Raw genomic sequence first — 71,542 nt, forward strand, 5'->3', positions numbered from 1 at the left:
CCTTTAAAAAATGCATCACTTTTATGGTTGCCATAATTTTATTCTTTATCCATATTCGGGGATAATTCGGCAGCATCTCCCTATATGATATAAATGGATCATATTTTAACATCTAATATATATTCGAAGAACAAACAAGATAACTGTGATGAATTTTTTATAATAAAATAAAGAACGTCATGACAATTGATGTATTTTTTATTTGCCCAACGGAGCATCCAAGAGCTATTCACAGAGTTTATTTTGGAGACTCTAGGACCGACTCTTGAATGGAAGTCTAAGGTTACATCAATGCACACATTAAATCACTGATATACATCTCTCTATAGAAATAGAGAGATATATGCGGATTCGAATCAGATCCCGACCTGAATCCTGACAGGATCCGACCCATATCTCAACCTCGATCCGACCCAAATTTTGGACCGAATCCCAACCTAGATCCCAGACTGAATTTCAAACTGGATCCTGAACCGAACAGTTCATATGCATTAAAAAATTATTATTTTTATTAATAAATTATTAATTTTTTAAAAATTTTTATTTTATTAATATATTTTACTAAATAATCTCCCTACCCCCCACCCCACAACACCCCTGGGCCTCGGTGGCCATCCGCGGGAACACAACCCCCCTCCACCCCTGGCCACCGCAGGCTGTTCATGAGAACAAACCCCCCCACCCCCATCCTCCGGCCCCTGGTCCCCAATCCTGCCCCCCCTTCGTCCTCCGCCCTCCGGCCATCGTAGGTCATCCGCGAGAACACAACCCCCCCCCCGAATCCTCCACCCCCCAGCCATCGCGAGCTATCCACAGGAACAACCCCCCTGCGTCCTCCGCCTCCCCCTCCGTCCCACCCCGCTCCCCCAACCCATGGTCCCTCGCCCCTCCCTTCCCTATAGAGCCAAAAAAATGTTTATCTTAAATGTCGGCGGCCATAGCGGCGATGGCGGCAGCGGTGGCAGTGTTGGTGGCAGCGGAGGGGCGGCACGCTTGCCGATGAGAAATCTCGGAAGAGTTTCGACGGGTGAGAGGGAGGGAGCTATGAGGATGGAGAGAGACAGCCGAAAGGGTTTCGCGTGAATCAGAGAAGAGACATGAGATTTTTATATATTTTTTTATGATCAATTATTAACGATAAAAAATTTTAATTGCTAAATAATTTATTAGTGACGAAAATAAAATTTTCGTCGTTAATGATTTCCACTATTTTTTTTTATTTTTTTTAAAATTAATCAAAAAATTTAAAAAAAATTAATTTACTATAAAATTATAAATAATTTTATTTATGATAAAAATATTTATATCATAAATAATTTTATCATAAAATTTTATTTTTTTATAGTGTTCGCACCAAAAGCTGTATCTACTCGTACGAACCCACACTTATCACGCGTGCCCGGTTTCATGCACGTCACTCAAAACATCCAGCAGCCAGCATACAGCGAGGAAAAATGGAAACAGAATGCTGACAAGATTATTGAATAAATAAGTAAATTGAAATCGCTATGATTCGTCTAATAGCTGGATTAAGGGCAGCTTTTATTTATTTTATTTTAAGGGCAGCCTTCAGGACGACTGGTCGAGGGATGAGGCCTTGGTGATCGAGGTCACGGTGACCTTGGGCTCGAGGGGCAGCATCCCGACCTCCGCGGTGAACGAGTCATAACGGAGGAAGAACTCCACCACAAGGAGCCGGCACATCATGACCACGACGTCCTTCCCGGGGCACTGCTTGTTCCCCACTTCCGCCTCCTCCGTCTCCCTCCCGTTCGACCAGTACACGTACTTCAGTAGCTTCTTCCCCTCCTCCCCCACGAACCGGTCCGCCACGAACTCCCCTCCCTTCCGGAACACCCTCTCGTCCCTCGTCGCCACCGGCTGGTACCCAAATATCATCTCCCCCTTCTTCACTCTGAACGCCGCCTCGTGGCTCTCGATCACCAGATCTTTCTTCGCTCTCGCGTACTGGTACTCCACGGGCGGGTCCAGTCGCAGGAGCTCCCACACCACGGACTTGGTCAGCTCCATGCGCTCTAGACCGGCGACGGTGACTGCACCGCCCTCGGACCGGACGACGGACCGGATCTCCCGGGCGAGCCGGGCATGCAGCTCCGGCCCAGACTCGGCCAGCCGTCTGAGGATACGGGGGAAGGAGAGCTTGATGCCCCCGTAGGCGTTGAAGACGGCGACGAAGACGAGGTTGTGCAACGTTTCCTCCCTCGAGAGCCCCCTCGTCTTCTCGGCATCATCGAGTACCGGCTTCGCGGCCTCGGCGAAGTAGCTGGCAAGGGCCTTGTAGTCGGAGCGGACAAGGAAAGGGGGGAGGTGGAAGGTGTGGAAGAAGAGCTCCTCGAGGAGCTTGGGGAGGCCGAGGGTGGCGAGGGGATGGAGCTGGAAAAAGAGCCACTTGATGGCCTTCTTGTGAGCGGTGGTGGAGGGGGCGGCGCCGCCGAAGAGGAATTCGCAGACAAAGTTTAGGGCGGTGGCTTCGTTGAGAGTATTGAAGTCGGCAGGGCCGGAGTTGGCAAGGGCGGCCTCGAGGGAGTCGAGGAGGGCGGAGTAGGCTGCGCGGAAGGAGGGGATGAGGCGGGGCCCGCGGGCGGCGAGGAGGTCGAATAGGAGCTGCTTAAGGGCGGCGTGGCGGGGGTCGGCAGGGTCAAGGTAGGCTAGGGGTCGGAAGCCGCCGGTGAGAGCGGCGGAGGGGATGTAGGTGCCGGTGAGGACGTCGGTCTTGTCGACGACGGAAAGATCGAAGAGGACGGGGAAGCTCTTGGCGTCGAGGACGGCGATGACGCGGGGGTCGGAGGCCATGGAAAAGGCCGGGGGCACGTTGACCCGGAAGACGGTGGACTGGTACTTGGAAACGCGGGACTTGAAGAAGGCGTCATGGCCCTGGAAGTAGTAGAAGTCGAGGCGGTCTCGGATGGGGGAGAAGAAGGGGAGGCCGTAGCTCCCTGGGATGGGTTTTATGGGGAGGCCGGACGAAGAGTAGTCGTCGGCCGCCAACTTGGTGGGCGGCATGGTTCTTAAGATCGAACAGCTAGCTGCTACTCCTGTGCGGTGGATGAGGATCGCTGCAGTGGGGATGCAGGGGACGCATAAATAAAAGGTTGGTGTTAACGCCGAAATAATGATGGGAAACGAGGCTTTTGCATGGAACACGTGCGTCCGGTTGTATCTTTCGCGGGAAGGAATGATCGATCTGCTTTCGCCACCTCAACCGTTGGATCACATTTTGCATACCTCCTGTTGGGTAGATCCTCGCCACTTGCCCAACTAGCACTCTTGACTGGCTATCTAATTTCACCGGTCAGACTGCCACGATTCAATCCGATTTCGATCAATAAGCCTGGTCCCAATTGACTTTCGACCAACTAAAATCGACGATGCTTGGCCGATCAAGGGCAATGGACAGAGCCGAATCCACATTTTACCAATTTGGTTCGGTATGTAGTCTGCGCACAACCTACGGATTGGCTAACGATATTTGACACATAGCTGACTATATATCCGATGCCCTACTGACTGATTTAATCGATGACTGGATAGCACTGTTTATCAGACTCATTCGACCTACTGTCGAGTCCAAGAACACGAACGTCAGCCGAGCAGCTGAACATCAAACGTGACCGCCATGCCATCTTATCGAATCATATCAAGTCCCGTTACTCAAGAGCCATATCCGGCCTTGCTAGTTATACGCCGTAACCAAAAACTACAAAGCCATTAATTATGCCTACGAAGTCATTAATTACATCCTACGTGCGATAAAGTGTGCCGCCGCAGCCACCTATATGTTGAACTAAAGTTACACCCGCCATCAGAGCCAATGGGTCAACCTGTACTGCTCAGTATGGCCAAAAAATCCGAAATGGATCTTTTCTCTCTTTCTTATCTTGATCATTCTATAAATAGAGATAAGAAGAGATCCTCCAGATACGTAATATATGCTCCAATGCTGTGACTCTGCTCTTTCTTTTAACAAATTTTATCTCTAATTTGAATGTCGAAAGATTTTCGTCGGAGTAATCTTTGGTAAAATTTTTTTTGCAAGTCTTGCCTCAACGGTCCGATGCTCTATCAAATTTCAGCTGCTTCAGCGTCAGATAGGGATCATCGTCAATTATTTATTATTCTCGTTCTTATCCTCGACCATCTCTGATGCGCCTTCTTCGATGGATGAGCTTTTTTTTTCTCCGATTTTGTGTCGCACAATGATCAATGCGGCGATTTGGCTCCAGAGTGGCTATGCCATCGGAGACAGCCCCAACACCTCCCAAAGTGCGAATATATGCGACGGATGTATAGGTGGAAGAGACTCGTCATATTGTGAAAGAAGTGTAAATTATGATCTAATGATTGTCATCGTAAAAGAAAATCAATCATTCATTCGCGTGAAAGATATGACTCACACCCTCCTTCCACAGCTTGTCTGGTTTGGTTCTAGTCGTGCAGTAATTTGTTTTGTTTTCAATCCATAGTGCCCATTCCGAGAAAAGCTGTGCTGATGGATTAGGGTGCCCACGAGAAAGTTCATACATCAATTCATTAATTGCTATTCGCGATGGATCATGTTGGCTAGCTGCGAGGTGAAAAAAAATCAATCAAAATCCATAAAAGACATTGTCTACGATGGAACGAGCCTACCTGTGCTCCTTTGAAGACCGGTTATTGAGCTTGGGGTGGTCCCCGGTACCATAAAGAGCCGGGGTCCTAGGTTTCTAGTTGCATGGCTGGAACACGCAATTCGCATGCTAACAAGGGGTGGTAGGTTACGCAACTTGGAGGCAGGTTGCGTAGCTTGATTGCTTGGTAGCACGAGCTTGATGGTAGGTTGCGTAGCTTGGTTGCTTGGGGGCAGGTTATGTAGCTTAACAGCGGATGGCGAGATTTGGTGTTTCCTGCGTCGGCTGCATGACTGGAACTCATAATTTGCATTTTAACGGTAGGTGTTAAAATAGCTAATCACGTTTTATCTAGTTTGGTTGCGAGGGTGGGCCAACTCACGTACCGCAGCTTGTCCCCTCATCGTTCCGCACCATTTCTGGTTTGGTTTTAGTTGTGTAATATTAATTTGTTTTAGCTTTTAATCCACGGTAGTTGAGACCTTTCCATCTCCAGAAGAGCTTTGCCGATGGATTAGGGTGTTATCCATCGCCCTTCTGATCAACATTAGAAGACCAGTTATTGAGCTTGGGGTAGTTCTCGGTACCACAACCCTAGGTGTGTACCCAATTGTAATCCTGTCTTCCGTGTAATTATAGCATTTAGTCATTGTTGCGGTCAATCTCCTGTTGCATCTATTATCGGAGAAGAACATCCGCAAAAAAAGTCCGCACTGACCGAAATTCTGTCCGGTAGGAATCTTCCGATGCTTAAATCAGTGGAGAGTGGTAAACAGTAGATAAAAATTTTTAGAGAGGCAGAGTCTCAGCCCAGAAATCTCTTACCAAATGCTCTTCATTTATCTTTTTTTATAGACAAGTTATTGATAATCATTTGTAACAGTTAGACACGTGGGTTTCACTTATTTCAGCACTACGTGATCATGGGATGGGCGATTATATCCATCACTGATCATGTTATGGCCATTATGCATTTTTTGCACTGGCAGTTTCTGATATACCGACTCTATGTCGGGAGTCCGAATATGTCGACTGTATGTCGGCAATTGTAAAAATCCAAATAACTATCGATTGGTAACTCTGATATGCCGATGGTCATTTACTGATATGCTGATGATCATCAGTTTGAAGTCGGTTAAATCGTCATAGTTAAAATATTTGCCAGGGAGGTTGAGAATAGCCGACTGTTGGTCGGTATACCAATTAATAGTTGGTGATTTGTGCCTATCAGGTCGATTAAAAGTCAGATGATGTCATAATTAAGGCGGAATTGATTCTGTGACGTAGTTTTGATGATTCGTCATCCATAATCGGTAGATATATGATCGATCGACTATGATCGGGAGAGTCAACTGAATTACTCCAACAATTGCCCCCCACTCCCAAGTTCAAGGTAGCCTGACATATGGATTGACATGTGGTTTGATATATTGGACGAAGAAAATTGTCACGTGCTATCTTGAGCCCCAATTCGACTGCAGACATTAATAATTTTTTTAAAAAATGAAGTCTCTAGCCATTTTATCATTTTGATAATTGTGAGATCGTTATTGGGATGTCGGTTCGAGAAGATGGTTTGGCATATGGAGAATCTAATCGATTTGATTCTGACTAGTTGATTTCGGCCACATATCCAGATATCATTAGCTTTGAGCCATTTACGTGGATAGAGGTGAAAAGGCATGATCAAATGGTAGGTACGTCGAACCATCCGATCGATGGTCAATTCAGATGTAGCCATGTGTTAGAATCTGGAGCAGTCTTGATTTGAATAATTTCATCTGACCGTTGACGGGTTCTATATATATAATGTCACTTTCATTTAGATTTTCTGCTGCACTTTGAGAATCCGAAGGTTCTTTTTGTAGGTGCTGAGATTTCTATCGAGTTTCGAGTCGAGATCTAGGGTTTTCAGGTTTTTCTTTAGCCTTCAAGTTAGATCTTTTCTTCTTTGCTCTTCCATCTACATTTTGGATTTTGCACCATTTCCAATGGCTAGTAACAGTAGGAAGGAGAAGGTTAAGGTAGAGGATAGACCTTCAGATAGAGCACCTACCCCTCAGCCTTCTCTGAGTCACGACTGACTGGTTCGGTTGGCGATTCTCTCCCGGGCCTGACGGTAAAGATTTCCTCTCTGATCGAGCCCATAGTTGCTCGTCTTTGGGAGCAGTACTGCATCTCAAAATAGTTTCAATTATTCGCACCTGGTCCGGACAGTCGGGTGATCTCTCCTCCTCTAGATCCGATTGCTTTTTATGTTGAGAACCTTCAGGCTGGACTTCGATTTTTAATTTTGAATTTTATTTGAAATATTTTTTTATTTTTATCGACTTTGTCCGATCCAACTTGTGTCAAATTCCATTCGACTTCTTATCACTTCCGCTTTATTGTGTCGTATGATCCCAATTGAACCTAGACGTTCCCTTTTTCGTGTTTTCTTTGTTCTTCATCCTCATCCGAACGCTGAAGGCTGGTGGTTCTTTAGCCCGAAGAAGGATCTGTCCTTCATTTCTAATCTTCCATCTTTCATTCACGATTAGAAGACATAATTTTTTTTTTATTTTCTCTTCTTCACCTTGAAATTTTCTTCCATTTAGGAGAACCTGGGGACTAGTCCGAATGAAAACAGCCAGGTTGATGAGGTCGATCGGGAAGACTTCTGGCGATTGAAAGACATGAAAGTTTCCTTACAGTGAGAGTTGTTGACAGAGTAATCTCTCTACGATATCGGATTTAGTTCGGCGCTCACCGTAGGTATAATATAGTTGATTCTTTATTTTCATCTTTACTATTTTATTTTTTATTTTTGAACTCTGTAGCTGAATCTTTTTGCTTTCTGATTGCAGTTATGCACCCGACAGTGCGAATCTCGATTGTCAACATTTGCCAACATGCTGCTAAGAAAAGAGCAGCGACTGATGCCGGTCCATTCCGAATGGCAAAGAAGAGTCGAATCAGTTCAGAGTCGGTACTAGCAAGGGAGACCAACATTCCGTCGGTGGTGGCTCCTGACGTCGAGCCGATTATTGCATTGTCAGCTCCGATAATGCTTCCTCCTATCGATGTACCATCGGTTGGAAAGAACCAATAAGAGATGGTGATGTCACGGCCATTATGTCGGCAGCGGTCGAGACCACGCCGATCTTAGTTCTGTTAGCAAGGGGTCAGGCCAAGTCTGCAGTCACGATCGAACCAGAACCATCTGTTGCCATTCCGACCATTCCTTCGACGCCTTCAATTGGGCAATGTAGTCTCAAGCATCGTCGAGTTCTGACTTCATGGCGGCTTCGAGCGAATGACAGCCAACCAGAGAGCAGGGAGAGGCACTGATCGTTTCTGCTGATGATGGATCGTTGACAGGTCTCCCCACTCTTTTTTGACATCCAAATTTCTATCGGTGAGTTGGCCTTGGCCAATTCGATGCTGGCTAAGCGGCTCATCAAGGCTGCTCTTCTTTCGACTGATAAGGAGAATAGAAAAGATCAGACCGTGTCTGAGATATTTTTCTCTTTTTATCCAATGATACTCGACGTAAGTTGATGATACCTGTCTCTCTCTTTCTTTCTTTTTACTTGATCTAATTTATTTTCTTTCTTTTTCAGTTGGCACGTGACATGTATGTATTGGAGAGCGAATATCGAAAAATTATCGAGCTCCATCGAGCATGGATCGATAAAACTGCAGCTGCAAATGTCGAGAAAGCTGTCATCATTGAACGACTCCAGCGGCAACTGAACGAGAGAGGACAGCAGGAGAGCGAGAGAAGGAGCTTCAGGAGGAGCTTTCTCATGCAAAGGCCGAATTAGAGTCGGCCAAAGCTGAATTAGAGTCAGCTCAACATAATGTCAAGTCCCTAGAGTCTCGGATTAAGAGCAAAAAATATGCAATCAATCAGCTCTGGAGGGAACATGACAGCTGCATTGAAGAGCTGGAGAAAGAATGGGGATGGCATCGGGCCACTAAGGAGAAGTTGGCACTGGCCGATGCAAAGTCGTCTTCCGCAAAGGAGAAAGCTCAATCGACGAAAGACGCTTTGAGTCAGGCCATCGAGGACTTCAGAGAATCACAAGACTACAAAAATGAAGTCCTTGAGGGTGGATACGTCTCTTACTGTGTCGGATATGAAGATGGCAGGGATGCAGTCAAAAGACTGTATCCGAACTTAAATCTGACCAGCAATGTTACTCTTGATTTGGAAGAAAAGATTGTCGAAGAAACTGCACTGATCGAAGGAGCTGCACTGGCTGCACCAGAGGTACCGAAGTCGGCTGTATTGAAGTCAGCTACTGCAGAGGGCCACAAAATCAAAGTCGCAGTAATTATCGACAAAGCTAAAGAAGAAGCCAGTGGTGACCCGTATAATATCTCTCTTTTTTTTGTAACCGGACAATAGTCCAATTTTTGTAATCGGACCTTAGGACCCATTTAGTAATCCTTTTTTTTGATGAATGAAAAGAAATTCTAAGTATGAAATCTCTTCTCAATCTCATTGTGTTGTCCAACATCATTAAATGTCGATCAATAAATGTAGTAGAATTTGCTTGCTACTCGGGTATCAACCGACTTAGCTTTTAGATAAATTTTTTTTAGGTATTTGATAAATGATGGCAAGCTGAATATCCTTCGACTGATCGGAGTCAAGTCGGTATACTTACTACTCGATCGGAGTCGAATCGGCATAATATTTTGCTTAGCTAAAGTCAAGTCGACATGAGTAGTTATTCGATTTAGATCAATTTTTATAGTAAAAAATCGAGATATATGGTACAATCTGACTGACTATTTATCGATCTGACATCATTTTTGTAAATAACTTATAGATAACTGAACGTTTCAAGAAGATCCAAAATTTCGATGTTTCATTCTAAATATGTCATACATGTGAACAACTTTATTGATAGTATATTTTTAGATTATTGATATTTCAAGTCCGAGGAATAGTCGCTCCATCGAGAGTTTCTAGTCAATACATATCCGGATGAAGTATTTCGATTACCTTGTAAAGTTCTTCCCAGTTTGAAGATAATTTTTTTTGATCTAGTGGTATTGAAACTTATGCCTTCCTTAAGACCAGATCTCCTAGATGGAAGACCTTCGGCTTGACCTTTGCATTGTAACACCGGACTACTCTCTATCGATACGTTGCCATCCAAATTTGAGCTTGTTATCAAACTTCTGAGAGTAAGTCTAGATCGGCTCTCCGACATTCAAAATTACTCGACTCATTATATTATTTCACTCTTACTGATGGCAATCCCATCTCGAGTGGAATTACTACCTCTATTCTGTAGGCCAAGTTGAATGACGATTCTCCCATCGATATGTGAGGAGTTGTCCGATATATCACTTCCACTTCATCATTAGATTGTGGATGGCAGACTGAGGTGTGCTGGTGCGTAATATAAAATTTTACACAAAATCTTTTGAAATTTTGATTGTCAAATTGTCGACTGTTGTTAGTGATAATGGTGTGTGGTAAATCGAATCTATATATGATTGATTTTTGAATGAAGTTTTTCATCTTACTTTCAGTGATCTGTGTCAAGGGTCAACTTCTACCCATTTAGTGAAGTAATCAACGACAATCACTATAAACATTCTCTGACCAGACGGCAGAGGAAAGGGACTGAGTATGTCGATTTCCTACTGCACGAGAGTCATGATGTAATAATTGATGTCAGCTGGCTGGTCGGTTGATGTTGTATGTTGGCATACTTTTGACATGGTTCACATCTTCAGACAAATTCAGCTGCATTTTTTTTCATGGTGGGTCAATAATATCTTTGTCGCAAGACTTTATAAGCCAATGATTTATCTCTCAAGTGATTTCTACAAATTTCTTCGTGAATCTCTCGAAGTGCATAGTCAGCATCCGTAGGTCTCAGATACCTCAGTAAGAGAAGAGAGAATAATCTCTTATAGAGTTGTCCATTCATCAAAACATACTGTGAGGCCATCTACCTTAGTCGTTTGGCCTCTGAAAGATCTGCAGGTAGAGTTTTATTAGTCAAATATTGAATGAATGATCCATCCAACTTGATTCATCATTAATTTGTAGTACTTTCTCAACTTTGTCGATACTCAATTGTTCAAGATATTCAATGAACGTTCGATCGAGCAAGCTGAATGAAGTAGTTGTGTCAAAAAAGTACATCAGCTTGAGCATTTTCTGCTCTTGGGATGTGAGAGATCTCAAAATATTTTAGGATTGATGTAAGATCTTTCACGTTCTGAAGGTACTTCATCATAATGGGGTCTCGAGCTTCAAATTCATCCTCGACCATCCAGTGATCAGTTGTGAGTCAATGAAGACCTTCAAGTTTTCTATGTCAAGTTTTTTGATAATTTTCAAGCCGACTAAAAGAGCTTTATACTCGACTTGATTATTTAAGACTTTAAAATTGAATCGAATGACATATTCAGTCATGATCCCTTCAAAATTGATGAAGATGAGATCGGCTCTACTATCTTGTACGTTAGATGCTCCATCAATATGTAGCACCCACACTAATGCTAAGTCGGCCTCAGAAGTTTCAATTTGCTTCAATTTGCTGTCAAGTTCGTCTTCAGAATTATCATTGGATACGGTGCACTCGACGATAAAGTCGATCAAAACTTATGCTTTCATTGATGGTTGTAGGTGATATTGAATATCAAACTCACTGAGTTTTATTGTCCACTTCGTCATTCGATCAAAAGTATCAGGTCGGTATAATATTACTTTCAATAATTGATCTGTCAAGATAACTATCGGATATGTCTAAAAATTGATCGAAGTCGTTGTAACGATATGATCAAAGCGTAGATCATCTTTTTCATTTTTGAGTATCGTACTTCGATATTGTGAAGTACTTTGCTAGTGTAATAAATCGATCATTGAATTTGATTTTCATCCTCCTGGATAAGTGTCGAACTAACCACCTCTGTCGAGGTCACTGATAGAGATACAATATTTTTTCTATCTTCAATTTTGTGAGTAGTGATGGAGATGTCAAATATTTTTTTAAATCTTCGAAGGATTGTTGGCACTCATCTGACCACGAAAAGTCTTTTACTTGTCGCTAAAAGAATAATGCCTTACAAGCCAACCGCATATGGGATGCAATTGATATTTTTTTATAATTTATCTTCCAAATTTATGTAATTGATATTGTTATTTAATAAAATAGATTTTTCGATTCATTAAATGTTGCATCTTATTATTGTTTTCAAGATTATAAGGAATCTCATAGGTCTGGATAATGGTTTTAGGATCCTGATGAGATCATGCTAGTGAGACCTAAATCTTTGATAGCCATGACCTAAAATATTTTCAGCCATTGGTTCATTAAGTCAGAGATCAATAATACCAGTGAGACTGGCACGTCCTTTGTATGCTCAATGATGATGGTGGTTAATCTCACAATCTCTTATGCGGTGATACTAATACAAAGATGTTGGTACTTATTAGAGAATGAGTTCACTGAATGGACCTACGAGAAAATATTTGATGGAGTCTTATTTATATGTCAACTGATAATTCTCTAGTGAGAGTTGTGTAAGTAATCTTTTGACTTGAGATCACCATGATACCTTGATATATGAATCTATATTTTGGTTCACTTTCTAACTTGATTCTCTGATCTTTATGTGGGGTGTTTTGGACGTGGTGAAGTATGCATAGAGATTGTAAGTGGTCAAAAAAGGATCAGTCACTCCTAATAAGGGGAGCGAACATCCTATGTGATTTCATAGGTTGATGATTCTGAAAATCTTTGACCAAAGCAGGATGATAATTAGAAAAGAGTTTCTAATGTATCATCAACTGAATCATCACCTTCTGAACGAGATATATTTAGATAAGCAATTGAATTTGACATAATTTTATGCCCACAGCTCATCTGAGATGTTGTTTGACTGAAGAATTAAAATTGCACGATAACTTGCCACTGAAGAGTATTTTGATAATTTTTATCAAATTTTATTTCTTTCGAATAGTCGATACATTGCTAGATGTTAATCTTGACTTATGGACTCATCAGAATTAGAAAAGTTTAGTTTGAGAATTAATAGGAAGAATCCTAATTAATTAGGACTTGAGCTGATCTAATCTGATCGGATTAGGATTAGGTTAAGAATCTGTATCCACTACTGGCTAAATTTGAAACTCAATGGACCACACACTTTAAAATTTAGTCTTGATTTGATTTAATTTGGATTTAATATAAATCCTAGGGTTTAATTTGATTTGTTAGCACATTGTGTTAACCCAAGTTCCTAATTAGGTTAAGTTCAACGTGTTTGAGCTAAACTGAACCTGTTGCCTTTGACCTGATTGGATTAGGTCTATTTTAATTGGACTCTTATCCAACTTGAAAGAGTTTCAGGTGTGGAAGGAGACCTCCATGCCACTCAGTTTCATGCCATAAATAAATGCCGCCACCTCTCTTTTAGCGTTAAGAAGAGGAAGAGTCCTTCTTCCTTAAGACTCTTAACAATCCCATCGATTTTCATTGTTTTCCTAATTATCACATGCCAAAAATTAATAAAAAAATTATAAGACATAGAAGAGGAAGAGTCCTTCTATATGAAGCCTCTTCTACACCACTTAATGTATCGAAGAATTAATTCTCTATGTGTTTGAAATGGAGCATCATGAGTTTGCGCCCCTTGGTTCTCTTAATGTCCCTTCCTTATCTATTTATATGGGGTATCTCATATGGGACAAAACTGAATTTTGGTGAAAAATCAAAGGCTTTTGGCATGTGATAAGAGAGGAAAAATTTGAAAAAAATTCTAAGAAAAAGACAAGGAAAAAATTGGGGGGAAAAATAGAAAGAAGGGTGGTGAGAAAAATAGTAAGTGTGGTGAGCTTGTCCTAGGATTTGATTTTTCTATGTGTTAGAGCATAAAATTAAATTCTAGGTTGTGAGACTTCTAGAGAGAATTCTCTTGGCATAACCTTAGTGATGAAATCGAAGGCAATTGAGCATTGGTGCAATAGTTTTTTAAGTTCGAAGCCAACAGTGTTTTTGTGAAAAAAAGGCTGCGACAATGCATCGATTGGGAAGGACTTTGAACAACTTCCGTGTGGATCACCATTGGATGACTTCTATTTTGGAGTCTCATGGAGATCACCTTCTTACCATACTACTCATCGAAGAAAGTATAAGTTTCTATCTCTTTGCATGTTTGATTTTATTTTGTACGACATCTACGAGGTAATTCTAGGATTTGAGTTTCGATTTGACAGTTTTAATTATTAAAATTTTTGATATGCATGTTTAAAATTTTTTAAAATTTATATTTCACTATGTGATTGAAATCCAACAGTGGTATCAGAGCTATCCTTATTAGATTCAATCAAATAAGTGCAAAAGTTGTAATATAGAATTATTCTAATTCATATTTTGCCAAAAATATTGCATCGATTTCTAGCATGGTCTTAAAATCAAAAATTATTTTTAACTTTATTTGAACCATAGATTTAAATTTTAGTTATTAAAATTTTAAATTTATAATAATATGAAATTTATTGATTCATGATTATTTGATGCTTAAATCGATTTTTTGATTAAGGGTGTAATGCATGTCTAATTCAATTAGGATTTGTTTTAATATTGACTAAACTTGTTATATGTTAAATCATTTGCACACCCTTATATAATTATTGTAATCATTTTTGGCACATTAATATGATTGATATTATAACTTGAAAGGCATGTTAAATTGTATTATTTGTATGTTACATTTTATGTAGTAGTTAGGATGTGCCGAGATCAGTTCAAAGACTCTCTATAAAAATTATATTAAGTTATAATATTGGGATTCACTTACAAATCAAATATCGAATTTATTTAATCAATTGGTGTCTAGGTAAGTGTTAAAGGTGATTTTCTAATTAAGTTTGTATGTTGGCCTGGTCAACTTTATTTGTATCTAAAAAAAGCTATGGAGAGCCTCTCACCTACAGACCTGGCCAATTTGATCTTATTGAGTTTCGGACTTAAATTATTTAGTGATGTAGACACTACAAAGCCTTCCTTCATGCTTGATCAATAGAGTATGTCAAGATCTTAATGAGCTTGTTATGCTATTCACAAGGTATTTATGAGGAATAGGGATCTCAACTTCACTTAAAAACATAACGATGTTTCTCATTTTTCATACTTGAGGGCTATAAAATTTATTAAAATAGTGAAAGACACAAATAGATAAAAGTCTTAATCTAATTGTGTATGTCATTATGAGTTATCCGCTTATATTGTGTTCTTGTTATTATAGATTAACTACATAAATGGTATTCTCACTGTTACTTCGAGACATACTAGATGCTAATAAATTGACCGAACCAAACTATGTAAACTGATTGAAAAATCTGAGAATAGTTTTCACACAGAAGAAAGTCTCCTATATACTAGATTCACATATACCTGATACGATTAGAGAAGATGCATCTGAGGAGGAAAGGGCCACATATAAGATGTGGAAGGATGACAGTATGACTGTCAAGTGTATCATGCTTGCCTCGATGAACAATGAGCTTTAAAGGCAGCATGAGGATATGGATGTTCCTTCTATACTCCTTGATCTAAAAGAGTTATATAGGGAACAAAGTCGAACTGCTAGATATGAGATATCTAAGCAGTTGTTCCATGTCTGGATGACTGTAGACACGTTTGTGCAAACTCATATCCTTAAGATGATTAATTTGATCATCCATCTGGGATAATTAAATTTTACTATAGGTGGTGAACTTAGTCAGGATTTGATCCTATAGTCACTCTCCAATTTTTTTTCTCAGTTTGTCATTAACTACCAAATGAACAAACTAAATATTAGCCTGTCAGAATTGCTGAATATGCTCAAAACAACAGAGAGCCATTTCAAAGGTGAAAAGGCTCCAGTTCTTCTTGTTGATAAGATCAACAAGAAAAAAAATAAGAAGGATTTCAAGAAAAAAATAAATCCTAAGGCTAGCATCTTCAAAAAGAAGACGAAGAAGGTCTTCACCAAAGGTACTTGCTATCACTGTGGTAAGGACGGACATTGAAAGAAGAATTACAAGGAATATCTTGCAACTGTGAAACATAAAGAAGCATGAATTGCTAAAGGTTTGTATATGATACAAATGAACTTATCATTAAATATTTTAATTTTAGATTCTTGGGTACTGGATACCATCTGTGACTCACAACTTTGTAAATCATTACAGGATCTGCAGAAAATAAAGAATCTGAATAAAGATGACTTCGAGCTGTTAGGTGCTAGTGAAGAGTCTATTCAGACCAAAATCATGGGAACCAAGATTTTGAAGCTGCCTTGAGACAAAATTTTAGAACTGAAGATCCGCTATTATATTCTAAAAGTTGTTAGAAATATTATTTCTGTACTCTTATTATTAGAACAAGATTTTAAAATAAAAGCTAAGAACAATGGTTATTCTATCTATTTTTTTAATAAATTTTATGAAAATATTTTTGTTGATAATGATTTTCTATTCCTATCACTTAATGATAATATACTTCATGTTGATAATATGAAGAAAAGAAAGAAAGAGGATATGAATGTCACATACCTCTAGTATTTCTGACTTGGTCATATAAATGAGTCAAGCATTAACAAGTTATATAAAGATAAATTTTTAGATCCTTATGATTTTGAATCATATAGAACTTGTGAATATTGTCTTATAGATAAAATGACCAAGACTCCATTTATTGGATACGGAGAAAGGATGAGTGACATTTTAGATCTTATACACACTGATGTTTGTGGTCTAATGTCGACTTAAGCTAGAGATGGATACTCCTACTTCATCACATTTACTGATGATATATCTAGGTTTGGATATGTATATTTAATAAAATACAAATCTAAAGCCTTTGACAAGTTTAAAGAGTATCAAAGAATGGTTAAGAAACAAACTGATAAAAATATTAACGCTCTTCGATCTGATCAAGGAGGAGAATACTTGACTAGTAAATTTTTTGATCATTTAAAATAAAATGATATACTCTCTCAGTGGACACCTCCTTACACTCCACAATTAAATGATATTGCGAAAAAGAAGAATCGTACCTTATTAGATATGGTGTAGTTAATGATGTGTTTCATAGATTTTTCGGTCTTCTTTTAGAGATATGCTCTCAAGGCCGCAGTGTATGTTTTGAATAAAGTGCCATTCAAGTCTATTTCTAGCACTCCATATGAGATATGGAAAGAAAAGAGATCCAGTTTTAAACATCTTAAGATTTGAGGTTGCCCTACTTATGTAAAAAATATTAATGGACATAAGCTTAATGCTAGATCAAAAAAATACAGATTTGTGGATTATCTCAAAGAGAGTATAGGATACTACTTCTACCATCCTACTCAGTAAAAGATGTTTGTTGGTAGACATGCCGTTTTCTCGGAGAAAGAGTTCATCCAAGAAAGGGGCAGTGAGAAGTCTGTTGAACTTGAGAAAATTTAAAACCTACAACCTATCCAGAATTTACAAGCTGATTCTCAACCTTATGTGCCCATTATTGAGGCACGGCCACTACACACACCTTCTCTCCGAAGATTAAGTAGAGTGCGTAATGTATGATTCAGATATGGGTTTGTCCTTAAGAATGACAATACATTCCACGTCATTGAGAATGGTGATCCTACGACCTATTCGGAAGCTGTCATAAGTAGTGACTCTGACAAATGGCTCAATATCATGAAATTTGAAATAGACTCCATATATACCAATGAAGTTTGGATTTTGGTTAATGTGCCTGAGAGTGTGACTCCAATAGGTTGCAAATAGATCTTCAAGAAGAAGATTGGAGCAGATGGCCAGATAAAGACCTATAAGGTCAGGCTCATAGCAAAAGATTTCAGATAAAAATAAAGTGTTGATTATTGAAAAATCTTTTCATCTATAGTCATGCTCAAGTCTATTCGGAATATGCTTGCTATTGCTGCATACCATGACTATGAGATCTGGTAGATGATGTCAAGACTGTCTTTTTCAATGAAAATCTTGAGAAAAAAGTCTATATGACTCAGTCAGAGGGACTTATCTCTAGTGGAAGAGTAAATCAAGTATGCAAGTTGAATAGATCTATTTATGGATTAAAGCAAGCATTGAAAAGCTAGAACATTCATTTTGATGAGACAGTTAAATCGTTTGGCTTTATCAAAAATATGGATGAATCCTATGTGTGCAAGAAGACTAGTGGGAGTGCTGTTGTCTTTTTAATCTTATATGTGGATGATATACTACTCATTGGGAATGATATCCCTATGTTACAATCGGTCAAGACATGACAATCACAAAAATTTTCTATAAAAGACTTGGGTGAAGCATCCTATATACTTGGTATAAAGATCTATAGGGATAGATCAAAGAAGATGCTTGGCTTGTTCCAATCTAAGTACAGAGACCTTATGTTGAAGAGGTTCAACATGAAGGGAAGTAAAAGAGGTTATTTGCCCATGGATCATGTATACAACTCTCTAAAAAGATGTTACCTAAAACACCTAAAGAGAGAAATAGAATGAGTTCTATTCCTTATGCTTTAGCTATAGGATCAATAATATATGCTATGCTGTGTACTGGATCTGATGTGACTTATGTCTTAGGCATTGTAAACAGATTTCAGGCTGATCCTGTGGAGGATTATTGGAAAGCTGTGAAAAATATTCTCAAATACTTGAGAAGGACTAGAGATATTTTTCTTATATATGATGGATTTGATTTAAAACAGAAAGATTATACTGATTCTAGTTTTTATTCTAATCCGGATGATAGCAAATTTATATCTGGGTATGTGTTCATCATGTATGGTGGAGTAGTAAGTTGGAAGAGTTTCAAACAACAAACTGTTGCTGACTCAGTCACTGAGGTTGAGTATATTACTGCTAATGAGGCTGCTAAGGAGGCCGTCTGGATGAAAAAGTTTATCTTAGAATTGGATATGATTTCGAAGATTGAACAACCAATGTTTCTTTATTGTGACAATATTGAGACAGTTGCTCAAGCCAAAAAATTGAGGTCTCATCATAAATTCAAACACATCCTAAGACGGTTCTATCTCATTCAGGAGATAGTTGAAAGACATGATATGATCGTGGAGCGAGTTGATACCAAGAACAATATAGTGGATCCGTTCACTAAGGCTTTGTCATTGCAGCAGTTTGACCGTCATCTTGATTGCATCGGCATAAAGTATAGAGACGATTGGTTTTAGTGCAAGTGAGAGATTAAAAGAATAATGCCCTACAAGCTAATCGCATATGAGATACGATCGAGTATTTTCTATAATTTTCCATCCAAACTCATGTAATTGACATTGTTATTTAATAAAATAGGTTTTTTGATTTATTATATGCTATATCTTATTATTGTTTTTAAGATTATAATGAATCCCATAGGTCTGAGCAATGGTTTTAGAGCTGTGATGAGATCACGTCAATGAGATTTAAATCTTTGATAGCCATGATCTAAAATATTTTCAATCATTGATTCATTGAGTTGAAGATCAATGATACTTGTAAGACTGGCACGTCCTATGTATGCTCAGTGATGAGGGTGGTTGATCTCACAACTTCTTGTGTGGTGATACTAATACAAGGATGTGGGTGCTCATTAAAGAATGAGTTCACTGAATGAACCTACGAGAGAACATCTGATGGAGTCTTATTTACATGTCAGCTGATGATTCTCTAATGGGAGTTGTGTAAGTAATTCTTTGACCTAAGATCACCATGGTGCCTTGTGTACGTGAATCCATATTTTGGTTTACTTCTTAACTTGATTCTCTGATCCTTATGTGGGGTGTTCTGGATGTGATGAAGTATGCATGAAGATTGTAAGTGGTCAATAAGAGATCAGTCACTCCTAATAAGGAGAGCGAACATCCTATATGATCTCATAGATTGATGATTCTGGAAGTCTTTGGCCAAAGCAGGATGATAATTAGAAAAAAAATTTTAATGTATCATCAACTGAATCATCACCTTCTTATCGAGATATATTTAGATAAGCAATTGGATTTGATATGATTATATACCCATAGCTTATTTAGGATGTTGTTTAACTAAAGGATTGAATTGCACAGTAACTTACCACTGAAAAGTATTTTAATAATTTTTATCAAATTTTATTTCTTTCAAGTAGTCATGACACGTTGCTAGACGTCAATCTTGACTTGTGGACTCATCAAAATTAAAAGAGTTTAATTTAAAAATTAATTAAAAAAGTCTTAGTTAATTGAAACTCTTGAGCTGATCTAATCTGATCAGATTAGGGTTAGATCAAGAGTCTGTATTCACTGCTGGTTAGATTTAGAATCTAATGGATCACACACTTTAAAATTTGATTTTGATCTGATTTAATTTGAATTTAATATAAATCTTAGAGTTAATTTGATATGCTAGTATATTATATTAACCCAAGTTTATAATTAGATTAAGTTCAAAGTGTTTGAGCTAAACTGAACCTGTTGCCTTTGACCTAATTGGATTGGATCTTTTTTACTAGACTCTTATCCAACTTAGAAAAATTTCAAGTGTGGAAGGAGACCTCCACGCCACTTAGGTTTCACGCCATAAATAAATGCCGCCACCTCTCTTTTAGCATTAAGAAGAGGAAGAGTCCTTCCTTAAGACTCTTAATAATCCTATCGGTTTCTACTGTTGCCTTAATTATCACACGTCAGAAATTAATAAGAAAATTATGGGGTGCAGAAGAGAAAGAGTCCTTCTATGTGAAGCCACTTCTGCACCACTTAGTGCATCGAAGAATTAATTCTCCGCATCAAAGAAATGGAGCACCAAGAGTTGGCACCTCTTGGTTCTCTTAACGTCCCTTCCTTATCTATTTATATAGGGCATCTCATATTGGAGAAGGGCTGAATTTTGGCTTTTGGTGTGTGATAAGAAAGAAAAGATTTGAAAAAAATCTAAAAAAAAGATAAAAAAATTAAAGGAAAAATAAAAATTTTCTGACAGTCACTCTGAATGCACACTTAGTCGGATTCAATTTTATCTGGTGTCGTCGAAGTGTTTCAAAAGTTTCTTCTAAGTCTCGAACATGATTGAAAGTTTCAAAATTTTTACTAGCATATCATCAACATAGACTTTCATATTGTGTCCAATTTGTGTCTTGAACAGTCTGTTGACTAGCCATTGGTAAGTAGCTCTGACATTCTTTAAACCAAATGACATCACTTTGTAGCAGTAGATGCTTTTGTCAGTTATGAAGACAGTATGCTCCTCATCTTCAGGTCCATCTAAATTTTGTTGTAGCTCGCGAAGGCATCTATAAAACTCAAAAATTGATATCTCGAAGTCGTATCAACTAGTTGGTAGATCTTTGGTAAAAAAAAGCTGTCCTTCAGACAAGCTTTATTTATATTATAGTCGATACAGATTCTTTATTTTTTATTATTTTTTTCATCATCATTACATTAGCGAGCCAATCTGGATAATTAACTTCTTTGATGAAGCCAACCGCGAGGAGCTTGTCAACTTCTTCATCGATGACCTTCTACCTTTCAGGAGCAAAAGATCTTTTCTTCTGCCTCACTGATCTAACCTTGGGATCAATATTCAATCGGTGAGTTATTATTTTCGAAGAAATTTTTGGTATATCGATTGCCGACCAAGCAAAAATATCAGCATTTATCCTTAGCAGGTTCACCAGTTGTCTTCATTCCAGATCAGATAATTACGATCCAATTTGGACCATCTTTTCAAGATCATCTTCTCTTAATGGGATAGAAATCAGTTGTTCGATTGGTTCATCCCTTTCTTCATTTTTTTTTGTTCAGTTTATCAACCGATAAAGAGTCTTCAAGTTGACTATTCTTCACAGAAACTATAAAGCAATGTCTAGCAAGTTGTTGATCTCCATGCATTTCACCAACTTCATTTCTTATCAAAAATCAGATCAATAAATGATATGTTGATATTACCGCTCTCAAGGCATTGAGTCCTGATCGTCCAAGTATGGCATTGTAAGCTGAAGAAATTCGGATGATCATGAATGTTAAGAGAACGATATTTTATTATGGATCTATTCCTACAGTTAGTGGAAGAGTAATTTTTTCTTTTATGGTAACCGCATCTTCAGTGAAATCGACTAATGACGTCAAGATTTTTCTGAGTCGGTCAATCGGTAGTTGCATTTGAAAGAAAGTTGAGTAAAAAAAAATATTAGTGGAACTTCTATTATCAACTAGGATTCTTTTTACATTGTAATTTACTATCATCATCGAGACGATGACAGCATCATCATGGAAGTCTGTATTCCCTGAACATCATCTTTCAAAAAAGAGATTATATTGTCAAGTTGTCATTTCTTTACCGACTCTTCTTCAGAAGTTACTCTCCAATCATTCGATCACCCAGAAATCATATTGATCACTCCTGCCATTAACCGATTGTTGATCATTTCCTTAGGTTGTGGTTGAGGCTGTCGGTCGGTGGGAGGCTGAGCCGAACGGTCCCATTGGAATCTCCTGAGATAGCCACGTCGAATCAGAACTTCTCTCTCATCCCTGAGTTGAATACATTATTCGGTATCGTGATCGTGATCATGATGAAACTGACAATACTTCTTCTTGTCCTGACTCCTCGATGGTGCTTTCATTGGTGGAGGATGTCGAAGATACTCCTCTCTCTCAATCTCCATCAGAATCTGCGTACGGAGAGCAGAAAGTGGAGAATAGAAGTCATACCTACTGCCATGATTGTTCGTCCTTGGACTCCACCAGTGGGGTGAAGCTCCTTTATTAGTTGTTGATCGATTTGATTCGGTCGGAACTTCATCTTTGTTTTACTTCTTTTTTTGATCTTTTTCTTCTATCTGACGTCGGTCAGAAGCACCTTCGTCCGCATGAATATACTTGTATGCGTGCTCCAAAATTTTAGCATAGGTCTGAGGGAGAGTTTTACCAGAGAATACATAAATTTGAATCCCTTCAGACCTCTCTTCATGGCTGAGATGGCCATATCTTCATTGAGATCTCTGACCTCAAGTGTGGCCACATTAAAGCGAGCCATGAAGTCTCTCAATATCTTTGTCTCACCTTGCTTGATGGAGAAAAGACTGTCTGATATCTGCGACACCTTTCAGCTAGTGCTAAAATGGGCCGCGAACGAATGTTCCAATCTCTCAAAAGAACTTATGCTCCCTAACTGGAGTCCAGAATACCAGGCTCGAGCAGCCTTCCGAATGGTTGCTGGAAAGCCAATATATAGGAGGACATCGATCGCCCCCTAGATCATCATGAGAGCCTTATAGCTCTCTAGATGATCAATTGGGTCAGTAGAGCCATCATATGGCTTCATCTGTCGCATCTTAAATCGAAACGAGATTGGCTTATCCAAAATATGCTGAGAGAGAGGTTGAGCAATGTGGAAGCCAGGTCGTTGGAGGACTTCTGACCTTCCACTTAGAGTCGAACGAGTTAGCAGTCGATCTCTTCGAATTTGCACTCGTAGTCATCGAGCCGTCGTTGCTGAAAAAATTCAGAGGTCGAATCCTCTGAAGAACTTGAGGATGGAGAAGTAGAAGGTGCACGCGGCCTCTTCTCCTTCTTGATGCTATATACACGGGAAAGAGAGAAAGATCATTGTAAATCGTGAGCGACATAATTAGAACGTCGAGAAAGTGATGGCTCAACATGATGAGAATATCGAGATGATCGTCGTTCTGGGGATGGAGAGAGAGATCGTCATGGAGGACGGTGGCTGTGCCTGGATGGCACTGAATGCACCACCGGCTTCTCTGCCAACAGCTGCTACTGTTGTGTTTGTTGTTGTTGAAGGTTGTGTATCGTCTCTGTTAGTACCTTTATTTATTGTATTAAAATAATAATTTATGCGTCTGTAGTGACTATAGGATGCGAAGAACTGGGTTCTATCATGATTTGAGCTCTAATTTTTGTCATGATTTCTTGTTATTCTCCCACCTGGCGCATCAATCTGTTGCGACCAATCTATTGTACCCATTATCATAGAAGAACACCTACAAAAGAAGTCCACACTGATCAAAATTGTGTCCGACAAAGATCCTCCGATACTTAAGTCAGTGGAGAGTAGTGAACAGTAGATAAAAACTTTTAGAAAGGCAGAGTCTCAGCCCAGAAAATTTTTATCAAATACTGTTCATTTATTTATTTTTATAGATAAGTTGTTGGTAACTGTTTGTAACAGTTAGACACATGAGTCCTGCTTATTTCGACACTACGTGATCATGGGATGGATAGTTATATCCATCACTTATCATGTTGTGGCCATTATGTGCTTTCTGTGCTGACGGTTTCTGGTATACAGACTCTATGTCGGAAGTCTGAATGTGTCGATTATATGTCGGTAATTGTAGAAGTCCGAATGACCATCGATCGGTAACTCTGATATCCTATGATCATTTATCGATATATCGATAGTCATCAGTTTGAAGTCAGTTAAGTCGTCTTAGTTGAAATGTTTGCCAGAGAGGTTGAGAATAGCCGACTGTTGGTCGGCCAATTGATTAATAGTTGGTGGTCTATGCCTATCAGGTCGATTAAAAATCAGATGATGTTGTAATTGAGGTGGAACTTATTCTATGGTGTAGTTTTGATGGTTCGTCGTCCATAATGGTAGATATCTCATCGGCTGATTGTGAATCGGAGGAGTCAACTGAATTATCCCAACAACCATTATTCAAATTAGAATCTAGATAAGAAACAACTATTATGTACCTGTTCAAGCCTAGTCCCTTTGTATCTACTTCAAATGGCTTCTACCCTTTCTGCGCTGATAAGTGAGTGATAAAGTGCTAGCTCAAGTGAGGTTACCAAACAGGTGATATTTTTCTTGTATAGGCATGTTGCAATGATTAAGAGTGCACATAGGAAACTTTTGTATATTGTATGGCAAGAAAGATGGGCATGAGTTGCAAAAGCCACTATATCATATAAAGAAATTCTTTGTCCACCATCCATAATAGAGAAAAAGTACATCACTCAATCACATTGAGCTACGTAGCATAATTAATAATAGGACAAAAATTTAATGACACTTAATTTTTTTCTCAAATTTTTTCTGATAAAAATATTCTTTCCCTCCATAGAATAAAGAAAGAATATTATTATTACTTCAGAATATCTTATATGACTTTTTATGAATATATATAATATTTTGAATAATATATATGACTTTCTGTGAATATATATGATATTTTAAATAATATATATGACTTCATGTATCTTTATATGATATCCTATTGATTATTATAACTAACAAGAAGTCATAATAATCATGAGAAATCTTATATATTATTCAAAAAATCATATATATTGCTTAAGATATCATATATTTTTACAGAAAGTAATAAAAGATATCAAAAAATAATATATATTATTCGAGATGTCATATATATTCACAGAAAGTCATATATAATATTATTCAGGATATCATATATATTCATAGAAAGTCATATAAGGCATCAAAAAGTCATAATAACCAATAAGATATTATTTAAAGACATAGAAGATCATATATATTATTCAGAATATCATATATATTTACAGGAACTCATATAAGACATCAGGAAGGAATAATACTATTTTTTTTTTTCTACAGAGGAAAAGGGCATTTTTTTTAGAAAAAAATTGAGAAAAAAATTGAGCAGTATTAAATATCTGCTTCATTATTAATTGCTCTACGTAGTCCAATATGATTGGATGGTATACTTTTTCTCCATTAGGGGGGTGGATAAAGAATTACTCATGTCATATATGGAAGGTGATGGAGTATTGAATTCCCTGCTCCACATTAATAGGCTCGAGAAGCCTTCCACCTGATGGGCAGCATAAAACATTTCAGTTTAGTCAGAAAAGATGTATATAAAAGTATCACTGATTAAAAGTTAGGGACTACCGGACTGTTTTAAGAACTAAAAGAAAATGGAGAGTGTGGTTTCTCCATGTCACACCAAGCAGACCAATCACTACACATGAAATTATTCATAGAAAATGTAACAACTCAAAACCTCACAAAAAAGAAATCTCTCCGATGAACAATCAATATAGAACTAAATGCACACTACACTAGTTCTCACATACATGTCTCGCTTAAGTTCTTTCGATTTCATCTAACTAAGGATTCAAATCCAATTACAAGTACTGTGATCGGCCCATGGTCAATCTAAATGAGCCTGTACTATAGTGCTTTCTGGTCCACATGGGCCATAAGGCGTATATCATTTACCACAATCTAAGACTTCACCCAAAAAAAAATTGTTAGAATATATTATTTGAATTTTTTGATCTTGCATAAATACCTCATATATAATCGGTATGGAACTAAACATACATCCACATGGATCCTCACAAAAGAATATGTATTTAAATTATGCGTCCAGCTCAAATTTTTCATTCATCTTGTGGATGAAAGTGTCATTTCTCGATAACATCGCTAACCCACCATACTGATGGGATCATTTAGATGGACAAGCTTGGATGGTGGAGAACCAAGTTTGAAACGTTTGGATGCATCCATTCAAGCAATGCCATGGTTAACAAAGAGAAATACGGCCAACAAATAGAGAAAAAGAAAAAATTAGAGAAAACAAAGATATGGAGCTGTTCTTCATAGCTAGACATAATGGAGATATCAGATGGGAGACTCATGATGATGTCTTGTTCTTATTTTGGGATATTTTATTTTCTTATTTTATTGACTGTATCCATATTAGAACTGTATGTGTTACGGTAGTTACCGCGAGTACCTCGGATCAGTACTATATCACAAAATATTTCAAGTTCTCGGGTCATCAACACGACTGCTAACCGCCGTATGATTTGAGGAGTCCATCTCTATACTGAGCTGAGGTGTCCCCAAGGTCTAGCCTGTGAATGAGCTCCTCAGCTAATTTATCTTTTCAATATGCGCGACAGCTGTTTATCCAAAATAGATAAGATTTGGCATAACCGTCTCCTCTATTCTTGCAGGAGCGATTAAGGACGGAATTATCTCATCCAGTTTGGCACGTCCAATGGCTCGGCAATCTTGGGATCACGTAATCTCACAGCTGTCCGACATCCTTCTATATAAACAATCAGAGCTCCGAGAACCCAAGTAAGTCCAATGAAATCCATCTCAGAGAACTTGTTGTTGTTCTTTTGTTCTCTGCTTTTCTGACTTGAGCATCGGAGGGTCCTCATCGAAGTCACAACTTCCAATTTGAGACTTGTTTTGCAAGTCACTCCAGCACCAGCATCCCTGCACGAGATGTCTCGATATCCATCTTCCGATCTTGACCGATTTAAGCAGCAACATATAGAAGAAGGGCCTACATTTGCATTCATGGCTTCAAGACAGACATCTTCCCAGCTTTCCAATGCCACCGCTTCCTGACAAGCAGCTAGCCAAGCTGACAATTAAGTTCAACCGCTGGCACCAGAAATCCTTCCATCGGTTCAATAGGTCATCCCTCCACCAGTTCAATAGGCCTAGCCAGCACCAGTCACGGCCGACCAATTCAGTCAGCTCTTTCAGCAAGTTCAACATTTGACAACTGCAATCCAAGCGATCCAGAACTTTCTCGCATCCTTTCAGACAGTGCCACAGCCTCCCCAGGCTATCCCTGCACCCCCTACAGCTGTGCGTCTTATAGTTCCCTCGGTGGTGCCGTTTGTGCCTTCCACAGCTGTTCCTCCGCTGAATCCTGTTTTGACTGCAGCTCTACAGCCACCACCTCAATCAGAGCTACAGGTACCTCTCAAAGTTCAGAGAGGATGTTGACTTATTAAAATTGTCTTAAGGCCCAACAGCCGGTCAGGCGGTGATCTCTAAGCCCACAGTCAGGCCATGACTCAACCCCCAGACGTCGATCTTCTCTACGCTCCAAGGCTGGTACTATCCGTAAAGTTGATTTTGAAAGGCGGTTTCAAGAGCTCGACCAGCAGTTGGGTCAGAAAATAGAAAAAACCCTCAACAATAATGACCCTTTGGCACTGGCCTACGAAGGGTGTAACAGCCAGTCGCCCTTTGTCTCGAGGATTGTGTAGGAACCACTCTCTTTGTACTTCAAACTATCTCAGCTAAGGTCTACGATGGGACCACCGATCCTGTCGATCATGTAGAGACCTTCAAGGCAGTCATGCTCCTTCACGGAGCATCAAGTGCAATCCTCTGTCGAGTATTTTCTCCAATCTTTAATGGGACAGCTCAGCAGTGGTACTCGAGTTTGAGGCTGGCGTCTATCCATTCCTTTGAAGATTTGTGTCGGTCTTTCGTCGATCATTTTATCAGCAGCCGCAATAACAGAAGCAGTCCGACTATCTCCATACCATCAAGCAAAAAGAGGGTGAGTCAATCCATTCTTTTATGAGCAGATTCAATGTGGCGACCTTGGAGGTCCAAAATTTGGACCAGTCGACCGCAATGGCCATAATGATGAGTAGTCTACTAAAGAATGACTTGAAAAAGTTGTTAGATAAGACTTATCTCAGGATCTCCCAGATATGCTTGTCCGTGTGGAGAAATATGTCTGCATGGAGGAGGCTTTTATCGAGGATACTCCTGTCGATTCAGCCACGGTGGGATCTAGTTAGGAGTGCCATCCAAGACAAGAGGAGAAAAGATGCCAGGCTCCTAGTCTCTGCCTCCGAGGCAGAATAATGGGGATCGAAATCATCGATCCCGCAGTCCTCCGAGAAGGATTCGACAACCATCACCTCCTAGGCAGTACAGTAACTATATGCCCCTGACTATTCTTTGGAGAGAGGTATTGTTACAAGTGGGGCCTGAGTTACCTGAGCCTCGACTGATGAGAACAAGGTTGGAACGCCACTAAGATTCGAATAAATACTGCTTTTACCATCGTGATCATGGTCACGATACTAAAGACTGCCACCAGCTTCACGACGAGATCAAAAGGCTTGTTAGACAGGGGCGGCTGAATCATTTTGTCCGGAGAATAGCCCCTCAACGTCGAGCTCTGAGAGTTCAGTAGCCACCTCTTTTGCCACAGCAGCCTCTCCCTCTGCCTCAGCTGCAGCAAGCGCCAGTGTGGTAGGAGCTGCAAGAAGTCGAAGGGCGAGTGGCAGAAGAAGAGTGACCCATCTAAGAAAAAATTTACATGATTATTGGGGGGTAGTCTGGATCAGAAAAGTCTCTCGACTTATAATGCCATCCTAGGCCATCCTAGCTTGTGGACTTTGAAAGCCAACGTCTCAAGCTACCATCTGGTGATAAAGATTTCGACCAAGCACGGAGTGGGGCAAATCCGAAGCAACCAAGCCATGGCTCGTGAATACTTTACCACCAAGTTAAGAAGCAAAGAATCAACCGACCCCAGCAGAGATCCAGCTCGAGCTCCCGATAGGCTTGGATGCTAAGGAGGACCTTTTAGATGTCACGCTGAGAAAGGAGAATCCGAACCGGATGGTGAAAATTGGCTCGCGACTAGATGAAGTAACCAAATGTCGACTAATAAATCTTTTGCAGAAAAATGTGGATCTTTTCATCCGATCTACTGCAGATATGTTCGGCATCGATTCTGAGGTGATATCCCATCACCTAAGGGTGGACCCAATCTATCGATCGATAAAGCAAAAGAAGCGGAGTTTTGTCCCGATCAAGCCAAAAGAGTTCTGAGCTGGAGATCTAGTGATGCAGTCAACCAAAGTCTCACAACTTATCGAGCAGGCACTAGAAAGAGGGCTATCACCCAACTGAAGGTCCTTATCAGATAGATGAAGTGGTACGCCTAGGAACTTATAGGCTAAAGCAGCTCGATGGGACTCCAATCTTAGGCCATGGAACTCGGTGAACCTCAGTATATATTACCAATGATGTAATAATACTTTCAATGAAAATAAAACTTGCAGGGCCATCAACTTACGATGGACACTCGAGTCCTCCAAGAATTGCCTCCTCCTTCTAGTCAAGACTCTGAACTATAACTATGGTTAACTAATGCGAGGCTAACTTATCAGACCCCTACAGAGTCTGAGTCATGCGAGAAGCGGAGGGAGACCCTTGAGAAAATCTTCGGAGGGCTAACTTACCAGACCCTCGAGAAGGCCTCGGTGACTTCGAGGTGAGTCTAACTTACCAGACCCCTGCAAAGTTCGAGTCACACGAGAAGCGGAGGGAGACCCTTGAGAAAATCTCTGGAAGAATAACTAATCAGACCCTCAGAATGCCGTCGAGAGTGCAAGATACCGTAGGCACAAGCTTGCCGCTGGCATACATTGCCTCTCATATGAAGACGAGAAATGCTAGATGTCGTAAGCACAAGATTGCCACAGACACAGAACGCCACTCGTAAGGGCTAACTTATCAGGCCCTCGAGAAGACCTCGACGACTCCGAGATGGGTCTAACTTACCAGACCTCTGTAGAGCCCGAGTCGCATGAGAAGTAGAGGGAGACCCTTGAGGAAACTCTAGAGGAAAAAAAGAGAAAGAGATGAGGGACGTCCCGCTGCAATTGATAGAGCATCAGATCGGCTAGGTGAGCTGGTTCGATCTTCGTCCATCGAGGACTTCGCCTCCTCACCATCCGGATGAGCTGATTCAATCTCCATCCATCGAGGCCTCCACCTCTTCATCGGTACCGTCAATCTATATATCATAAAGTTTTAGATACGATATTATCCTCAATAGATGGGCCTTACAATCATTAAAGCCTTGGATGAAGGCGGTGGTGGTGACATCAAGCATTTATCTCCTAAACGCCATAAAATCCCGAAACTCTGCAATGCAGCGCTCTCGAATTGCAGGCGGGATGTGCTCAAGCTGATGGGAGAGCCTGGTCGCAGGAGGCAAAGGAGGGGGGCCCCATGAGAAGAAGATGCGTCAGCCCGTCTAGCTTTCTCCCTTTCACTGGTTAAATACCTCCCGTGGGCATCCCTTGCAAAGGCATTTTGCTTCTCTCCCCTTTGTTCGTTGAGAAACAACCTCTCGACTGGCGGTAGGAGGTTCCTCAAGTATTTCGCCGTGGATTGGAGGCTCTTTTCTATGGATGGAGCATGAGAGGTCGAATCTAAGGGTCCCGTATGAGTAGTGGATGCAAAAATATGCCCAACAGGAGTCGCCATCTCTAGAGATCCTCCAGTCTCCATCATCATCATTAGATCCTTCTCTAAGTTGTCGACACCTTTTCCATCCGTGCTACCTCAGTCGGATCTTTTTCAGAGTGTCCCTCGACGCTCATTTTTAGTGCCATCTCTGTCGGCTCCCCATTGATCGAAACTTCTCCTGAAGAATCCCGCATCATGGCTTCCAATGTTAGGATCATAGGCTCCACAGTAGGAGCGGCATGTTCTTCTTCCTCAACCGTGGGTCCTGTTTCAGCAACCGGAACCACAACCTGCCTCCTACGAGCTAGAATTTGCTCGAGTCTCTTCATGCGCTATGAATCCATCTTGTTCCAGAAAATTATGATGAATAATCAGCACAAAAAAGATCTGTGGCTATCTGTACTTTCAAAGTGTAAATTTAAAAAAGGAAGAAAATGAAAAGTAACCGTAAAGTAATTAAAATTTCGAAGAGATCGTCATCTGAGTGGTCCCATTAGTTATGCCCATCCGCATCAATCGAATTAGACTGACATCACACGTCTTAAATGCAGAAGACAAGCGTGAAGGCAAAAGCGTGTGGCATTGAATCCGAGGGATTTTTAGAGTACTCCTTTCACCTGATTTTCAGACTCAGGAGTAGGAGGGTAGTGTTATGATAGTTACCACAAGCATCTCGAATCAGCACTATATCACAAGATATTTAAAATTTTCGGATTATCAACACGATCGCTGATCGTCGTATGAGCTGAGGAGTCTATCTCCATGCTAAGCTGAGGTATTCCCAAGGTCGATCTGTGTATGAGCTCCTCAGCCGACTTATCTCTTCAACATACACGACAGCTGTCTATCTCAAATAGATAAGATTTGGCATAACCGTCTCCCCTATTCTTGCGGGACCGATTAAAGGCTGAATTATCTTGCCCGGTTTGGCACGTCCAACGGTCCGGTAATCTCGGGATCATGCAATCTCACAGCTGTCTGACATCCTTCTATATAAATAACCAAAGCTCCGAGAAATCAGATCAGTCCAATCAAATTCATCTCAAAAAATCCGTTGCTGCTCTTTTGTTTTCTGCTTTTCTGACTTGAGCATCGAAAGGTTCTCGTCGGAGCCACAACCTCCGGTTTAGAACTTGTTTTGCAGGTCACTCTAGCGTCAACGTCCCTACACGAGATGTCCAGGTATCCGTCTTCCGATCTCGACCGATTTAAACAGCAATAGTATGGTTCATCCAATCCAAAAAAAAAACAAACAAACAAACAATGCAAAAAAAAAAAAAAAAAAAAGAGCTATCGGAAGTTGTTCTTATGCGCATTGTGTGCGCAAGAACAATTTTTGTGGTAGGTGGTGATAAGAGGGTCTTCCTGCAACTTGTAAGATTTATTACCAAAGACGGACGAGTGGCTGACCATGGAGTTGCCAAATGAGCCCGTTGCGGGCCTGATGAACATTTGGTATACAAATAACGAATGCCCAAGCATCTTCCAAGGTTTCGATAGCATCATCGTAAGTCGTCGTTGCAGGACTGGAACAGGTTATGTGCATTCCAATAATGGGTGTTACCATACGCTGCCTTTTTTCTCCATAACTCACAACTTGCGCCCTTCGTTGGTTCCCTCGTGTCAGCATGAAGCGTGGTCTATTACTGTGATTTTGGTCCGTGTTGTGGCTGCGCACCGGCCGTGGGAAAAGGTGACGTGCAACCGCGCACGTTCCCGATCGTGTTTGGTGCACACCACGACGATGCTCGCCACGGGCAAATGCTGCGGTCTCTCCCACGTTGGATCCACTACGGTCCAAAAGTCATGACGGCCCGTTTGGACACATGGGGAAAAAGCAAAAATCTGGGCCAAAGCCACCTATCGCCAGCGATTTCGGCCCCTCCAGTGGTGGTCCTCAGGCTCGTACGTGGAAGATATGCCATAATAAGATTCGATCGTACTCTAGATTTTAGAAAGCTTTTGTAGCTTGAAAAATAGGGCAAAGATTTGATCTTACTATTAAAAAATTACATATTGATCATATAACATGTTTCTACAAAAAATTATTTGAGACTAATTATGTGAAGAAGGACACTGCTCGACACTCCGTGCGCCTTTTTGGCCTAGGATTAATCACTCCGCAGCCGTAGGCATGAAATCGGGCTCTACTTCCAGAAAAAGTGGGTGCTGGATAAACTGGACTTTTAGATTCTTGAATCTTTGGCCACGTAAACAGAGCGACTTAATACTTTCCCAATGACGATCTCGACGATGATGAGTTACGTCGTGTGACGAAGACGACTCCGTCCTTATCTATAGCATTAACCGGCTGGAGACGCTGAGATAATTAGAAACTTTTGTTTATCTTCATTTGTTGCACTACACCAAATCCACGTCAACTATTCTTTTTTCTTGGTATTATTGTGGGGAAGAGCGTCACAATTTGTTTTGCCGGACAACGTTATAGTTTCATGGCACGACAATAGAGAGTTTAGTAGATCCCAAAAACCGCCGCTTAAGCTGAGACAGCAGCTTAGCTAATGAATTCGCTGCAGCATGGAGCCTTTGTTGATGTTCTGGGCATCAAATGTATCAAGGCTGGTGACAATTTTTTCTACCGAAAATTTTTATTCTTCAGAGAGTGTGAACTGGAACTCATAAAGAGGGTTAACGTCGTAGCTCTTGTTGTGGGGTGGTCGTACCACCTCAGCCATGAGCCTTGAAACTCACTCTTGGAATCCTGACCAACAAGAACGATGAGCAGCATCGGATCTGTTAGAGGAAGCACTTGAATGCTCGCCAACCTGTGGATTAGCCTCTAGCCACCCCTCGGTCGGGATTTATCGATCTCCAATTAATATCTCCTTATCTACGGTCAGGATCTTGCCGCTCTAGATCGACACCTCACCATTGACAGGATAGACCTTCATCGACTTGCAGGTCGGAAGGTAACCGACCTCTGGTCAAGACCTCACCGATCATCAATGACGACTTTCACCTTTAGCGATGACTTTCCACAACCTCAATCAGAAGACAACCTCGATCTATCGACTCATCGATCCACGTGAACAGACAGAATGTGATCATGTAAGCATAACAAACATCCACAACCATCCATCTATTGGTCCAGGTCCAACAATCAATATGCTTAGGAATAACATACTCTAACACCTCCCTATATAAAAAAAAAAAAAAAATCCTAAAGATAAGTTTTAACCAGCCAACTCAAGCTACTCTTTGCTCCCATATTCTCTCTTTCTATCTATGCTCAACCGACTAACTTAATCATCAAAAAATCCCCCACCTAAAGCCCCACCTCCAGTGCGAATGAGCTCCTTTCGCTAGTTCGTCCCGATGTCCCAGCATCCGGCTCTCCCTCCACCCTTGGCCACATTAACAACCCCAGAACCTTTAAGCAACAGTTTTCATATGTAAAGCTGCACACCCCCGTACACAGAATGTAGAGGGCCTTGGAGAGAACGTAGTATGTTTCAGTGTAGGAAGACGTCCAACGCGCAAGACGGAAGAAATATCAAATATCAACAAGGCGCCATTGTCAAATATCTATGGGATTGTGAGATGGTATGTCAACACGACTCACTTCAGAAGCAGTCAGACCACAAAAATCACTAGAAATAAAACCAAAAACATCCTACAAACTATCTCGTCCAGTCAAGCAATGCAGCATATGATTGCCTTGGATAGCAATGAAAACTTCCTAATTCTTGTTAGACAGAGCCATTATATAATGCTATCGTAATTCGATACCTCTACAAAGAATGAATGGAGTACGCCTTTATATTTACAATAAAGTAAAAACTATCACTGCACAAGATTCTTGAGGGACGTTAACTCTGATCGACTGCTAAATAGGACCTGATGCCAAAAAAAAGGACCTGATGCAGAAAGAAGGCCTATTCCCTCCCTCTCTTTTCAACTCCAAAAAAATCGAGTTGCGTCTAACTCCAAAAATTACTGATCACTCAAATTTGTCATGACTGCCAGAATACGTTTGGGTCATTACTATACAACGAACGATCTTGGATCTCCAAGTTAGCAACATGCCAATCGACGAGCCTCGCCTGGATACATTTACACAGCACTAGACCAGTGGGAAACAGCCACCATCCGCTTTCATCCCTGCCCATATAAAGCACGCACCGACATACCTACGTTAGTTATTAAACTACACACCCTCTAACTTAAACTTTTTACATATATTAGATAAATTCTCATACACATTCATTCACAGAAAAGGTCAAAATACTATCAATAAGGAGGCAAAATTTACTCACGCGCCCAAACTCCAGGGTTGTAGGCTTGGATGCTTCCGGCTGGATGATTTGTAATGTACGAACCCACATATGAAGGCCACAACCTGTAATATGAAGTGACAACAGTTACAGAAACAACACTAGCCCAAATCAAAAAGATGAATTTTACTGGGAATAAAGCAATAGGTATAAAGAAACATCAAGAACATGATAATTATAAAATTTCCAAATGCAGTGGCGGGAGCCTCGTAAATGTGCCCCCTTTATTTATTTTTCTGAATGCAGAAAATCTTAGCCCTGAAAACTAATATATCCAAATCATATTCTATCAAGATTACTGTAAAGTCCTCTCTCCAACAGCAACTGAAAAACATTACTAAGAATGCTAATGCATCCGGCAAAAGCCTTGCACGAATGACAATGTTCTCTAATCAAATATATGACAGAAAACCATTAAGATAGTTTGGGCATGTGGCATCGGTCTAAAGATAACACTTCAGCACCAAACACCACAGGCCTTTCTTGATCAGTTCTCACTTCGTTAATTATCCCTAAATTAGCCTCTGAAGAACTGAATACCATTTAAAAAAGCAACATCTCTGGTTCACCCTGTTTATATACTTGTTCCTCTTTTCCTCATATGACGAACCACATAACCCAGATTGACATTGTTGACCAGCTTATGCTCCAACATCTTATACGGAGCACTTTAGTTGTTGAAAGATTGCTTCTAATGTATGGGAAAAACTAAGCTATGCAACATGACAAACTAAAAGAGTTAATATTACTATATATTGAGAAAATGCCAAAAAAAATCACCAATTTGGAAATTAATATCAATATTTAAGTAAAAATAGTCATCTAATAAAACAATTTAGCAGAAAAACTTGGTTAACAGAAATTAAGGATAATGGTAGGAGACAACTTACAACATTAATCAAGGATGTGATATTCCATAAAGCATATACACGTGCTAGGCCTGCTGACCGTCGAGGTCCATGACTAAAAAGGGCATTTATTCCAGCAGGGAATGGTGAAAGTATACCCAGAGGAAGAACAAACAAAACTAAGAAGACATCTGCCATAGAAAAGGAATATAGTTGGAGCAATGTAAGCAACACTAGGCTAAAATCTGCCAAGAGCAGTATTGAGATGACCAGGCCAACAAGATCCTGCAGTAAACAATGATGAATAATATCAACAATAGCATTAAAAATAAATAAGTAAATAGTACAACCAAGCTTGATTTGTGCAAATGAAGAATGCAATCAATCAAAACTAATATATAAAAAGGTCACCTGATGACCAACAGGTTTAGTATTGTGCACTAAGAGAGAGAGAGGATAAAACAGATCTTTCTTGTCTTCAAGCATCCGGAGGCTGCAAGTATCTATAATTCCTCCACTAATCCTTTTACATGCAACAGCTTCTCTGTTTCTCAAGTGGACTGGTTGAATATCTCTATGAGCATTGTGCACTCTGCAAGGTATACATACTTGGTATAGTATTTTTGGCTGGAAATGAATTGATAAAAACATTTACGAGCAATGTAAATATAACTACCATGAAACAATAGGCATACAAATTAGAACATAAGCTGCAAAAACCTACCGTGAAGGTTGTTCAACCTTTGAAATTCTAGAATCACCATCAACCACTGTAGCCCCAGATTCACCTTCTGCAGCATATACCACAAGACCAAGTTGGCAATAGCCTAATGTTGTAGCTTGAAGCCAGGCAAGATCAACACATACGCCATGCAAATTCAGAGCAGGATTTGCATGAGTTTCAAGCCAGCTGAGAACAGGCAAAAATGACACTTTAAGGTGTCCACGACGAACCAGACGCAACTGCGCATTCAATCCAGCCACCAGCCGATACCATATTGTTGGTGGCACAGACTGCAAACAAAAAGTGATAGATTAGTATATTTATACTACTGAAATCCAGATTTTAAGATGAAAAGAACATGAACAGTAAAGGATAAGGTCCTTAGATCATATATAGAAAAAAAAACCTGGCTCATGAGGCTAGTGAGGACATTGTCACTGTGGAGTGAAAAAGGAGCCATGTAACTTCCTTCACCTCCAAAGATTAAACACATGGGAAATCTTTGATGTAGACGAGGAGGAAGATCAGGTCTTTTTTCATCTCCGCCAAGAAAAAAATCTACATATCCCAGCATTAGATCTGGAGTTGCAGCCACCTACATCAACAAAGTACCATGTATAGAAAAGCTTGAAGCTTCCATCTTTTTGCAGACAAGATGTATGCAAAGCCTTTAAATACTACAAACAACTACACAAAATAGAACAATATTGATTTGTATCAACAAATAAACCTATTGGTCATAAAACTAAATAACCAAAAAGAATTCTAAAAAATTCAAAATCTAGTATCTTCTAGTTTCCAAGACAAAAAAAAACACAATAAAGCATACCTACACAAAAAAAATGATCCTTTTCTAATGAAAATGACCTTTTCAACTTTACATGTTCAGCAACTGCTAATTCCATTTGAACCCCCCCACCAACCAAAAAAAAAGAAAAAGAAAAAGAAAAAGCTACTACTTATTAAAAAGTCAAAGTTGCAACATTAAATAGAATCAACCCATAGGAAGCAGTAGCCTTTTCAATACAAATTAGAATGTTTGGATACCACAAATATAATGAAGGATCAACTCACATCAGCTTGTGATGATTAACTTAAAAGATCTTTCAATTTATAACAACTGCCAGGTATAAAAGACATATGCAATATTTTCAAAAACCATGATTGTTGAAGTATCTCACAAAAAGTAAAGAAGAAATACCAGTAAAAGAAATTAAGGTGCTGTTTGGTATATCACTAGTGATTTCATCATCGGAGTGATGTGATCACTGAGGTGATATGAGCACTGAGATGATATGCAAATACTAGGATGATGTGTGATCAGTGTATTTGGTATATCACCAGAATATCATTGGGAATAGAACTTCACTTTGTTTAATATATCACCAAGTAGTGATAGTGATAATGTATAAAATACCATAAATAGTCTTACACATTAATATGTAATAATTACTCTACAACTTGATTAAACATTCTTTATTCACAACTCACAAAAATATGTACTTGTAGTAATAATAATAATAAATATTATTTATTATTATTATTATTATAGGTATCTATTTTGATTAGGCTATTAAAATGATATTACGAAAATATTATATATAACTGAGCTTCGCTTGGCTTAGCCAATTTTGACCATCAATATCAGGACTAACTGTTACTGTTAGGAATGATTTAGCCTATTAAAATAAAATGAAGAAAAAAATATGAAGAGTTTAGCATAATTCATCCATGCCAATTAACCATACATGCCTATAGAAATAAAATAAGCATCCAATAAATAAATAAAAAACATCCATGCTATTTAACTAATTTATCATTGGATTCTTCATTGTTAGATAGGATTTTGTAATATCAAACAAGGTGATCACATCACTTAACTCACATCATTGGGATGATGTGAAATATCACCCCCTACCAAACAGTACCTAAGAGTAAAAACACAAGAAGCTCGTTTTGATTAGTTTGAAAAGGGCATATATGATTTCATTCTTATAATAGAAAAGGCATGCTTGCAAGAAAAGTAATATCACCAAACCAAGTAGGTTTTGGACTAGAAGATAGCATTTCTACTGGTTCAAGTAAAAAATAATCAGAATATTGATTTAAATTCGCTGTCTAGCACAAGTAATAAAATCCTAAAACAAGAACTAAAGAGAAAAAGTGGGTTGTGTGATGCAAAGAAACATTACGACAATGAAGAGTAAAGGCCATGCTCATAATGCGCACATTACCATGGAATCTTATGATCCAACTCATATAAAATAAAATATGGCTGAAAATTACACTTGGCACCACAAGTTACAGACACTATGACAAGTTATTTTCATAGTTATATAGCTGAAGCATACATTGTATCTTATGGTTACTACCTAGGAAGAAAGCATGTTGAAAGAATATCTTGTTAACAAAGAATGCAAGCATGAGTATAGAATGTTAGAGGCAAGAACTATGAGATGATAGTGCAGTTGACTTTCAGTTTTGGTAAATCAACACTAATAATAGAATAATATTTTGTTATTATATTATACTAAATAACATTAACAATAATAATATAACATTATTATGATATGATATAATATAATTAATACAATGCATTATTATTATATCATATTATATAATAATGTGCTATCAAAATTGTTATTACGATGAATTGTTAATTTACAAATTATTTTTTATGTTTTAATCTTAATAGTATAATAGATAAATTCAAAATTATTAATTGCATGATTATAGCACAAAAATGCCAACTTAAATGATTGTGGAAATAAAAATATTTTATATTTTTTGAAAAAAAAATTGTTGTTGGGACAACACCTCTCTTAGGTGAAAAGATAGCTTCCGGATGCATCTCAAATAGAGTTTTCGCCTAAATACTCCAAACTGGAGCTTTTTCATGGTAGATCTATTTCTTCAGAAATCTATTTCAAAATTTTACCAAACATTTTCAAATCATCTATAAAAGCTTCTAGCCATTCAAGAAAGCCCTTTTTTGGGCCTCCAAAAGCAATGCTAAACTGAAACATAAGCAGAAAGGCTGCGAGTGACATTGGATTCAAATTAACTTTAGCCTACAAAGAATCAACAGTACCATGGGGGCATAGGACTGCAACAGGTGGACAAACATATTTATGCAAAACTTCTCAGTTATGATCACATTTAATGCTAAAGGTCCTCTCTCAAAGTTGGACAATTCAGAGCCAAAAAAATGCACAACATGTCAGGCCAGGACCAGCACACTGGTCAGCATTATACATATTAGTTCCATTTTTAAATTTTCAAATTAAAAATGTATTAGGTCATCTTTTTTAGCACTGCATTTGTGCCATCCCAACAGCATGGAACTGAAATTCTGGATAAATGCTCTCCTGATTGACATATTCTAACTGCAGAATATTGATCCCAGGTGCATGAGTTTATCAAGCAAGTCATGTAAGACTTCTCATTCTACAGGAATAACCATGTCAATTGCACACTGCAACCATAAAGTCTAACCAGACAAACCTTAAGCCCTTCATAAAGAGCACGTGAACGGCAAGAACGTAAACATGCATGATCATATTCTGATCGAACAAATTCACGCAGCCGCTGCAACTTCTTTCTCCGACGCCATTGTTGCCACGACCATGCAAGGGGATATGCAACTATACATAAAATACTGTGGATTGATCCCTCCCACCACTGATAGGCAGCAAGGGCATTAATCTCATCAACAAATCTATTAAATGCATCCTCGTACCTGCCATGGAAATGGATCATATAAGTCAATAGAATAATCTTAAATCAGTTAGCATCATATAACAATACATTTTGAAGGCAGAGCAAACCTACAACTAATAAAATGTAGAGAACAGAAACTAAAAGGAGAACTGAAAAAAAAAAACTGCACCAGCGGAATATCACATCGATTCCTAGGACAGTGTACAAAGCAACCAACTGGCTGGCCTAAGCAACTCAAGCTAACTTATTCTCCTAAATCCCCATGAGTTAGCTCGGGAGAACTTTTGTAATCTTTTGACAATCTCATAATGAATGCCCATTGCTCCCTTCTTGTTCCCCACTAAAAAATAAAGGCATTTTAAAACAGCATAATGCAACAGCGGGACCTATGACTTACACAATCTCTATAATTTGCTCAGGAGGAGAATGTGGGAGATGCCAAGGCTCACTGAAGGTATTTGGACCCATAAAGTACATCCTATGCACATGACTCTGGGACTCCTCAACTCTGTTTGTTTCCAAGACCTGGTGCATGAAGAATACCTAAAGTTACCAATCAAGGAATACAAAGGCAAACAAAATTATACTTTAAAAAAAAAAGTCACCAGAGGACACCAGAAGTAGCAAAGCACCTCATTCAATGATTCCAGAAATGGGAAGGAATGATCAATTTGAGAACCATGTTGAGTTGGAGCAGGGCCTGGTAGTTCATCAGTTCCAACAAACTTCATGCGTGCAACACTTAAAACTAGAGCTAATAAGACAAGAAGACCAGAGAGAAGAAGACCAAATAGCCATGGTCCACCAAAAGTGTATATTAACTCTTCAAGAGCGGTATAACAGTGTGGCATGTGATATCTTTCAGATATACATTTGTATGGGCAAGGGGTTTCGGCAACACCGCCTGTAAAAAAATGCTGCAAATTCAGAGAAAATTCACAAAAATTCAACAAGGACAAGCATGTTAGAAGCAAATGGACTCCCAGGCAATGTATCATAAGTGCACTAAGATTAATTACCCTGACATGACAAATAGAAAAAAACATCACTAACGTAAAATTTAGCAAATGGACTAGGTCATAAATAATAATAATTAACTTAGCAACAGGCGGACTAATAAAAGAAAATGTGTGAAATTATAAATTTCATCTTGCAACTAAAAAATTAAATTAACCAGCATATATGTGAAAGCTACCTCGAACACTTGTATAAACAGCACGATGGGGAAGCTCATCAGTGGGGCATTGATGACAAAGAGCCTTATCAGATCCAGTGACATTCTTAAAAGTTCCTAAAGGGCATTCCTGTATTATTACAAGAAAGAAAACAGTTCAGAAGATAGACATATCGGTTAAAGATGAATAAAGATTGGGGAAAAAAAAAAAAAGATGGTTCAAAGGTGATCAACAGTAGAATAAGAGTCCACAAAAAACAAGGTGGCTTCCTTGTTCTTGGGATATAGTTAACTTTCATGTGCTCATAACATTCAATTTATTCATTAATTAACACCTAAATGTGTAAAGTTTTAATGTAGTGGATCTCATAGTATTTAGCAAGCAATCTGACTTTCATACATGCTTTTCAATGCATTGATTATATTGCGAACCTACTCGCATGGAGAAAAATGTTGGAATGTTGAACATCAAATTCATAAATATTTGTATGAAACTTCATTAGATTGATATCAAAGCTTTTGTGGATTTAAAAAAAACTTATAGTCAAATCTTTGACAGAAATCTGTAGGCATTTCAACTTACAGAAATGGATAGTAAAATGCTTTTCTTTATTGGTAATACAGCTTCTAACTCTTGAAGAAAAGAGCAAAGAAATATAATCATTCTGTGAGAAGGTATCTTAATATCAAAGTTGGATATAAGAAACAATCACTGAGGCAACTCTTATTCAATGTTGAAACAACTGGCTCATACTTAGCCACATGATTTCTACAACTGTCACAAATAATTCCAACTTTCAGGCACTCCAACCTCAGCATCAGCTTGAACATGATGTAATGCACAGCAATGTTCAACCTAGGCCGATCTAGGAAGATCCCCCACAATTAGCTGAATATTTGCAAAGATACAATTATAACTAAGATTCACTAGCTTCTTTATCTCTACCCAAAGAAAAGAAAGCTGTGACTTACAAAAATCAATAAATTCCCATGTAGTTTAATGAAGACAAAAAATATGCAACAGTAAATAACAGGATAATTTTGTGTGTGTGTGTGTGTGTGTGTGCGTGTGCGTGTGTGAGAGAGAGAGAGAGAGAGAGTTTAAATTACAAGAGAGTACACAGTAGTGCGACACAGTAGTTTCACATGCACACTTAAAACATGGTTCAGGAAGCTGAAAATGCAGATGTCGCTTCAGTGACTGCACCACACTGACATTGGGCTACATAGCGAACAACCAACCACTAAAATATGTACAAGTATCTCGTATATGCAGTTGAAGTGCAAGTGAAATGTGATAATGACTGCTTGTCTAATAATTCACTTACTGAAGAAGAAGATTGACTCAAGAGTTTGCATAAAGATTGGTAGTTTTAGTATATGCCTCATTTAGTAGCTAGGTATGTAGTTATAAGTCCTGCATCCTTTTTTTTAAAAAAAATCTCCATCATTCAATGATTTGTTGATTTCTTCATTTAATTAATTATACCCCAAACTCGAGCATACTTCAAGAAATATTTTTATATTTTATTAAGCTAGCATGTCATATTATACCAAAATAGCTCCCTTAATCTACTTTGCAGAACCTTGCTGATACTTTGGTTGTCCTTTCGAGCAAATGTAATGGAAAGTTTAGAGCTAAGATAATGCAGGGAGCATCAGCTCCTACATGTGTCATATACATTTAAATTCTCTTATTTTTATTAATTTTTTACTTTTTTACTCACTCCAATCTATTTTTATGAAGTTTATTTATTTTCATTTTCATTTTAAGGTATCCTTTTGATATATCAAATCATAACAGCATTTAGATGCCAACAGAGGGCTATGTTACATGGACTCAGGTTTGTGTGCCTGGTGAAAGTGTCTGCCTAAGTGCCTTGAAACATATAGGCAACATCCATATTTGAATGCCAGGTGCAGGTAATTTAGAATTAAATTGAAGGGCCATGTAATATAGGAAAAAGGAAGCAGTTCATTGAAACACATAGAAAGCAGGCATACTTTGGAAGAATCTCATGAAAATGTTATAAAACATTATATAAAAATAATATTCACTCATTCCACATTGTACATAAATAAAGATGTGATAGAAAATAAGAAAGTGATAGAGAAAAAGATGTTCAAGATTTCCATAAAAGTAAAAGTACGTCAAGTGTTTGAATGAACAAAAGAATTGTTACAGAGAACTTCCTTTCAGAACAAAAGATGCATACTAATTCTTTATATTAGTTCTTTAACGTGCTGCATCCCCTCCTATTTGATATTGTTACTTGGGCTAATTATCTTGATTTTTGAATGGTTTCTCATTCCTTCAGAGAATCCAATCAGCAAGCTGACGAATTATCGAGACTTCCTGGCAATTTTTGAGTTCCACTCCTCCAATCTTCCTCAGCACAATAAAGCTCTGGTCATGGATGATATAGTTGGTGGTCATTTTCCATGGTTGTAACTTCTTGTTTTCTGTTTCTTCTGTATTTCTTTTTGGGGCGCAGCCCCTCTTCTACCACACACACACACACAAAAAAAAAAAAGTGAACTTGGAAAAGGATATCAGTAGCTTGCCTGGTTAACCCCTATACAAAAAACGACCCCTCCTTACTCGAGCTCTTGAAAGCATTCCCTAGTCCATTTTAAAGTTTTACCTACTAAAATGTCATGCCAAAGTTCCATTCTCGTTAGACCCCACTTCCACTCTCATGCCCATATTTAACAGTAAAATCTCAAATAACATGACAAATTCAAGCAAACAGATGACTGATGAATGAAGGAAACCAAAGTTGAAAAGCTATCCGGCAACAAAAAAAAAATCATATATGTATCAAAAAAGACCCACAATCCATCCACATGAAATGTTTTAGAATGAAAGTAAAATAAGAGGAAGCATAACAAAGTAACCTCTTTCTGATTAAACAATGAGCTACCTTGCAAAAAACTCCATAAAGACCTTTTGGGCAAGCTTTTCCTGTAATTGTTCCATTTTCTCCAGCAAAACCTTCACCTCTGCCCATGCCTCCCCTGTCACATAAAATTGATATTAAACACTTATTGCAAGGACCACATATAACCAAAGAACATAAAAATAACCCATATATGACACAGCTGCTCAGAAGGCCAAATTATTCTTTAATACTTTATTCATATATCAAGATAGTTGATGAATGGTAAAATCAATGATTAATATATATAGTCCACTCTACAGTTCCATACTGATTATATAGCAGATGGAAAGCACGAAGACACTTTAGAACAAAAAATGTGAATGCTCATTAGTGCATTAAGAAGATTACCAGTAAACTATTCAAAAACACAAGCAAAGAGTTCAAAAGAAATTGTAATTGCATACTCTTGTAAAGTAAAAAGTACATATCAAATGTGCCACAATACCTCAGTTCTTAAAAAATATTTAAGATATAAGTATCTTATAAGTAATGATTTCAAAAAAAGAAGAAGAAGAAGAAGAAGAAAAGTTACATCCTGGCCGACCATGTCAAGTTTATGAGGATTAGTTGCTTTATAAGAAAAAATCCTCTTAAAAGAACTATTTACATTTTCCATATATTTCAGGAATCTGGTTACAGTTCAGTTGTGGCAAATAAGATGAATGCAATCCCTTGAAGGCTTGCACTACAGCTGCAATAACATGTTGCCCAACTAGTCACATGAAAAGATTCTCAAAGAAAGGATATATAAACAACTCAACAAAATCTATCATCTCCCCAGATAAATTGATAAATCATATAGAAAGAGGTTACAAGAAAACTGCAATTACTGACAGAGTAAAGACAACAACAGAAGGGAAAAAAAAAATCATGCAACCAACTACCTAAGGAAGGTACGTATTCAGCACTTCATATGCAAGTAAATAGTGACATGTTGTTCCCAATTAAATCAGAAAAAGTGCAACCATGAACGCCATTTTCAAGCCATACTTGCAGAACTCAAAATTCGATAGTTCAGAACAAAACTTATAGCAATGCCTCGTGTTATTTATGCTATTTTTAAACTTTTATTTGTTAGCATGTTTGCCCATTTAAGTGTGCCTGAAGAATTGACCAGATCTGCAGAACCAAGAATCACGAGAATTATACATTATGTCTTAGGATTCATAATAGTCTATAGTAATCAGATTGAAAAGAATATTTTAATGTATTATACCCCACTTCTCTCTCTGTGGGTGTGTGTATCTTTGTGGGTGTGTGAAAGTGATAAGAACAACAAAGTACTAAAGTAAACAAAATAAAATGAAGAAATCTGATCAAACCTTGTGCTTATGTTTCCCTTCACCAAGGCAACTGGGAGATACTCATCTCCTGTAGGAATATTAGACCAATGAAAGTGAATTCTTCCACCACCTCCACCACCACTACCATTATGACTACCACGCCCACCAACAGTCGAAAGGACAGAAGTAACATGAAGGGTCAATGTATGCAGAAACAGAAGAATTGTACCCCCAGAACCACCACCAGGGCCTCCATTTGAGGCATTAATGGTAGCATCATTATGACCAACAACATCCCTGGAACTTTCACCATCAGCCTCAACTGAACCATGAACAGACAAACTCGATAGTGAATGCTCCAATGAACCCATCACTGTAAAACAAAACACGATAATAATAGCACCATTAAGTTAAATGGACTAGGTAATATAAAAAGTAGAGAAGCTTTAGAGCACCTAAAATACTGTTCATGTTAAGCATAAACTTTGGCAGCAACTCAGGGAGCTTAATGACTCTAAACTGAAAATTTCAAGCAGCAGCCCATGATGCAAAAATAATGCAGTCTGCCAGGAAATCAATTAAAGTTATGCTCACCTCAGCACTGTACAACTACAATTTTACTACAAGGAACGGGAATCTGCATATGCATTTTCTCATTTTTTTTCAATATTTTAAAACAAACAATAAAGCATAAACAAACTGATGATAATGGTGCATAGATACCTATGATGCCCCCACCAGCTGTTGAAATTGTTATGCTGTCATTACCACTGCCACTACCAAGCTCACAGGGCAAGTCAGCATTTCCGTATGCAATGCCACCCTCAACAAAAGTGCCACTATAAAAACCATCTCCACCTTTACCACCATGCCCACCACCACCACCAAGACCACTGCTTGAAATTTTTCCCCTACCAACACCACCTTTGCAGCCTGCATACAGTTGAAAAAAAGCATATCATGTTTACATTTTTTTCATTAATGAGAAGTTAATTTTTCCCCTACCACCAGTAAGAGCAGATAGACTGTATCCATTTTTCAGACAAAAATTGGCAAATGAATACTGGCCAACCTATGTCAATAATTAAACACAAATCAAACAGGTTTATACATGTATGGATGTAGTTATCAATTTAAATTAGGAGCATAAACTATACCCAACCCAGTTGCACTAATTTTTCCAGAAGAGTGCACAACAACACTTCTTGCCCTATGGAAATGAATAACAGTTCCTTGTATAAGGCCTTCAACATCAATATCTTCAACACGACAAATCTGCACAAAAGCACAGCCACCATTAAATGCCAATGTGACAAATTAGAGCATGGCAGAATAAAGACTAAAATTAGCTGCTTCTATTAGAAAAATAGAGTTAAACTAAGTGCAAATAGAAGCACCTGAAGGGTGAAAGATAGTGAAGAGTTCACATTGCAATCTTCAGGTGGATGGATTAATTCCACAGGGCAATTTTGTACTTCACAATTCAACCTTGGGGCCCTAAAAGGAACATTTACGGGAGCAATAATCAATTAAACAACCAGATAAAAAATAAAATTAAAAATTAAAAATGCAGATTTTATCTCAAACAAAACTCACATATCATCTTTAGTTGCATTTATTAAGGGGCCACGCAAAACAGATCCAGGACCAACCTACAGAAAGAAACAAAAACCACATAATTCATACTGAAAAAAAAAAATCAGAATGACTAGAGAAACAGCATAAAGAAACATAAAAAGCAAGTGAGGGGGCAAAAGGTAAGGACAACAATCAGTGATTCGATGACCCAAGTATATAAATACACCAAAAAGAAGCATAAAGTAAAAATATTACATGAAATCATAGTTTATGAAGCCAGTATGAGTGCAAGCTTCAGTCATGTGATATACATATATGGGTAAGACGACTATACAGAAGCTAAAGCTTGCAACTCTGTGCATATATATTGTATCATTACATGATGATAAGTGCTTCTTAGCTATTGCATAGACCAAAAATAAAATAAAATAAAAACAAAATAAAATAACAGCAGTAAGAAATAAAAGCATCCCAGATCATCCATCTTACATGGATGCTGTAAAAGAGTGATAAAATTAGACGTTGTGCTTCAATCAGATCTCCGGGTCCAGATAAATTCAGTAGGCCTTGACCATGAACACCAAGATTGGCATTAGATTGTATCATGGATGATTCCTGACATAAAAAATACACCAGTTCTGTTATGTAGAAAGAACTAATAAATCAATGCTAACTCACATGCCAAGAGTCAGTAGCATACCTTTAGAACAATTAAATTGCTAGCTTCAAGTAATGATGTGGCAACTATTGTATCCCCACCCCCATTGATAAGCATTCTGGAGTTCCACATCAAGAGCATCTTTACAGACATTCGCAAAGCCCCAAATACCTAAGGTTAGGAATTAGAAAAATCAGATTAATAACCTACTGTAATAGCTGAAGATTAGTGGAGAATAAAGTGGGAAAAAAATAAATTTGAAACATGGAATATAAACAGTTATTCAACAATGATATACAAGAATTGCACTGCTTGTGACCATATTACGATGACAAAATCTGCAGCCACTAAATGGGAAAATAGCTAGATAGCCACAAACAAAGGGGAGATATTGAAACAAAACAAATCAACTGTAAGAAGGAGTTGCACAGATAAGTAGATAAAAATCATGTTACGAGAATAGTTGTGGTTCTTTTTTCCTTTTTGAGAAATATGGTGAGGACACCACCACTGGGGTTCGACCCTAAAGCTCTTAAGAATTTAACCTTCTTCCACATCCCTTTTATGAAATAAAACAAAAGTAGAAAGGAAACATGGAATTGCAAGTCTACTGGATATCAAATCATCATGACAAAGTCCACCAATATTGTGAAAGAAGCAAGGTCTGATAGTTCTTTTTCGTAATTACTTACATTTATCTACACAAATCAGGGCAATCATTTAGTCCAATGAATGAGACAGACTGAACTGGCCAGAACCCGGTTGAAGTGTAAAATACAGAAATGGACAAAAAAAGGGTACTAAAATATGACAGTTAGCAAGTTGCTACAAGCACAACAAATAATCTTCAAATTATGTTCTACTATGATGTTGTAAAAATGTAATGATAAGTTCAAAATGTATAATAAGGTATAAAATGAAATATCTATTGCCATGTCCTCGAGTTTATGTCATCATTCCAAGTAGCCAGCCACTTTGGTGGCTGGGCCAGTCATCAGTCTTCCATTCACAAAAAGAATAACGAAACTTTTCTAGCACATACATGCACACGCCCAAGGGCAGATACGTTCAATATAAGATACCAAAAAGTCTCAGCAGCAGTACTTATACCAGTACCTAACCAGTAGTACAGCAGACCAGTATCACTCCACCAGTATGCAGTGCACTTAGTGGTGCTATCACAACAGAAGCAAGATGCAGTATCATGTGCTATTACAGTGTCATACCAAGGGCCATGCTGGCATCAATACCTTACAAGTATGGTACTTAATCCATGTCGCTACAGTACCACATACAAAGACAACAAAACAAATCTTAAAAAAGAGTAGAAAAAAATCACCTTGATTATCGACTCACTCATTAGAAGTTCTTCTGCCATAAGCTCAAATTCAGAGTAAGGATAATGAGTCAGACCAAAAGTCAACACAGCTCCATAAAACAAGCTAAGTTGTCCTTGGACCTGAAATGTGCAGTCCGGGAAAAGTCATTTCAGAAACAACATAGAATTAGAGAAAGAGAAATGTTTGACCAAAAAATATATTTCACTAATGGTAATATTCAATAAGACTTTTTTTTTTATGAAAAATCACCAATATAATTTACATCTGTGTTACCACATATCAGCCATTTCTGAAATGATTACTATTCTAACCAAAATGCTAAATGCAAAACTCATCAACATGGAAAACATGGATCAGAGGTCATATTATACATACAAACCCCATGAGAACATTTATGCATACTCATACGCAGAGACAAGCATGAAACGACCAATAAATCCTTACCCTAACATGAGGCAACAAATCATTTAGAAGCCCCCACCACAGACATGACCACCCACACACATGCACACACACACACACACACAGAATCATGATCACAAAAAAAGGCATACACACAATGAATTCCTAGAGATGCAACATTTCATAAAACAAATTGCTTGCTTCTTTCCTATGGTCTCTTCAGATTTAGCACACCTGGATTTCACAAAACATTCTGCTTAAGATAGAATATACAACTGTAACTAATGGAAAGCGGGCACCCATTGGCAAAGTGGTGTCCACATAGACAAAAGGTAATTAATAAACTACATGATAGAAATGGTTGATCCACCTGCACGGCTGCACCCTTATAAAAAAAGTGTCTGGCTGATTCATCATTAATGGGATTTCACTAGCTAAACCATACACTAGTTTCTCAATCAAATTTACCGTCCCAAGGAACTTCCTTCCATGATGACAATGGATAACATGGGAAGGAGGCAATAATGATTCAAAGAGTGAAACAACATCCAGTAGTATGTTGGCATCTATAGCAAGACGATTAACATTATGCCTTCTAGGGATAAAATTTAACATATGAAAATGTAAGATGCATTGACAAAAGAGCAGATTGCTCCACATTGCAAAATGAATTGTCCTCTGAGACAGTACCAATCTGGAAGATGGTAAGTTCAATTACACAATTATATTAATCTTAAGACTAAATTGTGACATCCAATTTTCTGTTCTATAAAAAAAAGAAACAGTCAATGTTATCCCTCCTAGGGTTAAAATTTTAACAGATCACTAGACAATGCAAAACAAATTTTCCTCTGAGACAGTATTATCTGAAAGATGGTTCAACAAAACACACCAATTAAACTTATGACAAATCATCCAAAACATTCAATTCACCACTGCCCAGGACCCCACATTACCATACCCAATGATATTGTTGAACTTCAAAAATGGTGAAAAAGAAACCTCTGACCAATTTAGCAGGCGAAGAAGGAAAAGAATAACAGAGTAGTCCACATCATTCTTCCAAAGCAAATCAAATAGACATAAAAGTGATAGAATTTGAACCAATGTTTCCATTTGTTTGTACTATGAGACCTTCAGTATAATAGATTACTGTGTTATGCCAGAAGTTGAAATGTTCATCTGATGTCATAGAATACAATGAAAAAAAATTGCATTAAACATTGCAAAAATCATGAGCCTCCAGTTAGATAGAAACAGAAGAAGCACAAATATAGAAACTTAGAAACAATAAATAGTCCCAGATCCATATCCTGTTTCACCTCAAAAACTTAATCTTCGATATTACCTTCACCAATCTCTCCTTTCAACTATGTTTGCATATAATCTGATTTTATAACCTGAAAAGCAGCTACCAAGGCAAAGAGCAACCTTAATATTTTGTAAACAGAATGAAGGGAAAAATGATGTTCATTATCAATCCTCAAATATTTCCAATGACTTATATTTAACCCAAAATTATGTGGTACTTGATAAAGTTTACATTTGGTTTTATGAGGCAACAAAGGTACCAATATCAACAATAGACAAATGCAAACAAAGAACTAATAAATAATAAATATGCAAAAGAATATACTCACAAAAAATTATTAATATAAAGCATGCTAAATTATTACTCTAGAATGTACCTTAATAAGTGGGAAAAAAACAACATCAACAATTCAGCATTGGATCAGGTTGCTCAGCTTTGATGAAAACTCAGGTTAAGTTCTTCTGTTACTTCTATGAGCAAGTAATAAACAAAGATATTTTGATAGCCAGAATCAGAGCTTGCTAAAGCAATCCAAATCATAAAGCATCATAGGCAGCCTACTAAACTAGCATCAAACTTCTGTCTAAATAAGAATCATGTTCTTAGCTATGCGTTGGTTATAAGTTAGATAAGCACTTCAACAGGAAAAAGTACAACAAATAGACATGCATCGAGCATATGATCATACTCGAACACCATGCAATTATTAATGGCATAACATGATATAAAACATAAGAACCAGAAACTGACCTGTACACGACTCCACAGTAAAGGAACAACCACTTTCGCACAATTTTTAACAAAAACATTTGTCCAAAGTGGCTGATTAGGAAATTCCAAAAGAAGCGTATCAGTCTCTGTTGAGAAGTTGTGGTTGTTAACAAAAAGGCTTTTAGGGACTGCATCATAAAAAGTCCCTGCAGCACCCGAGTTCTCCGGACAGCCAAAACTCCTTCCACCTGAAGATAGGAAAGCATTATACAGCATCTAAAGATTCACAATTCCACATATATATAAACTGACATATATAGATAGCAAATAGTTCGAAGATCATAATGTGGAAAACCATTGAAGCATACACCTTAAGAACATAAATTCTAAAGCCAAACTCAAGCAACAAAATGAAATATCAAAGTCGGAAGAAATTCACATTTTTAAGTTACAAATATAACTTTTCAGTGATGTTGATCATATCAATAACTTAAATAACATAATGCTGTCTCTCAGGCAAAGATCTCTGACCAGGAGCATGTACCAGTAAAAGCCATAGTTTAACCATAGTATAATATCATCATTATTTTATTTCAAAAGAAAAAGGTGTGTTTTCCAGCTCAACTGTAACAGAAACTTGAGTACTAAAGGACGTGCACGAAAGAAGTCAATGGCTAAACAAGACTACGGAACTTGGGTATCAGCAGCTCTATGAGCTCACCTTATTTGACACAAACAGACGGTATCATGGACACCCCTTCCCTGTGGTATCGTGAAAGTAAATTTTGATGCATCATGGAAAAATGGAAATGCAGGGGCATGTCTAATTATTTGTGATAATGATGGCAAAGTTTTACTTGCTCGTACGCAAAAATTTTATGCATCTACAGTACCAGAAGCTGGACTTGGAGCAACTTGGTAAGCCTGGACTTCAGCAGTATCAAAGCTCAATTGTTTGAGAAAATGGTTAGAAGGAGACTCTTGAACACTAATCAGCTGGATAACTAGCATGCAGAATTCTGTTATTGGTGATCCTCAGCATCCCCTGCTTATGGATATATTGCAATTCAAGCATTCTCTCTCATTCTTCCATGCAACACACGTCTTGAGAGAGGCAAACCAGCCAGCACACAATCTTGCTGTGGTTGGTTACAAGAAAGACTGTTTCTCTCTTATTGAAATTCCTCCAGTCATTAGACCCTTAATATATGCTGATAGGTATGGTACTTTGTTCTTAAGAATTTAATCTGTGAAAATTTCCACTCTTTTTCACCAAAATAAAAGGAAGTGCACATGAAATAAGCACAAAAAGAACTAAAGGGGGACAGTGATAGATCAAACAACAAAGGTGATCCAGCTGAAGACCTATGTCCTATTATAGTTGTAACTCCACAAATGTAAAAGCATAAGGCCCATGCCTACAAGAAAAATGATGAACTTCAAAGGTCTGTCATAAGGCCCATGTCTAATGTGGTCTTACGGTGTTAGTTCTATTGCTCAAGATAATAATTGTGCATATAAACTTCATCTACAACAAACTAACTTCTGAGTTAAGCATCAAAATTTCATTAACAATTACTGACCTTGTGAATCTGAATTTGTTCAACAGTATATTATATTTCAAGTCATATATCTTTTGTTCCATTTAACACAGATATTTTTGAATAATTAAAAGCAAAGATAACAAGTAATAATCATCAAACAAATTTACAAGGTCAGTAGCTATTAAAATGGTTGGATAATAGGCGACTGCATCTTCTGTTAACACATCTCTTCAAATTCTACATTATTACAGGAAGGAAAGAACAGTTAAGAAAAGTTATTGATGTCTAAATTGTGGCTGTCATGGCAAAAATATAAACTTAACCCATATCTAGTGACTCACTTTGAGTTGGAAATTAAACACAAGGACCAATGTTCACCAAGACTAAATTCTTCTAAACTGTGATTTTCATGGTCAAAATATAAACCTAAACCTTATGAAGTGACTCTCTTCGAGTTGGAAATTGACCACAAGGACCATATGTTTTGCAGAGACTTAAATTAGAGTTATGTCTTCTGTGTGCATCATTTTTCTATTAAAGAAAGTTACTTATTTCCAAATATCATAGTTTCAAAAGCATGCCTTAGTAATAGCCACCAAAATTAACTCCAAAAGTTCAAAAGTTGAAAACAAGGTCTTCATCTAAATTAACCACAAAAATTTTTAAAATACAGGATTCAAATGCTTAAGTAGATCAAAAGACAGGTTAACCAACTAGTGTGCCAAGTGTTATCTCAGATAGCTACTTTGGCGTCATCATCAACTTGGCATTGTTCATTGGTAGTTCTTTCAAGTAAGAGTCCGCAGTTCTGGGATCTTCTTATGGGTCTCAGATAAGGCAATCTCAGAACTATGAATCTCAAGATTGTTTAGATTTATAAGCATATATTGCCAAAAATAACTCTTCTGTTCCAGTTTGCTGTTGATGTAATCATATGACACGATAAGCAGGTTACATGATTAACAAACTGCATTCATTATCTTGATCCAACAGAAGATTTCCCCCTCCACTTGTAACATGCATGCTTCTCCTTAGCTTCTAAACATAAGAATGAGCACAATGACTATCAATAAATTTTACTGAAATTTCCTTAAGGTGTGCCTTGTGGAAATCATAATCAGGAGTAAATTCCCAAGTACCATACAACATTTGCAAATAAGATATACTGGTAATCAGCATTTTGGATAAATATGGCTCCCACTAAGAAAACAATTCAAGGTGCATAATCATAGGCTTTTTCTTTTTTCTTTTTTTTTTTTTTTTTTGCACAGCAGTTCTTACTTGAACCAAGCATCAACATATATTTGAAACAATATTTCCAGTAAAGAATTGCTGCAGAACGCATGGCCATGAGAGGATATAAATACAAAAGTCATGGCACGAAATAGAGAACATATTTAACATGTGTTTAGTACTATAAATTTGATAAGAGGCAGCTATCTGAAAACAGTGATGGTCGATAACAAATAAAAATTATATTAGATAGCACCAAGATCATGGATATAAACTGAAAATGGAGTAAACTGACCATGAACAAAAACTTGTGGGTCGTCATGCCTGCTAAAAACATCAATGGAAACTCGTCCTCCTCCTCCCCCGGCTAAGCCACTACCACCGGAAGCACTTATCTTGCCACTTCCCTTCCTGTTCTTGAAAAGAGAATTAGATAAAATGAAGAATTTTATCACTGGCTTGAAATTTGTATTTCAGCGAGAGTACCTAGTAGAACATGATACTAAAGCATATGACATAGCCTAATAAACAGCGGTTAAAAGTTCAAATATGCATATATGAAATTGAAAAATATACAATCTGATGCAAGAACAGGAATACTGGCCATAGACTACAATTGTAAAAGGAGTGACATAGTCTATCAACAACATCCTTCTCTTGACAGACAATTACTATCCTCATCAAACATATGGTCGCTAATGGAATAAAGGTAGTCTAGTTCAACAAGCTCCATTAAATGTTAGCCATCTCTCTATTGGATGCAACAGCTATCTGATTGTTATAAGAAGAAGAAATTTTGCTAGCTGGAATTGCGTTTCCAATTTATTTAAAAGAGAGTGCAACAGTTTCATCCATTAAAAATTTAACCCTTTCAAAGTAATGAATGCTTCTGAATACATTTTGACTCTTTCAAAGACTTCAAGTTACAAAAGCTACTTGTCATTCATAAGGCATAAAAATCCAAAGCTTGTGGCAGCAAGGGCTGTCCAAGTATAGAAGTCTATTGCCTTTTTTTACATGCACAAATACAGATAAGACTTAAGTCGCAAGAGTCACAAATGATAAAATTAGCAGCCAGAATCTTAGTTGATAAGATCAAGGAACAGTGCAGGGGCGGGAGGTTATAAATTTTGGTTTCCTGCATTTGCACTATGTTACAGAAAACAATGAAGAGGGAGGGGCCCATTAGTTCAGATCAATAAAGTGCAGAAAATTTCTACCTCTCTCCCCCCCCTCGCTCTTCCCCTTCCTCCTTCCCTTCTTGTTTCCTTACCTTCTTGATTCCTTATCCTTGAAAGTTTTGTTCTTCTTGCTTGTAATAATGGCCAGGAGGCCTCGACAAAATTTATACTGCATCTAAATGTAGCATCAGCCTACTAAATCATTTTTTTTTACTTGAGAATTTTCCTCTATTTCACATTCCAAACATAATGGCATGGTTGTCATGAATATGGCTGAAAATAATGCTAACTGTATGCAATTTGAAAAATCTTGCCTAGAAATAACCTCTTATGATCAGGGATAATTGTCATAGACACGATGAAGGATTGTAGTCAACATTGGAATGGACAAAGTAAAATAGGAACCCAACTTCTTGGTTTAGTTTTAAAGAAAATGTCATCCATGTCCCCAAAAGAATGGTTCACAAGTTCTTTTGGCAAGATGAGAACAAGGCTTTCTAAAATTGGCCTTTAGCTAGGATAGCTCCTTCACCTAGTATCAACTGATGAAGAAAAAAAGGATTACATATATGTATGTATGTATGTATATATGTGTGTGTGTGTGTGTGTATATATATATAGATAGATAGATGATAGATAGATAGATAGAGACGCGCGCGCACTGCATGCACGCACGCACGCACACACACACACGCACGCACACACACACACATATATATGTATATGTATATGTATATGTATATGTATATGTATATGTATACACGCACAGACACACACACACACACATATATATATATGTATATGTATATGTATACATATACACACAGAGACGCACATATATATATATATATGTATATATGTATATATATGTATATATGTATATATGTATATATACGTATATATGTATATATGTATATATACGTATATATGTATATATGTATATATACGTATATATGTATATATATGTATATATATGTATATATATATATATATGTATATGTATGTATATATGTATATATGCATATATATGTATATGTATGTATATATGTATATATATGTATATGTATGTATATATGTATGTATATATGCATATATATCTATATGTATGTATATATGTATGTATATATGCATATACATCTATATGCATATATATGTATGCATATATATGCATATATATGTATGCATATATATGCATATATATGTATGTATATATGCATATATATCTATATATGTGTGTATGTATGCGTGTGTGTGTGTGTGTGCGCGCATACATACATACACACACACACACACACACATACATATACACACACACATATATATATATATATATGTCAATTATAAGCTACTTTATGTGTTATAAGCTAGTTTTTAACAGCAGAATAGCATCCTGTTTTTCTAATCCTTGCTAACCACAAAATTAGAGCATTTTTTCAATGGTAAAACATTATGGCATTTTGTCATATATTTCTATTACATAACATCTCTTGCTAGTTCCTTTTGTTATCCCATTTTACTTTACAAAAGATTCCGAACTAAATAGCAGTATCAAGATGTATGACACATTGGACATGATCCGGTTACCAAAAAAAACCTACAACTTGTTTGGTTCATGGGAAGTGGACGGAAAAGACAACAACCGAGAAATGGAGAGAAGTCCTCTTGTTTTGGTTGGAGTTTTAAGAGAAAAGAGAATGAAAAAAGCTCTTCCCATAAGAAGATGCTTCCCACATTTCATGAAAAATGAAAACCCATGGAAAAGATGGATTTTGAGACTTCCTACTAGATGAGAATCGATGGCCCTTTTTTCTTTCCAAAAATATCTTTTTAAGATTCACGACTGAAATTATATAAAATATTAATGGATGGTTAAGATGAAATGCTAAATAGTGATATATGCCAAGATCTCCATTTTCTTTTCTTTGCAAAATTAATATAATATTAATATAATATTATCCTAATATTTATAGTAATATAAATAGTATAATATTTATAATATGTTAATATTTATGTTAATATAATATTATGTTTATATCTATATTAATAAATTTATTATATTAAAATATTAATATTATATTAATATAATATTGAATATATATTAGTATTATATTAATATAATAAATTATTATGATATAATGTTTTATTATAATATAATAATATTATATTTATATTTATATAGATACAATATTATTATTTATGCAAAGTTTGAGAGCAAAATAATATGGTCTTATATCTATTAAGAGCAAGGTTCTCAATTCCGGTACCAGTGGCCGTTCCAGTCGACCGACGGCATGGTCCGATACGTTTCCATATTGGATCAAACTGGGGCAAACCGACAAAGGGAAGAAGGCATGTTTCGAGGAAGACAAAAAGAGAGAAAGAGAGGAAAAGAGGAAAAGAGAAAAAGAGAAAGAAAGAGAAAGGAAGAGAAAGAGAGAGGAGGATCCATCGAAGAGGCCGTCGAAGAGTCTCCAGCTAGCCGTCGAGCGGCGTAAATGCCGCCTGCGGCTCCGCGGTGTGAAACAGGGACGATCGTCCCTGTTTCATAGGCTTTTTTAAAAAAATCCGATAACAATAAAGCCGACAATGAGTTTGCCGGCTTCATTGTTTCTGATCTTTTTTTAAAAAAATTTGAAATAGTGAAGCGAGCAAATCATTTTCCGACTTCAATGTTCTTTAATTTTTTTAAAAAATCCTAAAAAGTGAAGCCGACAAACGAAGTGCCGACTTCACTGTTCTTCTTTCCCTTTAAAAAAGGGCTGACGTCCGCCGCTTCCGTGACTCCGCCCTCACTGCTTCCACCGTCTAGTGGCCACAACGGCCACCCAGAGACCTCCGACGGCTTCTCCACCATCCCCTCCTCTCATCACCGATGGTCTCCTCCTTCTCTCTCTCTTTCTTGCTCGTTGCGGCAACTCCATCGAGCGAATCAAGCGATGGGGCGAACCGAGCCACGGTGACTTCCGCCATCCTCCGACGGCCGTAGAGGGCCACCGCAGGCTTCCGACGGCCTCTCCCTCTCCTCCTCTCTCTCTCTGCCTCTGTTTCCCTCTCTTTCTTCTTTGGCACTGGTGTGTGCCGTTTTCTCCGTCAAAACCATCTCGATTCCCCGCCGGTCTAGTTCGGCACGCTCCGAACTATCCAATTTGGAATGGTTCTAAGAATCATGATTAAGAGTATGATAGATATTTTACCCGATTTTTTCAGAAAGATGGATGCTCAATCAAATATAACTCACTCTGAAATAAGCCATTTTATCATGGTCAACCAAACATGCCAAAGTCATATTCCTAGTAAGTTATTTTCTGGAAAGTTAATTCCTGAGAAGAAAAGTTCTTCCCGCGAATCAAAATTCTTCTCACGAATCAAACGAGTCCCTAAGTTTTGAGCCTTTGTGTAGAGTTGATAGCCAGGAAGTTTCTATATTAGAGAAAGAATATTGGATAGAAAGCATCTAATAGAACTAAAACAACAGTAAGAAGAAACTAATCCCAAATAAACTAATTATTGTATGGACTCCTAAACATCACGGTCTTGTGAGTGATTTGGGTGAAAATATGAATTAGTAAGAGGTACTTGACTCACATTTTAGAAGCCTTTATATAGATGCTACCGCCTGACCCTCCACCGCCCTTCCGACCGCCGTCACCACCATCAGCACTGATAATCCCATCAACCTCGAGCAAATCCTCGACCAGCAGCCAGACCCGACCACCCCCTCCTCCCCCATAGTCCTCCTCCCTGCTCGTCGTGCCACCCCTGCTGCCATAGCTGTCAGGCTTGTCCAGAGAAGACCAAGAATAGGCATCCCCACCCCAAGAGTCCTCCTGGGTCTGCCCCTCCTTCACCACACAGCTCGCTCCCCTGCCCCCATGCCCCCCACCGTCCCCATTAGTCCCGGACGGTCTACCACTGGTCTGCGGTGGCGGGGCTCCAGCCAAAGCCGTCGTGTTCAGCGCCGCCCCTTCCGGAATAGTCATGTTGGCAGCCACCAATTTCACGGCGCCGGCGATAATCCCGGAGTTCTGCCCGAGCCGGACGTCACCGGAGAGATTCCCGATGATTGAGCACCCGGCGACCGGGCAGCTGAGAATGACGCCGGCGAGAAGAACGAGGCTGCCGTTCCCCGTCATGTAGATATCCTCTGACAGCTGCACGCTGGAGCGGACCTCGCACACTGTGTCGAAATCCCCGGCACCGCCGAGGTCAGCCTCGCAAGAACACGACGGCGGTACCGGGGACGCCGGCGGTGGAGGCGACGGCGGGGAGTAGTCGTGCCAGGAGAAGGAATCGTAGCTCAAGATCGAGAACTCCCCTCCCCGATCCAGCCCCTCCTCCTCGGCAGCAGTTGCCAGCCAAGAACTAGGGTTCGTGTCGGCGATTCCCGGAACCAGTAGAACAAATCTGATGAGGTGGAGGAGGAGGAGAGGAAGAAAGGGAGCTGGAGCCATTGGCGGTGGGAGGAGAAACTCATCAGACTGGGAGAAACCCTAGGGGGTTCGATCCGATGAGACTTTAGGGCAGAAACTCGCTGGAATTTGCTAATTTGGAAGGATACGGTAGAATTGATTAGGGGAAGCCAAAGCGCGATGTGGCAACGTCGGAAATCTCCTTTATGGTTGCGAGAAAAAAGGGGAAAGGAGGGGATGCGAAAAAGACGGGGTTCTTCGCTTTTTCCAGACGACTCTAGCCAGGTGATGGGGTGGTAAGCCCACCGGGGCGGTAATATAGGCTACCGATGCGCGCATCCAGATTCGTGACAAGGGAATCAAGGATGGGAGGAGGGGTGGTTGGCCGGATGGACGGCTGTCCTGACAGCACGGTGTTTCGGGATGGGGGGACGGTGGGATGAATGAAACTGCTCTCAGGCTGAACTTGTTTTAAAGATGCTCCCCGATAATGTTGATCGTTGCGTCTTTCTTTCTGGCTACGAAAAGAGTTGAGGGAAGCATGATTTACATGGGGACAAAATTTCCTCTTTTTTTTTTATATATGTGATGAAACAAGGCGTTATTAACTTTGAAATAGTGTGTGCTAAAGATACATTTGGAAAAAAATTTGTCAAAGTATAATGGATTGATGTGAGATTGCTTTGAACACAATTTAATTCTTGAGTGTTTTAATTAATAATCATCAATGTGATTAAGATTTCATGCACCAAAAGTCCTTGTACCCAAAATAAGTTGAAGCTTTAAGCTTTACTTTTGTCATGAATAGGCAGGCACCGAGTCACCCTAATGCAAGCAAATGAAAAGATCCACAGTGTGGCCAGCAGAGATTCCTTGATAGCCAGGGACGCTTGAGACTTCTTCAGAACAGATGCTGTGCCTACTCGGATGCTTCAGTATCTAATAGGATCCCTCACCCTCTGGCTTTCTCAAGAGCAATTTTGATAATAATGTGTTAGACGGTGGTCGAATGAGGTAGTGTTGATTTTGTAATTAGAGGACCCGATGCAAGTTTTATGGCAGGCGGGGGTTGCCACCTGTATGACACTATCGTCCTGATACCTGAGCTGAAGGGTATTTGGAAAGAAATTTTCTATGCTAAACAGTATTGCATGTAGATAATATTATCTTGGAGGATGATTCTGGTACCGTAATGGGCTGGGTACGGGAGTGACAGTTATCCATATGCTCTGTGATATTTGGATGCTATCCACGTGCTTCACTGTTTTTGAGGTCACCCATGCGTGCCAAGATATAAAGTGGTATTGGAAGTTAGGTAACAGCCTCTTGGGTGGGTGGTGCATTGACCATTTCAGATTAACAAAAATTATTAAAGACCTTTCACTCCGTCCGATAAAATATATTTTGAATATCGTTAAGATTTCATTAACAGCTGGCTGATCTAAAAGAATTATTGAATAGATATTTTTGAGGACCGTTTATGGAGAATAAAAATAGACGATATCAAAAATTATTAAGCGAAATATGCTTTACTACAGTTAGAGCTCGTTTTCATCGACTGCCAAACAAAATCGATCCTTTCATAGGAGTTCGATAATGGAATCCACTTTCATCGACCGTCGGATAAAATCGATCTCCCTTTATAGGGGTTCAACACTGTTATGTCCTCTAGTACTTCCCGACTCTAACATGAAATTTAAGCAAAAGAACATCCAATATTCCTTCCTGTTGACCCAAAAATCTTGTCATCCGATCGTGTCACTTTGCTCACCTATCGTACACCATGTCTTATCACCACCTCTTTCACGACTAACCGTGCACCAAATCAATTTATGGCTATTGTTAGAGATATTTAAATGCCTTACACGGCTTTATGCGATGGGATACAGTCATAATGGCCCTTTGTCCTTTCACCTTCCGCTTCGACCATTTTTGAAGGGACTTGTGCTAAAGTGGCGACACCGATCCCCTAATCCAGCTACGTATTCCTGTCTTATCCAACCATATGGTAGCCAATCTCCCCCCCAAGATAACTCCAAGGTATCGAGTATTGAGTCAGAAAAGGTACGACTATTCTTTAGAATTCTTGACCAATCCTTACCCCTAATCAGACTAGAGATTTTTGCTATTACAACCATCCATTCTTAGGAGGTTGGTTGCCACAATGCTGACCCTTCGAACAGATCTAATGAAAGCCTTCCGATGTCCACATCTCCGCTGCTGATCCCAAACCCTATCGATCGATGGACGGATGAACTCTAGCTAATTAGCCGATTCTCCTCTTTGGCAGATGCCTTCCATTTAATAGTGGAGATCTATCGGAATCCCAACTTCGACGTCCAAGGAGAGATTGGACATCGGACCGCAGACAACCACCATACGGACGGACCCAAAGGTTAATAATGAACTTTGTCTAAACAAGTCAAGTCATGGTGCATCACCCATGTGCTTACTAAACCTATGTCATATCACTTTTTTTTGTCAGTGCACGACGAGCAAAGAACAACTTGTCAACTGACATGATCTGTACAGCTCATCATCATTGGTTTTTCTATAAATAAAGTAAGAAGATAACCCTCAGGTATGCTCGCATGTGCGCCCTAAAAAATATTTTCTGCTCTCTCATTCTCTTCTCTCTTCTGTTGTGCCAAATTTCTGACTTGATCATTGGACCGAAGCCAATTTTGATTGTAATTAATTTTGCAGGAAAGCCACTTCGTGGTCTTCCGTTTGCTCCAACTATTTTCACATGGGGTTGGAAATCTTCCCAATGATGAATCACACAGGGGAGAGATGTGGAGGGTATTTGGATCATTCCTGCACAACTACATGTTATTTTATTTTCCGATCTTCCGAAAATATTTATATTAGATGTGTATAAACCATTCACTTTACTCGGGGAAAAAAAAGGATGCCAAGTCAACTACAATTGTATCATCTGTCTTGATAGGGATAACAGTAACTTCTATGCGTTGATATATACATGCAGAAATATTTTAAATATCTTGCTTATGTTTGCAAGGAACGTAGAGACGCATGGAAGAAATATGATATGCAAGAGCTTTTTTCATTATCATGTTTCACTTTATATCAATTTATTGTCATGGTTGACGGCATTTGTATCCTTACTTCCTCAACTTATCTTCTCCAAACTAATCATCTTCCTTATTGTTTTGACATCATGCTTAGATAAAGATCCACATTTAGTTAATCAATTAACCCACATTATCAATTTTTTTGTTCGTTGATGAAACCGAAGATATTGAAACATTAAACTTAACAAGTTGAGGATTTTATTTTACCTCATTTGCACCTCTAATCAATGCAAGCCTTGCACAAAGTAAAGGATGATGTTTTCAACAAAAACTTCTTTACTCAACTATTCACTTACAAAGATACAATTATAACTACACATTAATAATTTCTACAGTTGTTACTTGCCAAGTAATTGTTGCGGTCATTATTTGAGTGCAAATATCATATTATTCATGTCTTGCTTGTGCAATACATGGGAATGTATTTTACTTTTTCAAATCATGCTAGCAATGTATTTGCTGTTCCATATTATCAAACTGTGAAGAGCTTTTTCTTTACCAAACCATAACAAAAATGCAAGTGTTGTTTCCCATTTTTTAATCGTCAAGTAAGATTTCGCATAAGTGACCATAGAACATTCATGTTTAGCACTTGTTGAACTGCCACATGAGCATATAACACTTGGTGAATTGTCATGTTGACTGAACTTAACTTTGATATATAAGAGCCGATCTATCGATCTATCCAGGGGTGGAAATTTCAAAAAGGAGGTTAAGTGGCAAACTTGTTAGGCTGTAAAAATGGCAACCTATCTCACCTTAGTTTTGCTCACAGCATTGTGAGTTGTGAAGACGAGACTGGCAATTTTTGATAGATAAATGGATAACAAGATGGAAGGAAAGACTATTTATCATTTAGGTCTATATTGTCAAGTATTCCCACATACTAGATATCAATGTTTAAACTATTAGCATGGATAATTGAAAGAATTTATGATCTTAAACGAGTTTTTCTTTGGAAGTGGAGAGATGTCATAGCCAGGTAATTCTTGTTTAATCAAGTGGAAGGAAGTTTGTAGGCCTAAACACTCAGATGGACTTGGTGTGACAAGCATGGATGAATTCATCTACTTCCTGTCTGTAAAGTGGTGGTGGAAACACTTTGGTCCAACACCTGCTTATGGTTGGAAGTATTGAAGACTCTGGAGCTTAAATGTGGATATTAGAAGCAACTTACCATCTAAGCTACACCCAATTAGAACCAACTTACTATGGTACCTCCATTCTGTCGGTTTGGAAGCTTGCCATTTTTCTTGCAATTAGAACCAACTTATTGTGGGAATTAGAGGTTAAGCGGGAGAGGTGTGGAAGCCTTTTTTTTTTTTTTTTTTCTTTTTCAGCAAAACTCGGTAAATGATATGCCGCATGTCATGGAAAACATGAAATTAGAAAGGGGTGGAGCCCACAAAACTCCACCTAAAACAGAGGTATCTACAAATCGAGGACCTGGGAGATTTCACAGCCAACGAAAAGTATAATGGAAGATAGCTTCGAGAGGATTGTCTCTTTTTCAAAAATAAAAATGAAAACGGAAAAATAGTAACAAAGAATACGATTAGCACTGACAAGTCTCAAGTGTGAGCAGCATTTGATAACATGAAGTGCAAATTCTCCATTAGAACCCGAGGTATTTCACTCCAAACTCAATCCGAAGAAACTACAATCACAATGAGGCATCTTCGATCCCTTTCGGCTTCGTTGTATACGGGAAGAGCAGTATGAGGCCAAGCAACGAATAATAGAGAGGAGATCGAGTAAAGGACCAGAAGATATAAATCCGTTAATCACTTCTCATTTCGGTTCCTAAATCCCCGTAGAGGACAATGAAGTTTGACACCAAATCCCAGAAAGATGGGGAAATGCTCAGATACCTCTCATCTATTTAACCTTACTTTGCTCGAGTAAAATGTCAGTTTCTTCGGATCTGTTTGGTTGGGAATAATTTGATATGGAAAAGTAAATCCTAGATCAGATTAGCATATCTGGTATAAAAAATGAAAGAGAGACGGTAAAAAATTAGTGAATCTTATATTTATTTTTTAATTTTTTTTCAATGTAATTCATACTTGATAAAAATATTTCAAATAAAATACATAAGTAATTATTAAATTTATTTTGATATTTTTTCAAATTTATTCAATAAAAAATTTAGATAAAAAAAAATAGAGATACAGATTATTTGATTATAGCTATTATATAAAAATTGATTGGAGATAATAATACTATTATGATATTAAAAACTTATTTTTGTTGAGGGGTATATTTATAAATTTTGATCATATTTGTGTATAGGATTATCTCTAATTAAATGTAATAATATTTTTTCTGTATCATTTTTTGAAGTAATTTTTCTAGTAACGAAATGTAGTAAAAATTATTTTTTTCATAATTATTATTTTTGGTAAATATTTTTAAAAAATCATCAAATTATTCTAAATTTAATATAATCCAATCAAATGGACTCTAAGGTAGTATTTGATAGTCCTTTTGCTATTTCTGGAATAGGAAAACAAATTTTCTTAGAATAACTATTCTCCATATTAGTATTTGGTTGGAAATCTGCAGGGCCTATCGGGATTAAGACAGTGTTATTCTCTAACCTAGAATAAGCTGTAATTATTTTTCATTAAGAACTTAGAATAAACTATTTCATAGTCCAACATGGAATAGCTTATTCTAGATAGTTAGAAATAAAGTACAATTAATACATAATTAATATTTGTTGATTGAAATAGCCTGTGGGGTCCACCTGGAATGTATTTAGTGTTTGAAAAATAAATAAGAATAAATTATTATTCTATCAAGCATAAGGACAACCAAACACTGCTTAAGAGGATTTAAGGCCCTGTTATATTTCTATTTATTTTCAAAAGAGGAAAAAAAAAAACATTTCAAAACATATATTTAATCATACGGCTAAAAGCTGCTATTGCGCTTGCGGAAGCCCGTGGCCACTGACGAAGCTTCAGGGTGCCATGACGTGATACAGAACATACACACGATGTCAGAACAACGTCCATTTTAGGGGCCCAGGACATCTAACTTCGTTCTGATGGATTTGGTTCTCAACGACAGTCCCGAAACATCGAGATGGAAGGCTTTTTAGGCCGTGCGTTTTAATGGGTACAGTTCAAAGATTCGAAAACTCCCGCTTTCAAAAGATCCCGGCCGCATCTAATGTCAAATCACATAAATTTTTAGGTCCGTCGCCGGAGCCCGGAGGCAGAGTGATAGAATAATTTGATGACGACGATCAACGGGCAAAAACACCGTCGGAAATATGGAGGCCACATATTTCCAGGCTGATGCCGGTCGCTAGAAATTTTTTAAGCTTGAAATGTTGATTGATCGAGAAAGATATCTTACTCCACTTGGGAAATTTATTACTTCTTTAATATTGCTTTAATTTCTGAAGGAACCCTTTACAATTGCTTGCCCCCAGTGAGAGGGGTTCGATTAAAAATGGGAGATGTTAGTGGTTCGCCTGTCACCCATTGGTCACCGCATCTATAGGAATTTCATATTCTGGCAACTTAAGTGGATCTATAAGTTGAATGAGTTAGCTTGCATATTGTTGCCGCTGGAAGCCGGCATGACTGGGTAAGCTGATGTATTGGAGGGGTTGACATGATGCTGGATGGATAGGAGGGATTGGCCAGACATGATGCATATTGTTGCCATGGAACAAGGGTTTTCTTTATCTGTGCTAGTCTCCTTCTAGCCACCTTTCGGATGCGATCGGCTCTTCAGTGGCTATCTTTGAATCCCGGCGACCGCTATCCACCAATTTGAAAGGTGCATTGAAATCGCGGACCGACTTCTCCGATTCACTCAACATCCTTCATAAATGATATTTATGCGGGAAAAAAAATATTTGATTCCTTCACAAATAGTCTAACTCTTGCCTATTGCCATCCTTTTGATTGACCTGCAAACAAAATTTGGACAAATTTAGCACAAACCGCGAGATTCAATTGTAATACAAATTCCATCTTGTTCAATCACTATCATTGATTGGTTCATGGATAATTGGTACAATTCGGCTAGGGCTGAAAATGGGTCAGATCGGATAAGATCATGCCCTACCTGAACTTAACCCAAAGTTTAATTTGTTTTTGAGTCGAGCTTAGGCCCAAATATTTTTTAGATAATCTAGGCCCAAGCCCTTTTAGAATGCAGTCCTGGGACCAACCGGATCTCATTCAACAGACCCAAATTATCCATTTGGGACAAAAATGATTTGGTCTGAGCTTGATTGGAGTTTAATATTTCATAATATTGTCTCACAAGTAAATGGGCTAGCTAAAAACTGAACTCTCATGTATAACACAAGTAAATGATATATGATACATCTTTCTCTGCTAAATCTATTCTAATTTACGTTCTTTACTTTCTCATCAGTCCTTCCAAATAACGATACACAAGAACAAATGGATATAGACCTGAATTCATGCTCCATTTTGGATTTTGTTCAAGCTCAGTCTTGGATTGGGCTTGGGCCTGGATTAGGCCAATGACGTATTTAAGCCCAGCATGAAAAATAAATGAGTTCTGTTTGTAAGCTCCAATCATGTCCAAATATTTTCGGGCTTAGTTCATAGCCCGGTCCGAAGTTGATCTAACTTGATGGGTCTTGGGCCAGTCCTAGCCCATTGCCAACCATAGATTCAACTTGGCTGTAGCCGGTTTAACAGAAGTCTACCGTCACCAAATAACAAAACCAAAACAGGCACACCTCTCCAAAGACTAGATATGGTTATATGAATAATCGAAAGGAGGAGGCCATCACTGTAGTCAGAAAGGGGAGAGCAGCACAAAGCCCACCACTACATCATGTAGACATGGAGTAGGTGGCGGGTTCAGACAGATAGAGAAGCGTGCATACAGCTTCGAGCGTGTCAGCATGGACTCCGTATCATGCAAGAAATGACCATGGGTGCTCAATCTCTTCTGCCAACCCCCATTAAGCTCATTCTCTCCAAATAAACACCATGGAGAAACACAAAAACAAACCTATTAACACTCTCCGGATCCGGAGAGGGTGGCTCGTTGAGCCTCCTTAACCTCCAGAAAAAAAAAGGGGTGGGGGGGGGAGAGAGAGAGAGAGAGGAGAGAGCAAGGAGTGGGCTGTTCAAATGGAATAATAAATATGAATCGTTTGGCTTCTTCCGGATAAAATAACCACTCGTTCCTTCAGAATTCACATCTTGTTCTCCTGAGGCATAACAACCAAGGCATATTCTATACCCCAATTCGCTATCCACCACTCTCTCACACTTGATGACCTCTATATGCAAAAGTTTGTTAATTAGTTGGAAAACGGTCTCCAATGTGTACATATTTTAACAGAACCATGCGCATGCATGCATCTTATACCAGATATTCGTGATATCTAGTGTGATATATTATTCATGAGTAGCTTTGTGGTATTAAAGAAGCGGAGGATGAGGAAAAAGATAAGAAAAGGTGCAGGAAATTTGGGGGAAACGATGAGGATGTTCTACGTTATGCTACCCTCACGATTTTGTATGGTGCAAAGTGAATCAAAGGAAACGTAGCTAAAGGCAAATGCTCCCCCATATGAGCTAAAGGCAAATGCTCCCCTAGCTATGCCACTAAACCATACAAGAGAGGATGGACCTGGCTATAAGAGGAGTATCTCCTCTTATGAGAAATACTTTATCGGGTGGTGCACACCATCCACGATGATTGGCTCACGTGCAGGATCGAACTGCGATGCTCGAAATTTTTTTTTCGGCCCCACGCATGGGCCAATCACCATGGGCGGTGCGCACGGTGCTGCATCGCCGGCGGTGTACAAAGCATTTCTCCTTCTCTTATTGTGCATGATATCCGATCTATCAGTCTATTAAACAGCTTGTACAAAATTATTTTAAAGGTACTTGCTGATAGATTAGCCAAGTATCTTTCCTTTTTTATTGATGAAGCACAATCATCATTTGTAAAGAGGAGGAATATCCTTGAGAATTTCCTTTGTACACATGAGATGGTGGCCTACTGTAGAAGGTTTATAGAGGGGTCATGTGCAAGCTAGACTTTGAAAAAACCTTTGATAAATTTAATTGGCATTTCTTGTTGGATGTTTAAAAGGCAAGGGATTTCTCTTTTAGGTGGATTGGATGGATTGGAAATCTTGTTAATTAAACTTTAGTTGCTCTTCTGATGAATGAAAAATGTGACACATGGATTAGATGTTAATAGGGGCTGCGGCAAGGAGATCTGCTTTCATCGGGCTTGTTTATTTTGGCCACTAATGTACTTTCCAAACTTCTTCTTCGAGCTAGCTCCTTTGGTCTCATTGAGGGAATTAGGCCTAATTAATGATGTGTTTGCTGAAATCAAAGGATTGCTTTTTGCAGATGATGCTTTATTTTTTTGTATGAAGATTAAAAAATGCATTTTGACAATAAAAGCTTTACTCTTGACATTTGAAGGTGCTCCTAGTGTGAAGGTCAACTTTCATAAAAATCTCGACATGAATATGGAGGATGAAGAGGCCACCTCCTTTGCCACTATGATGAATTGTAGGAAGGGAATTCTACCTCTAACCTACCCGGGTCTGCCTCTTTCTAACAAGAAAATTCCCCAAAAAATGCTAGCTACCACTCTTGGAGACATTCACTCTAGGCTTGCCTCTTAGAAAGGTAAGTTGCTCTTTTGGAAAGCTATCTTCTTTACCATCTTACGACATGTCAATCTTCAAATTGTCTAGATGAGTCGTCGGGTTAATAGCATGCATAGAGCTTTCTTTTGGAAAGGAAATGAAGAAATTAGTGGCTTTCACTCTCTTGTGCGTTGCAACACAGTATGCAGATTAATTAAAAGAACAAGGAGGATTGGGAGTTAAAAATCATGAGAAAACGAATAGAGCTTTGTCGGCTAAGTAGGCATGGAAATTCAACTCCGGTAGCAACGCACGGTGGAGAAAACAAGTCAAAATAGCTCGCAATGTGCAAAAGAAGTTTGGGATGAGATCACGGAAGGGGACCACTAGGATGTCACCATTGTGGAAGGATATTTGCAAACAACTATCGGCATTCTGGCATTGTCTTTCTTCCAATCTGGGAGATGGTCCGTCAGTGCGAATCTGGGAAGATAGTTTGTGTGGACCTTAACCACTTTGCTCTATTTTCTCCTACTCCTATCAGGTTGCTTTGAAAAAGAGATGCTCCATGGCCTTGCAATGGTCTTCGAGATCCTTGTCTTGGAAAGTTAAACTTATATCAGGTAGCTTTGAGTCAATGTAGACAGCTTGAGATTCTTCGAGCTACCCTCGCTTGCGTTAAACTGTCCACACCTACTTGGAAACTCACTTCAAATGGTTTGTACACTGTTAAATCTTTTTATGAGTTCATGAACAACGAGTTCAAGATTTCTATTTGGTTAGCATTGCAGAATAGGCTCCACACCGGTGATATTCTTGCAAAGAAAGGATGGCAAGTTATTAGTAATGGATGCGTTCTTTGTGGGGGACGGGCGGAAACCATAAATCACTCGCTGATCAGTTGCCCTTTCACGTGTCGCCTTAATTTGGCATGCAATTTAAGCCCAACTCAGAATATCCAATCGACCAAGCTACCTGCATCATCTTTGGACCAACTGGAGGAAAAGCCAACTTTGAGAGCTCTCAGCGACGTGCCATGGATCAACTTGCTGCAGCCTTGTGTTGGAAGATATGGCGCGAGAGAGACTCTAGAATCTTTTGCAAGAAGCAATCCACCAATGCCTTGGGGTTATACAAGTCTCTTCATACATTCAAATCTAGGGAGCACCTCTCTTCTGATAGACCCAATTAAAGACTGGCACTTCAAAATCTAGGGCTCTTTCTCATCTCTTCTAGGGCTTACATGCTAACTCCTCCCCTCTATTTTTACCGGCTTCAGGATGCTTTTTCAGACATCATGCTGATGATTTCACGTACCATTCATGAAAACTCTATTGTGGACATCCTAGGGATCTACAAATTCTAAATCGGCTACAGGACCCTGTTCACCTTCATGACCATGCGGAGCTTCAATCAATTTCTTCTTCTTTGAGTTCGAATTGCTTTATGATGTTAATCTCAACATTTCCTGCGAAAAGAATGGATTATTGGAGGATTCCAGGGTGCTTCTGTAGCCTTCTTGTTTGGAAAGAAGGAAACAATCGGATCTTTTTGAAGAAGAATGGTTATAAACAATCGGATCTTTTTGAAGAAGAATGGTTATGTTCTGTTCTTTCAGTCTGGTACAACATCTTGTATAGTTTTCAGAGCTGGAAGCACATTTGTTCTTCGAAGACCATTGACGATCATGAGAGGCTCTGAAATGTCTTGAAATCCTTATTATCCTTGGCGAGGATGCAACAATCTGCTGCTAGCCGGATTTAATTTTCTCTGTTATGCAGCAGGGCACTTTTTTGTATATCT

The 71,542-nt window shown here is 38.4% G+C and overlaps 2 protein-coding genes across 2 annotated transcripts; both read right to left on the minus strand.

Annotated features, from left to right (window-relative positions):
- Positions 1–1,469: 1,469 nt before the first annotated feature.
- LOC105040402 (allene oxide synthase 2) lies at positions 1,470–3,073 on the minus strand. The gene has a single exon (XM_010916906.3). It carries the CDS (start codon positions 3,022–3,024, stop codon positions 1,570–1,572), a length of 1,455 nt encoding a protein of 484 aa, XP_010915208.2. The 5' UTR covers positions 3,025–3,073; the 3' UTR covers positions 1,470–1,569.
- A 31,246-nt stretch (positions 3,074–34,319) lies between these two features.
- Positions 34,320–60,213, minus strand: LOC105040400 (uncharacterized). The gene is made up of 22 exons (XM_010916905.4): positions 59,196–60,213; positions 54,725–54,840; positions 51,692–51,900; positions 49,227–49,346; positions 47,930–48,058; positions 47,719–47,844; positions 47,248–47,303; positions 47,049–47,148; positions 46,809–46,926; positions 46,375–46,584; positions 45,691–46,024; positions 44,351–44,444; positions 41,448–41,556; positions 40,885–41,156; positions 40,650–40,777; positions 40,037–40,271; positions 36,939–37,127; positions 36,533–36,822; positions 36,220–36,400; positions 35,851–36,093; positions 34,943–35,025; positions 34,320–34,787 (listed from the first exon to the last, which is right to left on the minus strand). The coding sequence occupies exons 1-22, from the start codon at positions 60,059–60,061 to the stop codon at positions 34,640–34,642; spliced, it is 4,356 nt and encodes a 1,451-aa protein (XP_010915207.1). The 5' UTR covers positions 60,062–60,213; the 3' UTR covers positions 34,320–34,639.
- Positions 60,214–71,542: the final 11,329 nt, after the last annotated feature.

This window comes from Elaeis guineensis, chromosome 3 (assembly GCF_000442705.2).
Source record: "Elaeis guineensis isolate ETL-2024a chromosome 3, EG11, whole genome shotgun sequence".
In the NCBI taxonomy this organism is placed as follows: Eukaryota; Viridiplantae; Streptophyta; class Magnoliopsida; order Arecales; family Arecaceae; genus Elaeis; species Elaeis guineensis.

Excerpts from the sequence above, each read along its gene's own strand:
- LOC105040402 (XM_010916906.3), bottom strand. The coding sequence starts at position 3,024 with ATGCCGCCCACCAAGTTGGCGGCCGACGACTACTCTTCGTCCGGCCTC.
- LOC105040400 (XM_010916905.4), bottom strand. The coding sequence starts at position 60,061 with ATGGCTCCAGCTCCCTTTCTTCCTCTCCTCCTCCTCCACCTCATCAGA. Across the intron at positions 41,157-41,447 it reads TGTTTATACAAGTGTTCGAG|GCGGTGTTGCCGAAACCCCT; the intron begins GTAGCTTTCACA and ends ATTTTTTTACAG. Across the intron at positions 36,401-36,532 it reads AAGGTTGAACAACCTTCACG|AGTGCACAATGCTCATAGAG; the intron begins GTAGGTTTTTGC and ends TATACCTTGCAG.